General features: G+C 36.1%; 2 protein-coding genes across 8 annotated transcripts; both read right to left on the bottom strand.

Annotated features, from left to right (window-relative positions):
• Nucleotides 1-12614: 12614 nt before the first annotated feature.
• LOC131143803 (uncharacterized) lies at nucleotides 12615-19306 on the bottom strand. 7 transcript variants are annotated; one of them, XM_058092172.1, is made up of 8 exons: nucleotides 19188-19305; nucleotides 18378-18775; nucleotides 18177-18285; nucleotides 14887-15211; nucleotides 14582-14798; nucleotides 13561-14098; nucleotides 13365-13463; nucleotides 12615-13198 (listed from the first exon to the last, which is right to left on the bottom strand). In XM_058092172.1, the coding sequence occupies exons 3-8, from the start codon at nucleotides 18238-18240 to the stop codon at nucleotides 12942-12944; spliced, it is 1500 nt and encodes a 499-aa protein (XP_057948155.1). In that variant the 5' UTR covers nucleotides 18241-18285; nucleotides 18378-18775; nucleotides 19188-19305; the 3' UTR covers nucleotides 12615-12941. The 7 variants fall into 7 exon arrangements, with proteins under 7 accessions (XP_057948155.1, XP_057948150.1, XP_057948151.1 ...); XM_058092167.1 differs by having other exon boundaries at nucleotides 18970-19300; XM_058092168.1 differs by having other exon boundaries at nucleotides 19002-19300.
• An 11792-nt stretch (nucleotides 19307-31098) lies between these two features.
• LOC131144994 (auxin-responsive protein IAA13-like) lies at nucleotides 31099-32286 on the bottom strand. Its single transcript, XM_058094007.1, has 3 exons — nucleotides 31938-32286; nucleotides 31570-31673; nucleotides 31099-31152 (listed from the first exon to the last, which is right to left on the bottom strand). Exons 1-3 carry the CDS (start codon nucleotides 32284-32286, stop codon nucleotides 31099-31101), a joined length of 507 nt encoding a protein of 168 aa, XP_057949990.1.
• Between the last annotated feature and the right edge of the window lie 38966 nt (nucleotides 32287-71252).

The following is a 71252-nucleotide window of genomic DNA, read 5'->3' as shown; positions in this document are numbered from 1 at the left end:
TATTATGTAGTATGCATTCTTATCATTCCAAAACATCTCATTTGACATGAAGTTTTGCAAATCAAGTAGCTTCGTCTCTTTGGCCCTTGTCGAATTCTTTTGTAAACCATGATGGTTTGCCTACAAATGATGCAGTGATTTGTACTCCATATCAATGGTAGTTTAATCCTTCGTAGACCAAGTTGGCCTACATGATGCACCTATCAATTATATAGTGGTTTGCCATCATTTCTTTGATAGTTTCCTTTTTCGTAAATCAATTTGATTCATAAACTAATCATGCGAAGTAGTGATTTGTTATTCATGTCAAAGGTAGTTATATCTTTTTTTCTAAACTATTGTATATAAAACACACAAACTTGCCCAGCAGAAGTCTGACACAGCAATCAGTAAAGAACAAATATATAGAACACAACCACAACAATCAAATGAAAGCAAGAACAACACAAGGAATTACATGGTTCAACAATGCCTACATCCACAGGAGCAATCAGAAAATAACTTTTACTATCTTGTGTCAAAGACATTTACAATACTTTTCTTATAATGCAAATACACTCAGACTGATGTATATATAAATACCACGGAAGCTTTCCCTCCAAACACCCAACCAACTTAACACTCACATTCAAATTTTGAAAATCAGTGCTAGGTTCCCGAGCTAAACCATCGATGGTTTCACCCAACCATTGACGGTTTGAGATACCGAAAGCAAACGGTCTCAGCAACATTCAGAAAACCGTCGACGGTTCCTTCTACAGAAAGATACCGACAGTATGCATTTTGAAATTTTTGCCTAACCATCTATGGTATGAGCAAACCGTCGACAGTTTCCCCTAGCATGTTGATCTTGCTATGATTTTTCTCCTTGTGTATGTCATCCACTCAAATATATGAGCCACAAAACACAACAATCTCCATCGTGGCGAGTATATGCCCCTTAGGAGAAATTGAAAAATATAGCCCGATGCTCCACTTTGACCTTGGAACATTAGGTTGGGTCTGTCTCCCTTCTAGCACTTGGAAACATGAACCAAGTCCAAGCAATGCTTGAAATTTTTAGTAGTTACCGGTTTTGTCAAGATGTCTGTTGCGTTTTCAAGTGTGTGAACTTTCTCTAGTATAAGTTCACCTAAAGATACAAATTTGCAGATCTTGTGGAACCTTACATCAATATGCTTGGTTCTAGCATGGTACACTTGATTCTTCGTCAAGTAAATGACACTCTGACTATCACAATGCAACATAGCTCCACCTCCCTGTAAACCTAGCTCCTTGACTAGACCGGTAAGTCATAAAGCTTCCTTTGTAGCTTCGGCTCTCCAATATATTCATACTTAGTTGTAGACAATGCCACCAGGGATTGTACCATGGACCTCCAATAGATGGATCCTCTTACAAGGGTGAAAACATAACCCGTTATAAACATTCTATCACCCATATCTCCTGCATAATCAACATCAACAAACCCCACAACTGATGGACTATCTTGTTGTTTGTTGAACATGATTTCATAACTAGAAGTACCCCGTAAGTATTTGAAAATCCATTTGACGACTTCCCAATGATGTCTACCCAGATTAGAGAGAAACTTACTCACCACACATACTGCATGTGCTACGTCTAGTCTTGTAGATACCATGGCATACATTAAACTCCCTACAATACTTACATACGGGACCTTTTGATGGGGATCAACATGCCTTATGTATCCCTTTTACTGATATGATGATACATGGACGACCTCCCGATCCCCACTCCTTTGATGACATGGTGACACGTGGACGACCTCCAGATGTCCACTATTGTTTATATCTATTTTGCAGGAACACATGGGATTAATTGAAGATCATCTACTTCTTTGATGGAAGACTTTTTTATGTGAAAACTTTGCTATTGTGTTAATTTATATTTTTTGTGGATATGTTATTTCAAGATTATTAGGTGCTTGAAGACCATGCTTGAAGACCCAAGTGAAGTATTGAAGCAAAGTCCAACTCAAAACCCATGTGGCCCCGACATGGCTCCAATGGGTCCCACACGATTTTGGCCTTCCTTTTGGAATGTGTTTAAATTTCAAATTTGAATTGTAATAATGCAAGACAACTAAGCTTGACTTGTGTGCTTATGAGTTGAAGTTCCTTGTTTTTTAGTAAGTATTAATTGTGTTAGGTTAATAGTTGTTGAAAGTTGTTGAGAGTTGTTGTTGAAAGTTATGGAGAGTTGTTATTGAAAATTGTTGAGAGTTGTTGAGTGTTTAAAGCTTTGTCTCCTAGGCTATGCCTATAAATAGCTTTCTTATTGTAAGAACAAGAAAAAAGTTGAAGTTGAATATTGAAGAAGCATCTCTTTGCTTGAGCTTGTAAAGCTTGTTCCTCTCCTTATGAGTGAGTAGTGTGAGGCTACGGCGTTCTCTCCGGAGATCAAGTGGTGAGAGACCACTAAACTATCCAACGACTCCATCAACCCTTCGTCCATCTAATATTCTCACGGCCCCCATCAACACCACACGACCAGCGTCTTCATACACCCACACGAAGATCATCATCTACACTTCATTGTTGTGTTCATCTTGTGATTCAAAGTTTGTACAAAGGACCAACGGTATGACCTAACTACGTGTGGAGCAACGTCAAGTCATCCAAACCAATATCTTGGTAACTTCAATACTTGTGTTTGAATCTTTTTTTTATATTTTGTGAACCCTTGCTAGTAGATTAAAATCACATCTTTGAATAGCCCATTTGATCCATAGATTGCAATATTGGTACTTGCTAGTTAAAATCAATTGTATGAATATTAGTTTGCTAACATAGAACTTTTATTCTTGAATCTTTGAAATAACAACTTTTCAGTATATAACTTCATTCCTTTGTGAAAGAACCAATCGGGACTTAATTGCTGGACAAGTCATACACCTTTTCAAAATTCTTGAACATGTGAAATAACATGATTTATTGTGTTTATGTTCGGATAATTAAATTCTTAAATTAAAGTGTTTAAGTGTATGTGCTTGTGTGAGGGTTGAATCGTAGGACATAGGTCGACCATTCCCGTCCTACATCACCTTTGACATGTCCCGGATTTCATCTTAGGCATTCAGTGGTAGACAATTTAAAATGATTCGCTAAAAGTGTACATACTAGTTTAGCATCAGCCATGCTGAACCTTTCCAACACCTTCTCCATATAATTGCCCTGAAATAACCACAATCACCCTACAGTTCTATCCCAGTAAATCTCCATCCCAAGTATCTTCTTGACTATATCAAGATATTTCATGTCAAACTCTTTATGCAACAGACCATTTAACTGATTTACCTCAATTAAATCCTTCGCAGCTATTAACATGTCATCAACATATAGCAATAAGAAAATGAGAGAAACATCATCAAGAACTTTCATATACACGTGGCAATCATACTCATACCTCTTGTAGCCCATCTAGTTTATATAGGAATCAAACCGTTTGTACAATTGCCTCGGAGACTATTGCAGCCTATATAAAGACTTTTTCAACATGCATGCTAACTACTCTTCCCTAGGTTGAATGAATCCCTCTAATTGTACCATATAAATTTGTTTCTCCAAGTCACCATGGAGAAATGTTGTCTTCACATCCATTTGTTCCAAATGTTGGTCATAATGAGCTACTAATCCCAACACCACCCTGATAGAGGTGTGTCAGACCATAGGTAAGAAGATCTTATCATAAATTATTCCCTTCTTCTATGAGTACCCCTTTGTCACTAACCGTGTCTTGAATTTCTTACATTCCTAACCTGAAATAGCTTCCTTCTTCCTATATATACCCATTTGCAGCCTATTGCCCTCTTCCCATCTATAAGTTCCACCAAATCCCAAGTTTGATTCTTGTGCGACGACTCCATTTCCTCAATCATTGCACCCATCCACCTACTTTTCTCTTGGACGTGCACAACCTCTTGAAAGTAGTCGGATCCTTGCAACTGGTAATGAATGCGTAAGATACCAGATCATCAAATCCATACCTAGGTGGTGGTTTGATAATGCATCTGGATCTCTGCATAGGAACATCGTCGACTTCCTAATTTCTTGAGCTAGAACTCCCTACAATTGGGGGACCAAGATCATTGCACTGAGTTTCTAACTCCACCTACACAACGTGCTCATCTCTACTCCAGTTTTCTAGCTCCTTTTTTTCTTCATGAAATTCTTGAGTACGCTTCACCATAGATTTCTCATCGAAAACTATATCCCTACTGATCACCCCCCTTGTTTTCCATTAGATCCCACAGCTTGAACCCTTTCACACCATTTTGATACCCAAAAAAGATGCAACATCTAGACTTTGCATCAATCTTCAATCTCTCCTCACCAGACACTTGGACATAGGCTGGACAACCGAATACCTTCAATCCGAAATGGTCTACCGCATTTCCCGTCCAAACCTCCTCTATCACTTTCCCCTCTAGTGATGCTCTTGGCGATATGTTTACCAAGAAATAAGTCATACTAATTGCCTCTGCCCAGAAGTTATTCGCTAGTCTTGCATTAAGCCTGAGACACTGAGCTTTCTTAGTTAGAGTTTGGTTCATCCTTTAAGCCACACCATTTTGCCAAGGTGTCCGCCAAATAGTGAAATGTCTCCTAATGCCGTGATGCGTACAAAACTCCATGAACCTAGAATCATTGTACTCGGTCCCATTGTCTAGCCTGAGGCATTTAATTCTCCTCCCAGGTTGGTTTTCCACTTCAGTTTTCCACAAATTAAATCTGGAAAACGTATCTGACTTGTGCCGCATGAAGTAAACCCAAACCTTTTGTGAGTAATCTTCAACAAAACTCACAAAATAAGCATGTCTTCCCCGTGATGCTACTCTAACCGGCCCCCAAACATCAGAGTGTATATAATAAAGAATATATTTTGTCTTATGTATAGTTGATTTGAACTGCATCCTACTTTGTTTCCCGAGAACACAAAAACTTGCAGAAGTTCAGCTTGCATGTTTGCATACCCTTCAAAAGCTTCCTTTTGTGAAGTTCTTTTATACCATGCTCACCCGGCCTACATGCCCTAGCCGCATATGACATAAGAATGTTTCATCAAATTCAGAATCTATGATTGTAGCTCCACCTACAACTATAGTCCCCAACAGTGAATAAATGTTTCCATCTAACTTTTCCCCTTTCATTACCATTTAGAAAGCATTTGCACACCTTCATTACTCTACTTTCGGACTTATAATTGAATCCATTATAGTCCAAAGTACCCAATGAAAAGAGTCTCTTCCGTAGGTCTAGAATATGTCTTACACCACATAGAGTTCTTACAGCACCATCAAACATTTTGAATTTAACATTTCCTATGCCAATGATTTTACATGATACATCATTGCCTATAAGTACTGAACCTAAATTTATCAACATGTAAGTGCTGAACCACTCTTTGTTTGGAGTCATGTGGTAAGAACATGCTGAGTCTAGGATCCAAATGTCATTAAGGCAATCCGACCCTAGTGAAACTGAAAGTATATCCCCATCACTGCATTCTGAATTTCCTTCTTGAACAACATTTGCTGATTTTGAAGTCCCTTCTTGCTTTTCAGCATTCCTTTTCTTCCATTCCTGACACTTTGGTTTAATGTGCCTCCTTTTGCTGCACTTAAAACACCAGATTTTCTTTTTCTTCTTGGATTGAGTTTGAGATTTTTGACTCGATCCATTTTTGAATTTTTCTCTCCCACGATCATGGTGACCTTTCACCACAAGCCCTTCCCTGTGTGAGATGTCATCGTAGATTTTCATTTTTTGATGAAATCCCAACAACGTGCTTGTCACGTCTTCCAAATTTAGGGTTTCTTTACCCTAAGTGAGAGTTGTAACTAGGTTCTCATACATTTAAGTCGCTGGTAGGAAATTCAGTAGCATTTACGCCTTATCATCTTTTTCGATTCTCACATCAACCCGCATTAAATCACTTTTGATTTGATTGAATGCATTGATGTGTTGGTTCAAATCCGAACCTTCCACCATCTTAAGCCAATAAGGTTTTTGCTTAGTAAAAAGTTTATTCGTAAGAGATTTAGACATGTATCGGCTTTCAAGCTTTTTCCAAATAGGCGCAGAAGAATCTTCTTCCATGACGTTATACATCACGTCATCCACCAGACATAATCTAATAGTAGATACCGTCTTTGCCTCCAATTCCTTCCAATTAGCCTCATCCATGTCATTCGGTTGAACACCATACAAGGCCTTCACCATCCTTTGTTGTACAAGAAAATTATTCACCCTTCTCTACCATAAACCGAAGTTACCGGTTCCATCAAATTTGACAACGTCAAATTTCACAGACGAAGTACTCGATGCCATAACAACAAATTCTTTTTATACCAATTTGTTGTATATAAAATACACGAATTTGTAAAGCAGGAGTCTGACACGACAATCAACAAAGAACAAATATATAGAACACAACCACAACAATCAAATGAAAGCAAGAACAACATAAGGAATTACGTGGTTCGGCAATGCCTACATCCATGGGAGCAATCGACAAAGAATTTTTACTATCTTGTGTCAAAGACATTTATAATATTTTTCTTACAATCCTAGACTGATGTATATATAAACACCACGGAGGCTTTCTCTCCAAACACCCAACCAACTTAACACTCACATTCAAATTTTGAAAATATGCACTAGGTTTTCGAGCCAAACCGTTGACGATTTTGAGATACCGAGAGAAAACCGTCTCAACAACATTCAGACAACCGTCAACGGTTCCTTCGATGGAAAGATATCGAGAGCATGCATTCTGAAATTTCTACCAAACCATCGAAGGTATGAGCAAACTATCGATGATTTCTCCCAACATGTTGATCTTGCTATCCTTTTTCTCCTTATTTATGTCATCCACTCAAGCCACAAAATACAACATAAACCAAGTTAGCCTACACCTATCAATGATGGTTATTTTTATACCTATGCATCAGATAGTTTTCTTTCTTAAAAAACCAAGTTTGTTTACTAGCCAATGATATCGTGATTTGTCGTCTATACTGAAGGTAGTTTTATCTTTTGTGGACCAAGTTGGCATATAGCTATTAATGACATGGTGGTTTGTTGCTCATGTCTCTCATAGTTTTCATTCTTGTAAAAGTTAGTTTGCCTACCAATGGTGCAATTATTTGTTATCCATATCAAAGGTAATTGTATTTTTCATAGACCAAGTTGGCTTACACCTAGCAATAACGCGACTTTCTTAATTGGAATATCATATCTTGATTAGAACTTTTAATTCATACTTTTCATCTTGTTAATTAACATTAATTATATGTTTAGATTTTTAATTAACAATTTTTTTTTTGTAATTTTAGTTACTTTGAAATATTATTTAATGAAATGTCATCACGTAATTAAAAAGTAATATTCAAATATTTAATGAAAATTGTTGTTTAATTTGCTAATTAAATGGACATGTTTAAAATGTTAATTACATTGTTAACTAATTTTTTAATTAGAAATTTCAAGTCATATGAACATTCATGTTATTAGAAAATAATTAAAATGTCATTTAAAAATATTAATAAGAATATTAGTTTATTAACATAATTTAATAATCATAAGTGCTCACAAACGACCCCTTAATTAGATAATATTATAAATGTAAATTAAATATTTATTAATTTTTTAATGGAAAATATAAAAATTTTAATTACAAATATTAATTAGAAAGTACTAATTAAAAATGGTAACATAATTTAATAATTATGAATAATTTGTTCTACGTATAATTATATATTATTCTTTCACACACACACACACACACACACACACATATATATGAACAGTAATTATAATAGAAACATTACTTATTTTGTAAGTACTTACAATTAATACTTATTTTTAAATATAATCAAACAATATTGTTACTTTCCGCACTTTTCTACCATTTATTTATCTCCATTGAAGATAAAAACATGAAGGAAATTTTTTTGTCACCCATATACAAAAAGTTAAACTTCATGAATTTTATCCAAGATAGATTTTTTTTTTTTTTAATTCACGATGAGACAACTCATTTCTCATTTTATATTTCTTCTCGATCTTTCTTACATCTAAACCCAGTCGAGACCTTTCCGACTATGTCAAAAGTAAATTTTTTCTTTTCTAGACTATATTGATATACACCTATTAGTGATGCAATGGTTTGTTGTCCATGTCCTAATAGTTTGGATTTCTCTATAAATTCCAAATCCTTCATCTAAATGCAAACGCCAAAATAGTCCTAGAGTACACTGTAAATGTATGGCTTGGCTCGTTCCCACTAATTTTATCACAAAATAAAGCTAATTTTATGTACCATAATGAACAATATATTGCAATATTCAGCAATTGAACCAAACCTAGAATCTATTTCAAGTCAAGTTATTACGGAAGTTAACCTTAGGTATTCTAAAACCTAAGGTATTTTGGTTTTGATCATGATGTAATTTGTTCTTTTGTGACTAGCTTCCCTATTCATTGTAAAGGTTTTTTTTTTTTTTTAGCTTATTTCCTACGTCGGTAATATACAAAGCTTAACTTCTTTATCGAGGGGAAAAAAAAAACAGAACATTTAAGTAGTGACAATATTAGAGATATTCAAACTCATTGTGTACAACAATAACAAGAAGCCTTAAATCCCACTAGGTGGGGTCGGCTATATAAATCCTATTATGTCAATTCATTCGATCTAGATCATTTTCCTTTATTAGATTAAAAGTTATTAAATCCTTCCTCATTACCTCATTCCAAGTTATTTTAGGCCTACCCCTACCCCTTTTCATGCTAGAAATCATAACTAACTCACTCCTCCTCATAAGTGCTCTACTAGGTCTGCGTTTCAAATGCCCAAACCATCTAAGTCGCTCCTCTCCTATATTATTTTCAACCGGTGCTATGTCTAAATTATTGCGTATATGTTTATTTTTTACTTTATCTTTTAATATTAAACCACTTATCCACCTTAACATATGCATCTCAACAATTTTCATTCTTTGTATATGTTGTTTCTTAATTGCCTAGCATTCTAAACCATAAAGCATAACTGGCCTTATAGTCGTCTTATAAAACTTTCTTTTTAATTTTTAAGGTATTCTATGATCACACAACACACCTGATGCACTCCTCCATTTTACTCAACCTATCTTAATCTTATATACTACATGTTCATCAATTTCCCATTCGCCTTGCATAATAGCTCCAAGATATCTAAATCTATCAATGTTATTTATCTCTTGATTATCCAGTTTATTCTTCTCTCTATTGCTACTCCATACATTACTGAAATTATATTTTCATATATTCTTTCTTATTCCTACTCATCCTAAACCCTTTATACTCTAATGTGGCTCCCCAAAGTTCTAATTTAGACTCCACCCCGCTCTACTATCATCAATTAATACGATATCATCTGCAAATAACATACATTTAGGGATCTCATTTTGGATATTTCTTATAATTTCATCAATTAGTAAAGTAAAAAGATAAAGACTCAAAGTAGAACTTTGATGTAAACCTATTGTGATTAGAGATTCTTTAAAATCTCCTCCTACAATCCTAACGCTAGTCACTACTCTATCATACATATCCTTAATGTCCTATGTATATCTATTGCAAACTCCCTTCTTTTCTAATACTCACAAAAGCACTTCCCTAGGTACTCTGTCATAAGTTTTCTCTAAGTCAATAAAACCATATATATGCAAGTCCTTCTTCTCTTCCCTATATTTTTTCATTAAACTTCTTAAAAGATAAATAGTTTCTATTGTTGATCTCCCGGGCATAAAACCAAATCGATTTTTTGAAATCTTCGATTTTAATCTTAATCTATGTTCAATACCTTTTCCTATAATTTCATTATATGATTCATAATCTTAATTTCATGATAGTTATTATAGTTTTGAATATCGCCTTTATTTTAATACAAAGGTACTAACATAATTTTCCTTGATTCTTCTAATATTTTCTTGATTTTTATAATATTATTAAATAAATTAGCTAACTAAATAACTCCTTTATCCCCTGAACATTTCTAAGTTTCAATTGGTATTTTATTTGGTCCTACTATAGATTTCCTACTTCTCATTTTTTTAATGTCATCTTAACTTCAAAGACTCTAATTTTGCAAATAAATCTCCTATTTATAATCTTCTCTTCAAGTGTCACTTCCAAGTTCAATCTTTCATTTTGGTTTTTATTAAAGAACTTATCAAAGTATCTCCGCCACCTCTCTTTTATGTCTTCTTCTCTAATAAAAACATTATCATTCTCGTCCTTTATACATTTTACATCACCTAAATCTTTGCATTTTCTTTCTCTAACTCTAGCTAGTCTATAAATGTCTTTTTCTCCTTCTCTTGTGTCTAGTTTAGTATAAAGCATCATAAGCTTTATATTTAGCTTTATTGATAATCTTTTTTTTTTTCATTTTTTCTTGCTTATTTATATTTTTTAACATTTTCTATATTTCTACAATTTTGTCATATTTTATACCAATTTATTTTTGTCTCAATGACCTTTTAGACTTCTTGGTCTCACCACTAACTTTCTTTACCACCTAATTATCTTCCTTTGAACTCACCTAAAACCTCTTTTTCTATCCTTATGATAGAATTTGTCATTTTATTTCAGATAGTATTTGCATCAGCCTTATCTCTTACTATCCAATCACACTCTTTTGTTAATTTTATAATTTCACTCTATTATCTCCCTTTAAGTTCCACCATCTAGTCCTCGTGTTGATTTATGTTACTCATTCTCTTCCATTTTCTTATATGTATATCTAATACTAAGACTCTATGTTGTATAGCCAAACTTTCATTTGGAATAACTTTGCAATCCTTACAAGATAGACGGTCCCCGTTCTTAGTTAAGAAGAAATCTATTTAACTTTTAGACATTGGTATCTCTTGTAAAATACTATCTATATCTTCCCAAATTTTTCTTTTCCAATTTTTTGCTAAGCCTATTTGCGGAGCATACATACTAATGACGTTGACTATCTCCGGGCCTAAAAATATTTTAAATTTAATGACCATATCACCTATTCTTTTGATATCTACTACATTATCTTTTAGGTCTCTATCTCTATCTACAATAATACATACCCTGTTTTTATGTTTTTTTTTTACCAGTGTACTAAGGTTTAAATATGAATTTTTAATTTTTCTAGCTTTCTCTTCTACCCATTTTGTCTCTTGAAAGCAGATGAAGTTAATTTTCCTTCTAAACATTATTTCCACTATTTCTATACTTTTCATCGTAAGAGTCCCTATATTCCAAGTTGGTAATCTTATCTTAGTTTCTTGTACTAACTTATCAACCCTCTCCCTTTTATAAAGACTCGGTCTTTGATCTATGTGAATTTGGTATGAATTCATGATAATAAGATCTGACAAAGTTTTACGTTGACTATCAGCTACCTAACACAACTTTGCTCCTTTATCTAGGCTTGGAATCGATTGTGTGCACAAAGAATTTGTGTTACACAAGCAAAGTACACGTTTGCTTTTTTTTTTTTTTAACAAAATTATTTCACTTTGATAATTTTGTAAGTCACACCCTACAACTAGTAGAAACCACACACGCAATACAATACATTAAAATATTTTGAAGCATAGTATTTTAGGTGTTAATCCAAGCTAGACTGAAAATCCATGCAATAGTACTTTTTTATTAAAAAAAAATCGATTTGTAAATAAAAACACAAAACACAGAGGTGCATACATTAAGCCTACTAAACCTAACCACAAAATCACCACAACTAACCAACTATTTGAAAAAAAATTATTAATAATAGTAATAAAAAATAGAAATAACGAGAGGTGAAGATCTCACTAGTGGCTAAAACTAAAAAAGCAAAGTCAACTACCTGAAAAATATCCTTTGACACAGGAAAATTGATACGGTGGCTGAAATAAAGAGGTGACAACTAACTAAAAATACTATAGTGAATACCCCTTGGAGCTAAAAATTTGATGCAATGGCTAAAACGACAAGGTTGTATTTTAGGCAAAGGCAGGTGCCCTAATAAAAAGGGCAATAACAAGTAACTAAAAATACCATAACAAGTATCCTTTGATGTTGAAAATTTATCACCAATTAACAAAAATCAATTGAAGAAAATGGAAAGCAACGAGAGATTGTAAGAATTCTTCAATTTAAAATCAAGATTTGTGATGGAGCTTCAATTTAAAATCAAGATTTGTGATGGAGTTGATTAGTCAACAATGTCGATAAAACCTCTCATGCAACTCACACCATCTCACATTATCATGATCAGAGCTTCCATAAACGAAAGATTAATGGACAGCTTAATTGATGGCTGACCTAAGAATTCTTTCTGTTTATTTTATCCTAAATCTCACTCAAAAAGAGGTCTACAAAGAGCATGATCTAGAATGACGAACCTGCTAGAACCTGAAAGTTCTTTTTCCCATAATAGGCTGAACTTTTAGATAAATGAGTTCTTTAATTTGATATCAAAACCTCTTCAACCAAAAGATCTAGAGTTCTATCCTCACTGCTTTATTTTTTCACTTTAAATCAAAAAAATTTAACACAAGGTAAAATATAAGTATGCAGAACTTACTTTAAGCCAATGCAATTGACCAACTTGATTCAACTAGGAGCATGTTCAACTACGAGAGACAGTTTCTATTTTCTGTCTTTTATTTAAAACAAAAAACGAAAAAACAAAAAAAAAAAAAAAAGAGACAGCCAGAGTATGAGATAATAGCGGTTCAGCTGGTACGGTTAACTCTTTTGACTCCTGAATTATATCTGAATTCAATTATTCCCCATATAGATTTTCTCCATTCCCCTAAAACAGCATAGTTAAGTATATCCAAATTAACCAAGTGATATACTGTTGAGAAACTCATTCATTTCAGCATTGTACTCCTCAGCTACATCTCAGGGCACCACCTGAGGAACATTGGCCACTGATGCCTGTACCTTCTCTTCTGCAAACTGTAAATCAATCATACTTCCTTGAAAATACTTTTCATAGGCAGGTAGGTCAAAATGGCCATGCCCACACATTGCCATGAGAATAACTTTTGATTCCCCAGTTTCTCTACAGTGCAGTGCTTCCCTAATAGTGGCAGCTATGGCATGGGCTGGTTCTGGTGCAGGTATTATTCCTTCAGATCGAGCAAATTGTATGGCACCTACAACAGAAGAAAGTTACACCCTTATCCCTACATGCTTTCTCATGCTCTATTGTATGTCTCCTGCATTTTTCCTCTCTAGCAAATCTATATTTCAATTTGTAAATCTAATGTAAAAATATGCTATAAATAAGGAAAGTTTCAGGCCAGAAAAAAGAAAGGTTACCTTGAAAGCATTCAATTTGAGGAATTGCAACAGCTTCCATGAAACCCAATTCATAGATATGAGAAATCAAAGGAGCCATACCGTGGTAGCGCAAACCCCCTAGTTAATAGAACCACATTTTTGAAAAAGCAGATAAGAGGATGTACAACAGCAAGGAATTAAAAATATTATATTCCCCGTATCACTACAACATTACCAGCATGTATAGGATCAGGAATGAAGTCATGTCCAAGTGTGTGCATCTTCATCAGTGGAGTCATCCCAACTGTGTCGCCATAATCATATGCATACACCCCTTTAGTTAAAGAAGGGCATGCTGCAGGTTCAACTGCTCTTAGAAGAGGGTTGATCTTTCCTTTGAGCTTCTCCCGAATAAATGGAAAAGTAAGCCCTGCAAAATTGGATCCACCACCAGTGCACCCAATGATCAAATCTGGAGTCTCGCCAATAGCCTCCATTTGCCTAATACATTCTTCCCCTATAATAGTCTGATGAAGTAGTACGTGGTTGAGAACGCTCCCAAGACAGTACATTGTATCGGCATTTGAAGACGCAATCTCGACAGCCTCTGATATGGCTATTCCTAAACTACCTGGGCTAGATGGATTCATTTGAAGGATCCTTTTACCTGCTTCCGTAACACTAGATGGAGATGGATGCACCTTGGCACCCCAAGTTTGCATCATCAACCGACGGTATGGCTTCTGCTCATAAGAGGCGCGGACTTGCCACACCTGTTCATGATATCAAGATAAGAGGCTGCTAGCTACTTAATTAGATCAAGGAAATCTCACATAAAACATTTACTGCAAAACTAGCTAAATGACCAAGGGCATAAAAAATACAAGAAATACCTAAAAAGCAGATGGCTACTCAATTAGATCAAGGAATCTGAGATAAAGCATTTACTGTAAAACTAAATGAACCAACAAAGAACACAAATCTGATCAGGATGATGACAATAGGCCATGTTATTTCAACAGTCCCATAGGAAAATGGAGTTATTTTCATGATGCTGCTTCAACCTCATTTTAAATATACTTTTTCTTCATATCTAATGTATAAGCATTATTGATTTTAAGATACAACTATCAAGTGACTAATGCTAGTTAATATGCCCCATCCCTCCCCACACCCCCCCCCCCCCCCCTCCCCAAAAAAAAAAAAAAAATACATTCAATTAATGCAATTTAGTTCAAAACACAAGTGTTTCTTACTTCACAACCAAGACTAAACAGGCTGCATGCAAAGGCCAGTGCACTTCCCCATTGGCCAGCACCAGTTTCAGTCACAACTTTCTTGACGCTTTGTTGTGCATTATACCAGACTTGTGGTACAGCAGTGTTGGGTTTGTGCGACCCAGCAGGGCTAACGCCTTCGTATTTGTAGTAAATTCTGGCAGGTGTGTCAAGGAGCTTCTCCAACCTCTTGGCTCTGGCTCATGTAAGAAAATATTTATGCTTTTTACCATTGTGTGTTTAGTTTTTAATTACCAAAAAAGGCACAAATTACTAGCAAAAACCTGATCAGAGGGGTTGGGCGCCACAATCCATAAACATCAAGAACTTCATCTGGAATATCGATGAACGCATCATTACTCACTTCTTGTTTGATCAACTCATCAGCAAAAAGAGGAGACAAGTCCTCAGGTTTCACTGGTTTGAAAGTCTTAGGATGCAAAATGGGAGGAGGCTTAACATAAAGATCAGCAACTAGATTGTACCACTGATGAGGAATCTCAATGGCTTCATTGGAAGTAATCATCGCTCTTAATTTACAGCTATGTGCAAGCTTCAGATGCATCAGCTTTGTTTTTCTAGCAAAACATGCAAACCCATGCTTTTCACCTGAATGTTCAAAAGTTGTTGAAGATATCAAACAAAGCAATACTAGCACACCAGAAGAAGCCAACCATGAAGCAAATGAATTGCACAATAAGCACCTTGAAATCTAAGCAGTTCATACTTATATGCGCTTTTTTGCATGCTAGAAGAAAAATTTGGGACATTCCCCAGTTCAATCAAAAGAAATAAAGTTTAAAATTGTTACACAATTGAGTTAAATTTTAAAAGAAAAAAAAAATGACACGCTGCAGTACAGAAAGGAGGAATACACATAGTAGTCAACATAGTGGTTAGGTTTCTCATGTCTATATTAAAGTTTGACAAACTTGACAAGTGTAAATTATGAATTCGAGTAGTTTTCTCAGAATGTTGAAAGAAAAAATCCACTAGCTGAGATTGTTTTCCAACCCCACCTGCACCCCAACGGCACAAAAAAGAAAAGAAGAAAGAATGAATAGGCCAAGGTTGTCCTGTGTAAGTACAGAAACACACATACACACAAATGGGGAAAAGGTACATATGGTACAATTCAAAGCAGTGCACATTCAAGTATTCTGGATCTCTCCACCTTCTTTTTAAAAGAGTGTTTATGCAATTGAGATGGCATTACATTAAAATTGAAACAAAGATCAGAAATTTCTTGGATAAAAGATATTGATATTTGGCAAAAGAGCAGAACTATCAATCAACTATATGTGCCTCTTTAATTCCCTTTTAAAGGAAAGTGGATTTTCATAATTCATTTTTATTGTAATGAAGATAATGAAGATCAAATCGTGTTATATTTTCTCAAAGGTGCTAATGGTATAATAGACATAAAATGATAAAATGAAAGAAGGGAGCAGAGTTTAGATTGACATAAACCATTTTAAAAGAGCCATGAGTGAAATATCAAAATAAATATTCTGTACAAAGAAAATTTTGATGACTTCATTTTAGAAAAGAAAAAAATTTAATCTTGGAAAAGAAATATAATGAAGAACTAAAGCGCTTATGCAATGACCCACAAGAATACATTCCTTCTATCAAAAGGTACAAGGTGGTTGTATGAAACAACCAAGAAGAAATGCATTCAATTGTGCATAACAAGGACATAAGTAATATGCATATAATATTATATTAATAAATAGAAACTTGACGACATTTAGGAGGCTTTCCATTATTATATTATAAATTCTATTTGAGTTGCCAAAGAAAAAGTAAGAGTTACATTAGGCTGTTGAGAAAATTTGGCTTTAGATATTTCATTTTAGTTTAACAACCAACTTGTTAAATGCTGCATCAAACAAAATGCATCAACAATGGAAAGCAATGCAGGAGTCAGGACTAACATCCAACTACTTCAATTCTCAATTCCAATCTCCATTAAAACAACTACATATAGGACTTCTGTGCTTGGACGATAAGAAACTAAATTAAGAAACCAAGCTAGGCCAAAATATCAGTTTCGTGAAGGACAATAACCTAGAATTCTGAAGATATAATCTTGGAAGATAAGTAGAATAAATTAAGAAACTTTAAATAAATTGAAACACTAGTTTCCTAAAAAATAATTAAGGGTGTTCAAAATTTACCGAAGACCAAACCAGAACCGGACCGAAATCAGTTTTGGTCCAGTTTTTCAGTCTTCAGTTTCGGTTTTGGTTCTTGAAAATATAAATTTTTGGTTTTGGTTTTTATGCAAAAACTGAACCAAAAAACCAAAATAATTAATAAAATTTAATAATTTCGTATTTTTAATTTTTTTTGTATAATCCCCCCCCCCCCCCCCCAAAAAAAACCCTCAGCCCTAAGACCCACCATCGCCTTCACCGCTGCAGTAGCAAGAACGCTCCGCCAGTCTGGCTCCACCATCAATGGCATTAGCCTCTTCATCCTCCACCCTTGACCACCAGCAACCGCCCTCCCTCTCGGCCTCCTCTACCGCTGCCATCTTCCCCAAGGCCCTTCCTCTCCCCATAGTTGCCTCTCTGGCAAAGAAACCCCTGCGGCCTGTCCCTCCCCCGGACCCCCCAACAGTATGACCATAGGAGCTTCACATTGAAGGTCCCAAGTTCAATCATTGGAGTCAAAAAATAGGAAATGGGTAATTTGCCAAGTACAGGACAAGGGCAGGTGTTATGGTGATTTTCCACATAGTAGTTGCTACGAAATTTTGCAGCCTATGCTCAATGAACCCACAATGAACCCCCTTCCCCCGGGAAAAAAAGCACAACAAGTATACATCCTATAATTTCGCACAAAAATAGCTGCAGGCATACTGAGAATATACAAGTTGGAGCATTTCCCAACTTTGCACAAGAATTTGTAATATCTTTCACCATGCTTTTGCATTTCCTTGTGCAAGAATGATATTGGTACGCACACATTCCAACTGTGTATATCATTAGTTTCTTGCATGCCATGCATGTCAACAGCAGAAATCACTTTATTTTTTGTCCCATTTTTCATAGATTTACACGAGAATTCAACTTTATTTGATGATTTCAACACCATACTTAAATGTTACCACATTAACAGATGGTAAAACTTTTCTAAAATTCTAAGTCAAGAATGCTCAAATAGGAAAATGAAAATCAACCAAAACTAATTTTGTACAAAAACAAACCAAAATGGGCCTATCAGGTTTTGATGCATTCCTTCATCATCCCAAATTGGCATAAGTATAGCCATCATATAGTACAAATGAAAATGCATATAAAAGCTCAAGTCCAGACAAAAAAAGAGAGTTCACAATCCATTTATGCAGTGGGTAATAATGGGTTTTTGAGCCAAAAAAAATAAGGGGGGAAAATGAATAGAGAAAAAAAAAAAAAAAGATCTTATGAGTTCAAAACAATCAGACCCACAAAGATCATAAACTTATGCAGAAATAACCAATTATCTTTCATACTTAATAAAACACAATAAAATAGAATTAGAAGTTGAATTTGAATAAAAACTACAGAAAAAAATAGTCAGAAGTTACCTTGGGTCTTGACGTCTAAGCCAGCAGTAGCAATTGAGCCTCCACAAAGAGGAGATTGAGCCATGGTCGCAGATGGGTTCTTTTGATAAATTTTGAGCACGTAGCTAATCTAATGGAGTTCCAAAAGAAGAAATGGTTGTCACCCCAGCTGCACTAGCTAATGCAGAGTAAACTAAACTGAACAAGACTTTCAAGGGTCACCTATCACAGCACTGCTAACATTTTATTAGTTCATTATTACATCAGGATAGAATCAACATGGCATCATCAACATGTTGAAAACTGATGTGCTTCCTTTCTTCTCAGCAGCAGTTAGTGCTTTTTGCATGTTCTCTCTCTGGGAGGCTGCGATCAGCCATCAAAGGACATTCTAGTGCAAGTACACTTTCTCACCCTCCTTGCGTTTCTCCTTTGGTCTCTTTCAAATACGAAACTCCTCTCTTCTTAGTTTGGAAAGGATGGAAAGAAAGAGTTCTGAACACTCCACACGATCAGATAGAAGTGGGAAGAACAGAAAAAGAAACTAAGACAGAAGAGAAACAGTTTCTCTCCTTTTTCACATTTCTTCGACCGTTACTTCCCATTTTCAATGCCCAAACCTAGGACAAAACATAAGCAAAACCAATGGGTATGAGTTGAGAACTAGAGAGCAAAGCAACTGTTGAAGCCAAAAAAAAAAAAGACAAATTATAAGAGAAATTCTAGAAGAAATGGTAATATATATATATATATATAGAGAGAGAGAGAGAGACAGAGAGAGAGAGAGAGAGCATGCACAAAGGCACAAAGGAACCTGAAGCCGAGATATGTTGCAAGAGTGCGGACCTAACAAATTTTAGGGCAATACAACCAGGTCCCATCCCATGTTAGTCCTACGCGCTTGAAAATTAATATGCTTTCGGTGGGAATAAAAGAAAGCAGCAAAAGGGGGAAAATCAGCAGGCACTGATCATGTTTTGCTGAGGTGAAAGTGGGGAAGAGGAGATGGGGATGGGGATGAGGATGGTTTACCAGATGGATCTGATCAAAGACACCACCGGATAGTCGCCATCAAGTGGCGTTGACTCGCCCTCAATCACACACAGACACAGAAGCCCACGGCCCTCCGGTCGGTTTGTCCGAGCTTCCATAAAAATGGATGTATTAAGTATTTGGAGTTTTTTATCAAAATATTAAAAAAAAAAATCAAAAAACACAAATACAAAGGAAATGAGAAAAATTTACACAAATGTATCCAATCGGCTTTTCAAAAGACAGTTTAAATTTTAAAATAAAAACTAAAAAAAAAGGTCAGCCAGCAACTCTTGTCACCCAGAATAAAAAAAATAAAATAAAATAAAATAAAATAATTGAGAACCGATTTTTCAAAACTCTGTTTTTTAGAGTTTTTTCTCAGATTAACTTTTTTTTAAAAATATATATTAAATAATACCCTTTTCTGGGAAATATTTTCTAAAATGACTCTGACGTAATCTTGCTACTCCAAGTAGTGAGATTTACTTCGGATACTTAAATGCTGGGTCACCAGCCATTTGACGCGTGGCAAATCTCGCTGGATGGAGTAGCGAGATTTGTTTCGGATTTGAAATGCCCATCCACCCGGCTATCGATGCGTGGCAAACCTCGTTGGATGAACCAGCGAGATTTGCTTCAGTCTAAACTCAGTCGTTCTTCCTCCTTCCATGCATGAAGGAGCAGAGCTGTAGGTTACCGTTGAAGGACAGGTCGGACGTTTGCACAGGTGACCGTTGTGACGAGTGGGTTCAAACCGTTAAGGGCGTGTGTATATAAACTCGAGATGGGGTAAGACACATTCTCAATGTTTCATTGTTCATAAATTTTGAAATTATTTTTGTTTGATTGAAAGTTTGTTTGATAATCGGAGTTGATTGAGTTTAGGGTGTTGAAAGCTTCGTTCGTTGGATTTTGATGCTGTTATAACATACTATGAATCAAGAAAAATAAAAATAATAATATTATCATATATATTGCATATATATTTATATTTTGAAAATGTAGGATGTAACAGACACTTATACATATTACTATTTACATATAATATATATGCATATATATAAACATTTACATAAATACATATAAATGCATACATATAATAATAATAATAATAATAATAATAATAGAAATATATATGCTAATATGTGTACCTATACATATAATACATATATTAACATACTAAAATACATACATATATATACATACTACTTACCTAATGTTAAATAATATACACAATAATACTAAACATATAAATATTAGATATAAACATATTGGTATATGAATATGTCTCTTGTGCATAAGAAAAAATATCATACCTTGATTGAGCATATTGGATATATGACGTTTTGTTAAGCATATTCAATGGTTTGATGTGTTTGTTGAGCTTATGGAAATTGAACTTGCTATTAAGATTGATTGAATATCTTGCGATTGAAAAAATTTGAGCATATTGAAATATCTTTGTGAATGATTTTATGAATTTGAGTATAATGTTAAGATTATTAAACTAAACAAATATTGATCATCTTGTGTCTTGTATTAGCATAGCATTTTCATTAAGACTTTTATTGAGTATCTTGTGCCTTGTATTCTTCCCTTTTATCCCTCCTTTTCAATTATTGCCCTCCCCTCCATTTTCTATGATCTCAAATTTTATTATTTGCATATCTTCTTTTTTAAAGTTTTTAGTATTAATCTATGCTTCAAACTTGTAGGAGTTATTCTATATTATTTTTTTCCTATTTTAATCAAAATACCGTCCCGATTATTTTCATTACAGCTTGATGGTGAATATTTTTAATTCATTTTTCTTTTTTTTGGTTTTATCTTCATTTTTCACTTTGTTTGGGTAGAATATATTAATATATTATCATCCAATTGGAAAAATTGAAATAATAACAATGGAAAATTAAATATGGTCCAAAAGAGTTGAAATTATATTGACGAAGTTGTAAGAACCCGGAAAATATATAAAAAGGAATTCTGCAGATTTCGTCGACAAAGGCAGAATACTTTTTGTCGACGAAATTCAGAGGGTTCGTCGACGAAGAGAAGCCGAGAGGTCTGGAGAAATTGAAATATCAGACTTCGTCGACAAGGCGGCCAACATTCGCGACGAAATACTCGACTTTTCGTCGACGAAGGAACTTTTCGTCGACGAAAACCGAGCGGGTCAAAGGGGTATAAAAGGAAAATTTTGTTTCTTCTTCATTAAGTTTTCTAATCTCTTTCTCTACTCTCTTTCTCTCTCTAAACTCTCTCTCTCTCTCTCTCTCTAGATTTCCTCACTGGTCGTCGATAGAATCGGAAACCCGAGGTTACCACGAGGATCGTGGAAGGATTCTCTACAACTTCTGTGGATCAGAATCTTGTTTCGGAGATTTTCGGGTTTCGGCGTAAAATCGAGGTAAGGCTCGGTTTTCATTTCTAATCTGGTAGTTTTGTAGAAGATGGTCTCGTGAGTATATTCTGTATTGGGATTTGTAGGTTTTGGAACTCGGTTCACTGTTTAGGAGCCTTGGAGTTTGGGTTTTGCTTATGGGGTTGAGGTAAGGGGAAACTGTGTTATGTTAGTTATTTTTGAAATCGGACTCAGTGGAACTGTGGTCCACGATCCAGCATGTGTTTTGACTACTCGTTTAGGGGGATCTAACGAGGAAAATATGGGTTTTTCATTATTACAGTTTTTGGGGAAAAGGGGGCGACAGGCTGCATCCTTGGTTTTGATGAAAACCTATGTATATGTGTGATTTATAGTGCATGAATGGGATGGTCGTGCCTTGACTTTGTATAAACTGTATTTGTTTGGAAAACCATGATTTAGATTACCAAATGGGTGTGGTTTGTTTGGTTATATGAGCATGTATGTGTGTGTGATATGTCGAAATGCTAGTAGGAATGCATTTCCGAAATTATTCCAAGTACTGAGAGTGTCCGGCTCTATATCTGAGGGCGTATGAAATCGCTGGCCATAGATTGGCAAGAGTGTCCAGCTCTATATCCGAAGGCGTGAGCCTTTCCGGCAAATCAGGCCGCAGGGTGTGGATCAACCATTTGAGCGCCGGTACGATGCCATGGGAGTCGAGGACTTGCCATGTGCCAGTGGTACCGTGCTTCGCGAGTTGGCTACGGGCCAACGTCAGAATGCAGGACCGACTTCGTGCCGATGAGTGTGACGACACTGTGCTGATCATGTGTGTGTATATGATGGAACTGTGCGGATGTGATCGCCTGTTCTTGTGACCGGTGTATTGAGAGAGCTGAGCTGATGGGATCACCAGTTCTAGTAACCGAGTAACTAAATCATATGTTATGTGTGCTTGTAGGCACTGTGTGAATTAGTACTGGATTGCATTTAACTGCGTGTATGTTTGTCATGATAACACTCAAATGTCACACACTGATATAACCTGTGTTCTTCCTTACTGAGAGGTGTCTCACCCCTACTGTATGTACATTTTTGCAGGTCCTTCGAGTAATCGGAACTAGCGTCCTGGTGCAGGGAGTGTAGAGGTCGGTGTACTATGATAGCGCTTGGGTAAGTGCTAGGATTGTAGATTTTTTGGGTTGCCATTGAGGGTTGTTTTTGGGCACCCGGTTGTACGTTTTGTTAGAGTTATGTTCTGCTCTTGTATAGACTCTGGTATGGTACTGCATGTATGTTATATTGATGATTTTCCGCTGCGTATACTATTGTGTATGGATGCATTTAGGGTGCCTGGGAACCCCACGAGGTCCGACCCTCATCCATTGTACTATATCTTTTGATGATTGTATGATACAGGAACAGGTTAGGTTACAATCTCACCTCTAGGTCCCACTTCGGGGTTCGGGGCGTGACAGAAGTTGACCATCACCTAGACTTTTCTTTGGGCAACAATAAGCTTGGCCCCTTCAACAATTGTTACTTTTTTTTATTATAATTATTTTATTACATGTACAATTGCATAGTTTTTAATTTTGATTTAATATTGACTATTTTTGTTAAGTTCAATTTTTGACTTAATTTAAAAAAAAAAATTGATCTGCAAATTATAACTGATTCAATAAAAGTCTTAATCAAAATGGATGTAGATAGACTTTTTTCTAATAATAATAATAATAATAATAATACTTTTTGCGCCTTGTATTCAAAAGTGAAATATTTAAAATTGCAAAAATACCTTGCACATAATAATTCACTTAGATTGTATTAACTGGGTTGCGGAATAGTATAAAAATGTATGTATTTTGAAAAATAAAATATTGTAATTATAGAACAAGTAATATTAAAAAGTTTTTATTATTCTATCATGAAATAGAATATGATAAAATCGATATTCCAATAAATTAAACCATTTGAAAAGTATTAAATTAATAAAACTTATAGGCTTGTGGTATGCTTTATGGATAAAATAAATTAAGAGAATTGGGAATAATTAATATTATTTTTTCTAACTAGTTGAGAGGCTTGTTTACGAAAGTTTGCATAGTTGTCATGGATGGTGGGAGTCAAGGGAGTATTGATTCTTAAGAGATGGTGAAGTTATCATGTGTGACATACTTATGGGAAGACCTTGATCATATGGTAGGCATGTAATTCATGATAATCATGGGAAAACTTGCACCTTCAAAATTCATAGAGTGAAAATTTTACTTTTACCAAGGAGGTGGTAGTTTTCAAATACCAAAGAAAGAGGGCAATGGCATTTTAACTTTGTCTAACTTCTTTAAAGGAAGTGCAATTGTGTACTCGTTAATAGCTAAAAGAAAGGGATTTATCTTTATAGTTCATAATAGGTTGGAAGATCTCTTAACGCAATTTCAAGATGTTAAGCTGGAAGATTTACTAGAGTGCCTCCTTTAAAAGACATCTACATAAAATTGATCTTATTTTAGGTGTTACTCTTCTTAACAAAGCTCATATTAGAGTCTTATGGAGCATGAAAAGTTAATCAACAAGTGGTGAACTTATTTTAGAAATGGCATACAAACGAAAGCACATGTCAAACTAAGAGAATACAAACACGCAAAAACATGTGAATGACTTGTTATGTTTATATGTTCCTTGTCATTTATTGTTAAATTAGTTTGGATATTTTAATAATGTTGATAAAAGTGAATATGTGATTAATCATCTGAATATTGTTATAGTCAGTTTGAAAGGTGAAATAAACCTAAAGTATTTATTTCATTAAGCTATAAGTAACACATATCACTTATACATACAATTTTGTTTTGCGTAGGTTTTTTTTATTTCCCTATCGCCGATCTAAATGGCATGAAGCTCAAGCAGTGCTTCGGTGACGATATTATTACATATAGGGGGGACATCATAACCAGATTAGATGGTGTTAGGTATAGTAGTCCGCCAGTTCGACCTATTCGAATTGGCCATAGGTGTAAATTAAATAAATTATATATGAAGATATATAAATTTTTGCATATTGATCCAAATCAATATGCATTGCGAGTGACCACAAGATACCCTTTGCGAGGGTTAAATAATATAGCCTTCTACGAGGTTGTTCCCATATCTGATGATTATGGGCTGCGCATTGTGTTGAACGCACACTGCGTCTGTGAGACATATTTAATGGTGCAATTGTATGTCGAGACCATTCCTAAAATGGGTGTAATCGCAGTTAGGTAGCCAGACGCGCTTGCGAAGCACTTGGATGAAGTCGGTGAAGACACCGAACAAACACATCATCTCGATGTTAGTGCGGAGGTTCGTGGTATGCCTATGGTCGATTTTAACGAATATTCGGGATAATCATTCAAGCCGTTGGCGTACAAAGCACCTGTTCCTGACACGTTTCCATAGGGAGGTTGCAAAGACGTCCCGAGTGCGGGACCAACATCGTCGTTCGCCATTGCGAATGACGCATTAGACGAGAGCATGAACATTATGAACAATGTTCATCTTGAAGATGAAGACATGCACGAGCAGGAAATGGGTGAAGGGTTAAATGATGTCCTCGATGATGTGAACTTACCCCACTGTGACACGGATGACGCAACGTTTGATGCCCAATTCATGGGCGAGCTTCCGATGTACGGTTATATTGACCTAGATGCTGCAGATTTAATTGCGGTGGATGAGCTTCCTATACGTGTGACTCGTTGGGATGAATCCTCTGAGTTGAGTAAGGGGATGCTCTTCGAATAAAAGGATCAGCTGATCGCCGTAGTGCGAATATATCATGCTCGCACCCACAATGACTTCCACGTTGTGTGATCTACCCCAGATTTATGGGTTGCTAGGTGTAAGGACCACAATTGCGTGTCATGTATCGGATAATACACCGTTTATTTGAAATCACCTAATATGGTGGTCCGCACACGTGTCTAAATGAACTTTTGTCGCAAGACCATAACCAAATCACGTCGTCCCTCATTGCTGGGGAGATAGTGAATATGATAAGGGAAGATGCGTCGACGTCGATCGCTACATTGAAGGAGTTCATAGATCGTCGATTCGGCTATTCAATCTCTTATAAGAAGGTTTGGTTGAGCAAACAGAAGGCAATTGCCCAAGTATTCAGCAATTGGGAGAAATCCTATGAAATGTTACCGAAGTGGATGGAAGTGATGTGCGCATACAATCCTGGGACTGTAGTCAGGTGGAGGTGCACTCCTGTTCCAGGTAGCGAGAATAGCGCAACCTTCGTATATGTATTTTGGTCATTCGCAGCATCTATTCAGGGTTTTCGTCACTGCCCTCCCATTATATGTGTGGACGGGACACACTTGTACGGTAAGTACAAGGGCAAACTCCTTATTGCGACGTGCCCGAAAGCAAATAGACAAATATTCCCCCTTGCATTCGTTATTGTGCAAAAGGAAAGCCTCGACACATGGAATTGGTTTCTGTGTTGTCTGCGTTTTATTACCAATAGGGACGACATTTGCCTTATATCAGATCGGCATCCAGGGATTCTCGATGTAGTGCAGCGCAATCCTAATTGGCAACCACCACGTGCGAATCATCGATTCTGCCTTCGACATGTGGTGAGCAACTGTAATACGAAAGTGCGGAGTGTCAATCTGAAGCGAATGGCTAAGTGAGAGGGAAGGGAGCATCAGGTGAGAAAATTTGACATGTATATGGAGAGGATATTCGATGAGGGTGAAGATTCAGCCAAGTCGTTCTTCGATCAGATCCCTCCTCATATGTGGACTCCGTGCCACAACGGTGGAAAGAGGTATGAGAACATGACCACTAACCTAGTTGAATGTTTCAACGCCGTCCTAAAAGGTGCTCGTAGCCTTCCCATAACGGCCCTTGTGCAACTAACATTTTATCGCGTTGCACATTATTTCAATAACCGATAGGAGGCTACTCGTAACGCAATATCTGGAGGAATTACGTTGACCCCGCATATATTGCTAGCGATGGAAAGAAAGAAGCTAAAGGCGACCAAACATCGAGTCAAGACGTTCAACCAGTCTAGGGTACTTTTAGCATCACGATCGCACAGTTGGGACCCCATAAAGGAAACAATGTCCAAACTTTGAGCATCTAGAGGCACGAATGCTCCTGTGGGAAGTGGCAATCTTTACACTATCCCTGCTCCCACCTTCTCGCCGCCTATGCCGAGACACGGCTAAATGCAAGCCAGTATGTTAAGCCATATTAGAGCACTGCCGAGCACTACGCGACATATGCTGCGGATTTTCATCTAATTATGCATGAGGCATATTGGCTAGCTTCCTCGTTGCCGAATTTGCAGGCAAATCTTGCATATGCTCGACATAAAGTTCAACCTAGGAGCTCACATATACACAACGAGATGGACGCCTGAGAAGGTAGGAAAAATATCACGTCTAGCATATGTCGTCAAGAAGGACATAACCGCATGAGATGTTCGAGAAGTACACAACTTGGGGATGCAGCTGGACCTTTGCATTGACCTGTCACTTATAGGTTAAATGACGTGTCCTACATATTTAATTGTCATAAGAGGGGCGAAAGAATGATTATGGGTGCTGCCACACGTCAACCATAAGATAAAAGCATGCTTAGGGATACTACCATATTTCCAAACATCTTTATGTCATACTACTTCTATCTCTTTGTTTCACACACATTCCATATGCAATAGATGAAGAAATTTGCCTATTTGTAGCCCCATAATTTCAACAAGTTTTCAGCTGCCATACTACTTCCTCCTTCTAAATAAGGCGATTTTTAAGATCAACTATTTTTTTTTTCCACAGCTAGGAAGCATCATGCTTAGCCTCTGCATCCCGAAACGGCGAATCTTTAAAATAAGTCAGCCGCGTCCATTTAGGCCAAGATTCCTGATCTTGGGCTCGGGTAAGGAGAGCCTTATTCCTAGATTCTAAATCTAAGATCCCCAGACCGCTTTCCTTTTTCGATGAACACATCTCCTTCCATGCTATCGGTTACCTTGGAGCAATTCAGTCACTCTATTCATCAATGGGGAATAGTGCATCTTGAGAAAAAAAGCTAGGTGGGATATTTTCAGTTGTACACATCTAGGAAGAAACCTGAGATTTCCGTAGGGTTCCACCCTAGAAAGCAACCATGACAGATACTCAATTCTGATTATTTTTATGTTGACGCTTTAACTATGCTGTCTTGTTTGCAGGATCGATCCAGGCAGTTCGATCCAGTGTACTGATTATGGGCGATTGTCACCGGTCCAGTCAGGCGTGGACCGATTTGCACGCTTACGTGTTATATTTCCAAAGAGGCACTTAGAGCGTACACGAGAGGATAGACGCGAACCCCCACATTGTTGCTTAGATACGAGAGGTGGGCTTTTATGGGATATATCACATTGGCCATATCTAGTTGGATTGGCATCTCGTGACCGCCTTGGTGGAGCGATGGAGGCCGGAGACGCACATGTTCCACTTGCTGCATGGGGAGGCGACTATCACCCTACAGGATGTGGCAGTGTTGTTTGGGCTGCCGATTTATGGGATGCCCATCACTGGTCGTACTGCTGGACCAGTACAGGAGGGAGGCGTCGGTCAAGGGGGAGCACTCTGCCGTATGTGTAAAAGATTGTTAGGAGTGGTGCCTCCAGATGGTGAGCTTGTTGGTGCCCACATTCGCATGCGGTTTCTCGAGGGCGAGATGTTTTGCCAGCTCCCAGCAACTGCCAATGATCACAGAGTAGTGTGCCACGCACGTGCCCACATGCTGTGATTGATATGTGGGACACTGTTCTGCGACTTCTCGGGGAGTTACGCGCACTTGATGCTCCTTCCACTCCTCGCGGAGCAAGCAGAGATACGATAGTACAGTTGGGGCTCTGCGAAATTAGCGTGGCTATACCAAGAGATGTGTCGCGCTACTAACGTTTCCCACTCCCAGATCGAAGGAGCACTCCGCTTATTGTAGGTTTGGGCGTGGGAGAGATTCACATCATTAGCTCTTACGCATCGCGGTCTCTAGTGTCTTATTCAAAGGGACCAGGACGGACACCCGATTGACCCAGCTCCACTCATGTGGAGGTTAGTAACTCCACTTACAATCCATTTCTTGTATGAGTGCTATGAATATTGAGTCGTAGTACGTACTAGTCGTTACACCTTTTTTGCTTACATTTTATTTGGTACAGGTGGAGGGATCAGTTGTTGGCGCCTAATGTTGCGCAACATACGTTGTCCTGGTACAGATTCGAACTGGACATGCACCGGGAGCATGAGGTAGTCTCGGTCATGTGTATTGACCGTATTTGCATACTTTGCAAATATCCCTACCCACCTCTTACATTTACCATATGTTTACGCGCAGTTTGTATTGGAGCCATACACGGATGACATTTTAGCCGACCTACCGATTGATTATGTAGTTGGGTCCGACCTTTGGGTTGCCTAAGTGCCACTCATGTGTTTTCATATTATTGAGTGGCATCTCCCAGACCGAGTGATGCGTTTGTTTGGCTTTCGACAAGGCATCCTAGACCGCTTCTCTATGTCGGGGGTCAATGTACATGGGGACGACCTACACGAGATTGATGGTTGAGGTTGGGGGAACACGGATTAGGCTGTCGAGCACACATTGTACGTGAGTATGTGGGGACATAAACGGGACTACATCATACAAGGAGTGGAGGCGGACGACCCGATGGGTCCAGAGGATCTGTATTACACATGGTACAGGTCGATCACACGTCACTTCGTAGATAGGACCACGGCGGTCTACATGAGCCTCGTACGAATACTCGAACACATACCTAATTTGTTACCGTTTACATTAACAGTTCAATGTCGTAACCACTATTTTCGTATGCTGCAGGCTGACATATTACACCAGGTCGACGTACTATCATCAGACCCCGCTATGAGCGATTTAGCGAGAGCAGTTTGGACATTGTCTATGAGGACGGGCGACGGATCCCTACCCCACGTCGAGCCCCAGCACCACGAGGAGGTCGAGCAGCTCCAGTACAAGGTGGTCGAGCAGCTACCTCCAATCGTTCGTCAAGTTCGGCCTTCTCGCTGCCTATTGTATATGTGAAGTACGTATTCGGGCCGTCCACACCGTATGCCCCATCGACAGCCACCGATATTGCGGGCCCCTATAGTAGATCGGCGGATTATCAATCTGACTCTGCTGCCACCCCATCGATGTCATACCTACTAGACGACCCTCTCGATGTAGAGGAGGTGGACGCACCCGCGTTGCCACCTCAGACTCATCCAGAGACTTCATACGACATAATTCCCCGTACGCTTCACATGGAGATAGATTATCCAGTACCTATGGGCGGAGACGACAGACACACAGCACATCGACGTGACCGGACGCTAGATGCGGACGAGCAACCAGGTGAGGGCAGACGCAGACGGCAGCCACCCCAACACCGGAGACGACCTCCCTGCGGCACCGAGTAGGCGATGATCGTCATATTATTTCACTTGTACAGCATGTATATGTTCATTCTTTCTTTTATACATCATGTATATGTTCATTTGTACATCATATATATGTTCATAACTTCATTTGTACATAATGTATTTGTTTATTTCTTCATTTGTACATAATGTATCTATTCATTACTTCATTTGTACATCATGTATTTGTTCATTACTTCATTTGTACATAATGTATTTGTTCTTAATTCTGAATGTATAGAGGACCCATATGTAAAGTGCCAAGCATGTTAATTTGTTCATTTGAAGAATGTTTTCTTTACACAGGTGCGTGGATGGATATGCTCAATTTGTAAACAGGACTCTGTTGAAATTATTATAGTATTTTGATAGGTTGAATGAATACGAAACTTGGTGAATGTAACATTGTGAATACTGGTATCAATTGTATTTGAAGAATGTTTTTTTTGCACAGGTACGTGGATGGATATGCTCAATTTGTAAATAGGACTCTGCCAAAATTATTATAGTATTTTGATAGGTTGAATGTATATGAAACTTGTGAATGTAACGTTGTAAACATACTGGTATCAATTGTATTTAAAGAATGTTTTTTTTGCACAGGTGTGTGGATGGATATGCTTAATTTTTTAAGAGGATTTTTTCAAAATATTTTTAGTATTTTGATAGGTTGAATGTGTATGAAACTAGTGAATTGAATTTTTATATGCTCAATCTTCTTAGAAGATATATTACTTTTGTAATAGAGCTCCTAAGTATAAAACTAAATTGATTTTTTGAAACTTAGCTTCTAACCTTAATGCTAGTTCCACTAACTTTTACCGCAGTTCCATTCCATGAGTCATAAACGTAATTGCAGAGTAATTAGTACAATTGTAAATATATTCTTTATTTTTGTTTATAGGTATTAAAGTGTTTTCCTCTATTCGTTTGACATTTTCTTGATTTTTATAATTGTGTTAAGTAAATTAGTTAACATATAATTTCGTATCATCTAGGCATTTCCAAACTTCGATGTCTTCATAATTAATAATTTTGGGTACCAAGTCCATTAGCTTCCGATGTCTTCATGATTGTAAGCCTCTTCACTGTGTTGAGAAACATCCTATACACAAACCAACAAACATATGTTTACCATCTAAATTTCCAAAGACAATATTGTCTTTTCCAATGACATAGGCCTCTGCCTGTCCAAAGTACCTAGGAACTTGAATGAAACAGGCCTTAAAAGCATGGTCCAAAATGTTTAATATTACGTTACTAGTAGTGGAGCTACTGCTCCTACACCTTAAAATGTTGCTCAAAATAGACCAACTAGTCTTCCACAAGGCTAGTCTTGTTATTTGATGGGATGCCATTTAGGGCTTAGTAGTGCATATACAAACATTAGTCATAAATATGTGCGTATATACACACAAAGACTCATTCATAAAAACATATATACATAAGTATAAATATATTGCACTAGTATAATCATTTAAAACGAAATGAAAGGTGCATACTCCCAAGGAACATCTCGTACGAGCATCAAGTCCCCCTCCTTATCTTCATAAGTGAGCACAAATTCGAATGATCCATTTAAATGCTTGGTGGCCTCTCTTGATTGCTCACTCTCTCCACTCGAACCTAGTTACACAATCATAATTACATTTTAAAACTAGAAAGGAATTATCTATGCAACTCATTACTGTCCTAGTCCTACTAATTTGACCTTGATTATCAAAATGTTTATGTCATCTCAACCCACTTGGTTCTAAGTTAGTCGTTAGATTGAGGTACAACAATGATTTAACAATAGTTTCACATCAAAACATTTAAGATCAAATTTATAGCAACTAAGTAAATTATACATTACCGATAAAAAATATAAAAAGGAAAGATTACACTCACGAATGGAAGTGATGCCTGTGGTTGGATTAGCGAACATGTCTTCCCGTTCTTGGGCTAAAGTCGCATATATAGAAGAAGCATTTAGATCCACTTTCCTCCCTATTGACAATCCATCCATGTTAACCTTAACAAACCCAAGATGTCCTTTTTCCATAGCAATAGTATTGTTCTTATTGCTACCATTGTACACTTTTTTCTTTGAAGTTTGCTTCAATATATCATCCTCGCATGTCTCATCTTCTTTAAAGGTTAGAGTCTTTACCTGGTTAGCCAAGTTGTTCATCCTATAAGCCATATAGGCAGTTTCCTTACCTGGTGAGCCAAGCAAGCTGTTCATCCTATAAGCCATATTGTAACGACCCAAAAAATAATGATATTTAAATATTAAGAGAGAGGAAAATGGAAACGAAAACAGAAGGAGACAGTAGGCTTCATCAACGACATCACATTTTGGAGATAATAATAATTAGGGATGATAATAATAATTTCAAGGAATTTCCAGAACTCGTCGATGAATACAGGGCTTCGTCGACAAGTATATAAGGAAACTCGTCAACGAATACAGGGCTTCGTTGACGAGTACATAAGGAAATTCGTTGACGAATATAGGGCCTCGTCGACGAGAAAATATTGAGAGGGGTTATGGGGCAGTCTGAATTTTGTCGACGAATACAGGGATTCGTCGACGAATTTATTGAAAAATTCGTCGACGAGATGATGCGTCTCGCCAACGAAGGCCGCGGTATAAAAGTGGAAAACTCAGATTTTTATCACTTATCTGCGCCCCTCTCTCTCTCTCCTCTTTCTCTCTATGACCCTCTCTCACTTCTCTCTTTGTTTCCGGGCCTGTTTCTCGCCGGATCAAAGATCTGAGGCTACCACAACGCTCTTGGTGAGATTCTCTGCAAGTCTGCTAGAGCTGATCGCTAGAAAAGTTGGGTTGGATTTTGTCCCAATCTCAAGGTAAGACATTTTATTCAGTATTTGCCTTTTCCCTAGTTATGAGAAATGTTGTAGGTAAGAAAATACTGATGTTTTGTTCTGGGGGATTGTGTTTTCAGGATGTTGAGCTAAGAACCCTGCAGGTATAGAGCTAGAATTTTATAGGGGCTTTTCAAAGTTAAGGTAAGGGAAATATGTTATGTTAGGAATTTTAATAAAGTTAACAGAGATTTAATAAATATATATTCATACCAGTTTATTATACAGTTTTCACAGAATATGAGTTTAAATGCTTGTGTGGCCTGAGTAAATTTTCATGTGATGAAGAAATGTATATGGCTTTTGTAATGTATCATACTATACTGAATACACAGATATTGACGGTATATACAGTTTATATTGTTTTTCCAGTGTATGGAGTTATACAGAATATGCAGATATAGATATATATATTCACAGAAATTATACAGCAAAATGTACATGCATATACAACTTTTATACGAATAGTTTCATGAAACAGAGAGATATATATATATATATATATATATATATATATATATATATATATATATGTATATAGTATTATTCAGATCAATATTTATATCACAGCTTTATACAGAACAGTATATACAGAGTTATAGTATGTCATGTTTCCTATTACCATAACATACAGAGTATACAAACAGAGAATATAGATAGAGATACAGACAAATATATATATAGAGGTAGCATCAAGATGCTACAGATACAGTATACAGAGTTTATAGTATTTACAATACAGAAAGATAGCATTATGGTAATTTTGGAAACATGGCGAAAACAGTAAAAGAGTATATATATGTATATATGTATATAGCATCAGATCCATGTGGAAAGATTATAGACAGATATAGTACAGATATAGAATACAGAGCACGGTACCATTGCTATATACAGATAGAGTGAAACCACATATCTCAAATAGTATGTGGGTACCGTCAGCCGTGCTTAGAAAGGTTGTAGCTCCCCAGTTCACTGGGTAGAGGGGGCTGGTTTGACGAGGTAGTAGCCAGTCCTGAGCCTAGGAGTGGATGCAGTTTGGTCGGGCTGAGGTAGAGTAGAGTATATTGACTTATCTTGAGGGCCGATCAGATGAAGTCCCCCCTACGGGCCGCACAACCCTGTCATGAGGGGTCAAATCATGACGTATAGAGTCCTAGGGAATAAGTACAGTTATGTATATGTATACAGTTTTATAGTATATGATGAGTATAGTATGATATTATCAGTATGAAAAGTAGAAAATACAGACGATACAGTATATTTTAATTTGAGAAAGAAAAATATGTTTTACAGATTATTTGTTGCATTACAGTTCAGTTATTATTTTAAAAGTATCTTTAAAGTTGCCACACACTAGTAATAGCATATTTCCACTTACTGAGCGTCGACTCACCCCATTACTCTAACATTTTTCATGTGAGCCAGTTAGGTGAGCAGATCAGGCTCGCGGATAGAAAGTGTTTGATTACCCTGGTTATAGGGTGAGTTTTTGACAGAGTTGTGTATATTTTTGAGTAGATGATGCTGGAGGGGTATTTTTGTATGGCTATAGTCTGTATACACTGAATTCTGGCATTGTATATACATGTACATGTGGTTATGTGATTTATGTTTTTCTGCTGCATAGGGATGCCCATTACATGCAAGTATTGGAGTAATTCAAATTTAATATATATATATATATATATATATATATATATATGAATTTTGAGGATGTTACACATACAGACGGTCATCCCACAACCTGACTGCTGCCAAGGAACAAAATTAATTATAGTAATGACTAATGAGTAATATATTAGTTGACATATGGAGAGACAAAATAATGGAGGCTGCCATGATCCCAATCCTTTAACAATCCAAATTAATGGAGGCATATCCCAATCTTTTAGTCATACTCATTATCAACATTTTATTCTCTACTCTTCATCATTCCAATTTTCTTAGTAATTTAAAAAAAAAAAAAAAAAATTAACCCTTAACAGAAGAAAATTAAAACACCCATATAAGCAAAATAAAAATGACTTTAGAATTTATAGGGAAAATGGTGGAACAGAAACAGAGAGAGAGAGAGAGAGAGAGAGAGAGAGAGAGAGAGAAGAGAGAGAGAGAGAGAGGATAATAAAGGAACAAACACAAAATACGAAATGCGAGAAACGCGGAAATTAAAATCTTCATCAAAAGGAACAATATGATAAATTGATAGATCATCAGCTCTCTTTGTGCTAGAGATAGCGGCAACAAATGGAACATGTTAATATTAAAATATTTCCTACTCAATAAAATATATAAAGATTTCCCTATTTAATTAAATATAATTAGTGTATATTTATAGTGTATGACTGTTATATTATTTTTTTTTTATTAAAAAACATTTTTAACTAAATTACAAACTGTAAATTATAAGTGAAAATTTAAATTAATAATTGATTCTTCACTCAAATAATTCATAAAATAATTTAATTAATAATGAAAACCTGGTGCACAGAAAATCTCGCTACTTGGAGTAGCGAGATTTAAATGTCAAGCCCATTCTCGCAAAGACGTGTGGCAACCAAATCTTGCTACTCCAAGTAGCGAGATTTTCTTAATGTCAAGACGTGGCAAATCTCGCTACTCTGAGTAGCGAGATTATGTCAGAGTCATTCTGGAAAATACTTCCTAGAAAGGGGTATTCTTTAATATATATATTTTTTTAAAAAAGTTAATCAGGGAAAAAACTCTCGTTCTTTACCCGCACCCACACACGCACAAAGACCAAAGCCTACCCCACCCCCCCCCCTCTCAAATCAAATCCCAAAGATCCCCACACAATCAATTTTTTAAAAAAATTTTAAATAATAATAAAATATATATTATTTTTCAAATTTTAAGATTTAAATAAAAATTTGTAAATAAAAAAATATTTTTAAGTGTCATTTAATATAAAAAATATTTTCTACTTTTTATTTATTTTTCAAATAAATTAAAAAAATGATAGGGAAATATATAAAAAAAAAAGTTTGCATGTATGCAAAAATATGAATTAAATTATAATAATTAATAAATTTAATTATTATTATTATTTTATATAAAATTAGTTATTTTTTTATTCAAAATTTGTAATCGAAGTAGTGCGGGTTTTACCACGAAGGATGCGGTGCAGGTTTTACCACGAAGAAGGTCACAACCACAATTGGTGTCCAAAGAGGAATGGAGGTCATGACGGAGCTGGTCCATCACATTAAGTATCGGTGAATGGCCGGCCTTTGCACAGGCAAGAGGCAGTCGAGGATTCGTACGGGAAGTGATCGACGATGATCAACATTAGACGAGTGATGATCTGGGAAGTACCGCCACCATGAAGATAGTAATCATATTTGTAACGACCTGAAATTTCATACCATTTTTTTTCTTTCTCATAAAATATTATTACTCCGATAAAACTCTGATACCATAATCTATAGTCAAAGTCAACCTGGACCCATAGGTACCGAGGATTTAACTATTTATACACGTACATATATCACCTAAGCAGTGGAACTATAATATACATCCATAATTATAATACTAAAATCCAGTATTAACCCAAAACATACATACATAATTATACATCATCCCAGCACCTTCTACCCAACACTCCTAAATACTACTCAAAAATACAATCCCCTAATAACACTTACCTTTCAGATAGGGTAGTGTAGACGATCCCTCTAACTGCGAGCCTGATTCGCTCGTCTAACTGGATCACCTGAAAAGTGTTAATTTATTGGGATGAGACAATGCTCAGTAAAAAGAAATATGTTATTACAAGTGTGTGACAAATGAGTCTACATAAATAATTTATTGATAAATAACTGAACTGAGATATCATGTAAGTACTGTGCAACTCACTCGTATATGGCTTAAAATACAATTGTATTATTTGAGTTTTCTATTTATCCATACTGATAAGAATATAATATATCTGTTGTTCTTCTATAAATTTGTATATATATAAATAATTGAGAAACATCCCTAGAAATCTGTATGTCATGATTTAACCCCTCATGACAGGATTATGCGGCCCGTAGGCTGGACTTAACTCTAGTGAGCCTACTAGGATAAGTCACCTGAATACTCTACCAATTCTCAGTCCAGCCTTTACTGCAAACTCTCTAAAGGCACGACACTAGTATCTACCTCGTCGAACCACCCTCCTCAAACCAGAATACTAGGGAGACCGCAATCTCTCCATAGGCACGATTGATGGAATCCACACACTGTTTGAGATATGTGATTACACTCTGATTTGTAAATAGCAATGGTATCGTGCTCTACTAACTAAATCTGTTTGAAATAATTCATCAGGGATTTGATACTGTATAATACTAATATATATAATTATCTTACTATTTCATCATGATTCTAAAATAACCATAACACTATAAATCTAATCTGAAATACTGAAAAATCTGACTGAAATAATTGTAATATCTGACTGAAATATCTAACTGAATAATTTGTAAAGTCTAAGTGTTATGATTTTGGAAATCATGGAATTCTGTAAATACTATAAAATATATGTCTGTATAATATCTGTAAAATATTTCTCTGATAAATATCTGTCTGTATAATATCTGTCTGCAAAATATATTTGTCTGTAAAATATATGTGTCTATATATATACTGTAATTTATAATTCTATAAAATTTAGTAAAACATGTTTCTATGCAAAAACATTGTAAATCATGATCTTCTAAAAAATTGTATAAATCTTGAACTGATCTAATACTAACTCGTGCCACACAATTAAATAAACAAAAAACCCTTGTAATAAAATTTATATTTTCTGATAATAAAAATAATTTATACCCTATAAAATTCACCTCGAAACACATATATACAACTGATGAAATTTCTGAAATTCCTAGTATAGCATATTTCCCTTACCTTGACTAACTGAACTCGTCTATCAATTCTAACTCACGCCCACGACATTCATAATTTCATTTCCCTGAATATATCATATATATATTCCTGTCAAATAACTTAATTTCCAAAATAATCTCATACTCACATTTCCTAAATTATAAATTATTCATTATCTTACTTGGATTCTTGGAAACACCCACTAAAAACCTAGTTTGCCTATCGTGTATATACCAACCCTGAATTGTATAAAATCTCAATTTCTCAATTTAATCTCGGAAATACATTCATATTTAAGCTTATACCCTTAATAAATTAATAATCAATCCAAAAATACCCAAATAACACTCTTGCTTGGTTTCCTGAACTACGCCTGCAGGGATCCTAAAATTATACCCGCGGTGCTCACCCGAACCTTGAATTCAATAATCCTAATTTAATCAATTTAATAATATTTAATTAATTCAATTTAATAATTAATCAATTAATTAATTAATTAATTAATTTTTTCTTTTATACTATTCCTTTTATTTGTTTATTTAATTAATTAATTTAAAATAATTAATTAATTAATTGATTAATAATAATAAATTAATTAATTGATTAATAATAATAAATTAATTAATTGATTAATAATAATAATTAATTTAAATTTTTAATTTATTTTTCCTCCGTTACTACATTCTCCCCTCCTTAAAAGAATTTCGTTCTCGAAATTCGCTACTCGATCACTTTTCACATTTGTAAAATTTATTAACTCACTATATATTATACATTTCAATATATATCATCATCTGATTTTCTACATTAATTAAAATTAAATAAAACCTTCATTATCTTAAACATAAACTCATACTTGCGCCCTTGGCAATATTTGCCTCAGTTGGGATCATCAAGTACACTTGTGCTGGATAACCTCCACCTCGGGGTACTTGTTGATTTCCCCTGATCTGGTTTAGTGCAGAAGCAATAGGCAACGGTTCATGATAGTTCCTCCTAATGTGCCCCGATTTACTGCACCTATAGTAGTTAGGAGTCCTAATCCGATATTCACTCTCATATGCCTCTTATTACATCTCTAATATAGAGAGTAAGACAGATTATCCTAATAACTAGAATAACCCTAATAAATCATATATTTCTTTCATTGCTGTTACAACCCCAGACATGTGCCCAAATTCTCTCCTTTCACAAGCACTCAAGATGTCAAATATGAGAACTTATTAGTTAGACAGAAAACCCCCACTCCATTTGGATTTCTGAGTACTATTTTTTTTTTAAAAGCAAACAACTAGGTGAATGATCAATAGGTAACCACTAATGGTTAGTCTCCTTTTAAATAAAGAACTTGCAATAATGGCTTATACTCATTAAGGACCATACCTGCTGGGACATCTCAGGCCAGGATATGTAATCATTAGTCTGTCAGATCAAATGTATAAAAGAACTTCAAACTCTCATCATAACTTGTGATTCATTTGAGTAAAAATTATATAAGCTTCTAAACATTCTATGAAATTATAATTCCCCAATTCCTTTTTAATGTCAAACTAATGCACAGGCTTACACTTTTAAGTCACAGTAAAGTATCATTTTCCTAGCAAATTGGTTTCTAAATTTTTCTTACTTCTACCAGTTTTAAGATTCAACTTCCAACCTATGTTGGCAAACGTTGAATATCAAAGTATAGTTGTAAAATTTCCTCAATGAAAAGCAAGGATTGCAATTATGGCAAGTCTAAGTCTTGGTATACTGACTTCAAGTCAACCATTACCTTGCTCCAGTGATTGGAAAAATATGCAATAAACACGTACCTTGGTTTTTGGTACAGAATACAATACTAATGAAGTTGTTTAGTCAGCTATGATCAGTGATCGGACATTGTCTGACAGCATAAATCTTGTGTGAAATGGACTAGGAAAGAAAGGGTGACATTTATCTATATTGGATAGTTGCTAATGGTAAAAGGATTAGATTCTGAAGATGGCTTTAAAAGCTATAATCAACTGCAGATAACCACAGAAGATTTTTACATAAAATTGTATACAAGTTAAATCCGAACCGAGCCAATGCTAAAGCGGTTAAATTGGTGTCCCATTGCCAAGTAGGATTCACACAAGATAGAGCAAAAAAATAAAGCTTCAAGTCCTAGCATGTATGGTTTTCCTTCAGGATAGCATATTGCTAAAGGTCCAAGTATCATAATAATTTTTTCCTTCTAAGTAAGTTTCTAAAGATGTAACTATTAGGTGTTATTTGGTTCACAAGATCTTTCGGGTTACTTGGCAATGTGATGCCTATGACATCTTATTCTCATGTTTGTTTTTAGGTTACGGTGATAACATCACTTCCTAATGAATAAAGAATTTCCACAGAACATAGGAGTCCAATTGTTGCCCACGTAGTATCTTACATTCTTATGGGCATCTTAATTTTAGGATTAAACTGTCTCCACTATTTTGGCTGACTTATGAAAATATGAAAATATGTAGCTGATGCACATTCTCATCGACCCATATTTCTCTTCCCCAAACAATTTCGGCGCTCCCCAGGGTGACACGTTGAGCCCAATAAACCCCTTATCCAATAATTCCTGCAACTATTCCTTTAACTCTTTTAGTTCTGCCGGTGCCATTCTATACGACACTTTAGAATTGGGCGCTGTCCTCGGAATTAGATCAATAGCAAATTCAACCTCACGTTTAGGAAGTAGTCCCAACAAATTCTCGAGGAACACATCAGGAAAATCCCTCACTATTGGGATATCCTCTATCCTCAACTCTCCTTCCAATACCGCCTTCACACAATCCAAATATCCCTCGCAACCCTCTAGCAACAACATCCTCGCCTGAATGGCGGGTAACAATTGTGGTGCAGTGTGCACACATGATCCCACAAATCTATACTCATGTCCTCTTAGAGGTCTAAACACTACCTCTTTCTGATAATAGTCTATACTAGCGTAGTTAATAGCTAGCAAGTCCATCCCCCCAAAATTACCTCGAACCCGTGTATATCTAAAATTACCAAATTAGCTGGTAAAGACCTCCCCTGAATTCAAACTGGACAGTTCTTGTCAAATAACTGAATTTCCAAAATAATCCCATACTCACATTTCCCAAATTATAAACTATTATTATCTTATATGGATTCTTGAGAACACCCACTAAAAACCTAGCCTGTCTGCCGTGTATATACCAACCTTGAATTGTATAAAATCTCAATTTCTCAATTTGATCTCATAAATACATTCATATCCAAGCTTATACCTTTAATAAATTAATAATCAATCCAAAAATATCCAAATAACACCTTTACCTAATTTCCTAAACTACGCCTGTAAGGATCCCAAAGTTATACCCGTGAACCCTGAACTCAATTACCCTAATTTAATCAAATTAACCCTAAATAAAATATTATTTTAACATTTCCTAGACCCATAAATTTCCAATAAACATTTAAACTTCTAAATATAACCAATTTACTTAATTCCCCAAATTTCACTATCACTTTGGAGTGGTGTCTAGGATACCCAAATTAAAAATTTGCTCCAACTAAAATGACGACGATCGAGACTAAAACCCTGTGGTGGTGCTCCATCATCGATTTACCTAAAGATCTAAGGAAAAAATTAAAGAAAATGGGAGAGGTTACCTTACCCCAAGAAATATGCTTACGTCGCTCCTACAACAAATCTGTTCTGGTAGAAATGTTAGTGACGAAGAATGGAGCCTAATGATATTTTTTGATTTTCGATCGGCTAAATATTTGTCGAAAAATTAAGAAGAGTGGGAGAGGAGACGAGGAGAGGGATGCTGGGAGAGAGATATGAGACGGAGAGAGACAGAGGCAAGTGGGTGTGTGCAGTGTGCAAGTGAAATTTCAAATTGAATCCTCAGGAAACTTTCTGAGGATTCCTTGATATATGTATATATCTAATAGTTATGTGGTTAAGGGGAGGATATGGTCATTTTAGTTTTTGGGTAGATGTCTTGAAAGTGTCAGTTTTTGTGTTGTGATGAAAGCTTGCATCTGGGTATAGTGAGTAAAGGTACATGCATAAAGCTTCATATATCAAGTTTATATTTTTATACATATATATGTATGTATGTATATATCTATATGTTTATAATAATAATTTATATATATATATATGTATATTGTTGACCTTATAGGTCATATCTCTGTTTTGATTATGACAAATACTCAGGTATTTAATGTCTGCCGAGTTGATGTGCAGGTATTCTAATTAGCAGATCATAGTGATAGCACAAAGAGGAACTGAAGCTAAAGACCCAATTTACAATTGTATTGCATTTCATTTCTACGCAAAGGGTCTGTAATAGTAAATAGGGATTGGTTTGTAATAAGCTCACACACATCACATGCATGATCTAATAGGTAAGCTCAAACCAACCGCAAACTAAAAATGACCTTAGAAAGACCTTAGGGAATACCCTTCGGTCAGTCGAAGGACGACCGACACCGAATTTTTTTTGGTGTCTTCAAAATGACTTAGAAAGGACCTTAGGACACTCACCATTGCACTTGTATGTGTTAGGCACTTGAATAGGGTGATTATGGAATAAAACAGGACCGAACTACACAAGTTATGCACTTTTGGTCGATCGACCTATACAGGTCATTTTGCCCTTGGTCGATTGAATCAGGTCTGGGTCAACATGTTGACCGTAGTCCGGTCGACCGAGCTTCCAAAGCTCATTTGACCTCGGTCGACCAAATACCCTTGAAGTCAATAGTTTGACTTCCTAGTCGATTGAGCAAAATTTGTATTACACCAACCTGGTCGACCGAGGGTCCTCGGGAGTTGTCCCAACGGTCTGGTCGACCGACCAACTTAGTTCATTCTGGCCCTGGTCGACCGAACTGCGCTAATTTTGAAAAATCACCTCAGATATGTCATTCTAGTCAACCGACCAGTTAGTTCATTTTCACCCCAATCGACCGAATCTCGCTGATTTGGAAAAAATTGCCTTGGACATCGTCCAGTCGACTGACCTAGGTAGTTCATTTCTGGCCCGGTCGACCGAACCATATGAGCTTGGGTCAATTAAAAGTATTCTGGTCGACTAGTGCTCTCGAGTTGCCTTGCATTCTTACCGTGGTTAAATTTTTTTAAATAGGGTTAATTAGTGTTAAAATGATTTTAAACAATATCAATAATACCCTACATGTTCTAACAGCTATAATTCTTCCAACATCTATAAATAGCCCATCATTTGCAAAGATTAGCAGAGAATTCGCAATCTTGATTTGGAGAAACTCCTTGAAAATCCCAAAATCCATACAACTCATTTTCTCATCACATTCACTCATACTTACCTTCTACTATTGCCTAAACTCTCTATAAGTTGATTAAGTGTTTGTTTGGAAAGGTTTGCTCTCCCTGTTCTGCTTGGTTGATACGATTTTCTTGAGAAACAAACCTAAGTGTTCTTAGGGGACCTTGTTAATAAGCCTCTCCAAAAAAGAATTATGTTAAACTTCTGAGTATTGCACATTTATTGCAATATCTTGGGAAGTCTGTATTTGTTTTTGGATTGCAAAAACTCTTTCAAAACATTTTCAAATATCTATTGCGCTTTATCTTGAAAAATATTTGAAGAGACATTTGTTTATATGATATTGATCTTTGAGGCAATATTCATTGAGTTATCTATTTTGTTGTATACAAAGATTAAATCTCTTTTTGCAAGCCAAACATATACACTACTTGAGCATCATACTATTGAGAAAATCTGCTGATTGAAATATATATATATATATATATATATATATATATATATATATTGTTTGGCTGATATCTTTGTTTGAACACGTTGATTGAATACCTTGTGACACAAAGATTATACCGGTTTACACTCTCACGCACACATTACACTGATAGTAAATATATTTGAGAGTTGATATATTAAATCACATTGAGCTTACTTATTATATCTTGTTAGGTGGTGTATGTGATTGCACGTAATTGGGTACACTACTTGAAAGCACAATCACTGTACTGTTATTCTTGAATGTAAACATACTGTTGTATTTTCAGACATGGGCCTAAAGAGGTAGACTAGCCCTTTGAAATAGTCTCGGATTGGCTTAGACCTGGTTGGGAAAGTTAGGTGCGTCATCCTATTAAGGCGTGTTGGTTGAGGTCAGCCTCGTGAATTGACCTGATTGTAAAGGTTGAGGTAAGCTCCATGCTAATTAACCTGATTGTAATCAGTGCCACTTCACCCTTAAGTGAGTCTTTAGTGGAATCCTGGGCTTCCGAGTCAAAGGCGGGGATGTAAGCACAGTTGGCAGAACCCCGATAACATATCGTGTGTTTGTTTATATTTCTACACTCTATATTTACCACACGTGTATGTTATGGTGTGAATGATGCACATGATTTAAATTTTCGTACATTATATCTACTTGTGCATTTGGGATTGTATAGAAAAACCCTAGGTAGTTAAATCATATTGATTTCTTATTTAACTTAGGAGAAAAGTTTAAAATTCTAATTTACCCCCCTCTTGGGAATACACCAATTTTAACATATATCTTATCCTATTATTTATTTTATGAATTCAATTTAGTACTATTTAATTAATTCAATTTAATAATAATTAATTAATTAATTAATTATAATTAATATTAATTAATTAATTAATTAAATTTTTTCTTTCATACTATTCCTTTTATTTGTTTATTTAATTAATTAATTTAATAATATTTTATTAATTAATTGATTAATAATAATTAATTTAATTTTTTAAATTGATTTTTCCCCGGTTACTACAATATTTATATTTTTTGTAGGAAAATTTTAATTTATAAAATTATTAAATTTATAATTTTAAAAGTTGACGTGTGTTTATTTATTTTTTTAAATAAATTTAAAACTATCAATAAAAAATTAAACGAAAATTTATGTATTACGGATTTTGAATAAATAGGAAAATTTTAATTTATAAAATTATTAAATGTATAATTATAAAATTTGACCCGTGTTTATTTATTTTTTAAATAAATTTGAAGCTACTAATAAAAAACTAAAAGAAAATTTATGTATTACAAATTTTGAATAAAAAAATAACCAATTTTATGTAAAAATAATAATAATAATTAATTTTATTAATTATTATAATTTAATTCATATTTTTGCATACATGCAAACTCTTCTTTTTTTTTTTTTATATTTCCTTGCCATTTTTTTTAATTCATTTGAAAAATAAATAAAAAATAGAAAATATTTTTTGTTTTAAATGACACTTAAAAATATATTTTTTATTTACAAATTTTTATCAAATCTTAAAATTTGAAAATAACATATATTTTATTATTATTTAAATTAAAAAAATTATGTCATTAGGAAGTAAGATGTCCTTTTTTGTCTTAATATTCCTAAAAGTAAATTATTTCAATTTTTTTTGTTATTGTATTCATTTGTATATAATATTTTGAAATTAAAAAATTAAATTACATTTTTTAATTCATTTGAAAAATAAATAGAAATTAGAAAATATTTTTTGTATTAAATGACACTTAAAAAATTGATTGCGTGTGTGGGTGCAGGTGAAGAGCCAACTTTTGAAAAGTTGGTTCTCAATTTATTTATTTTTTAACTCTAGCTGACAGGAGTTGATGGCTAAAATATTTTTAAAAAAAAAATTAAAGCCCAAACCGACTTTTGGAAAGTCGATTGGGTACATTTGTGAAATTTTCCCCATTTCCTTCATATTTGTGTTTTTTTTTTTCATTTTTTAAAAAATATTTTGGTAAAAAACTCTAAGTATTTGCATCTCCAAATACGAGGAGAGTTTAACAATAATAATAAAAATGTGATTGTGTGTTCATCAGACTGCGCCTTAAACTAGCATTTCATTTGTTCTTTCTAAAAGTCTCATTAAACTACTAGTGTAAGGACCCAAAAATTCATACTATTTTTTTTGTTATATATTTACACTGTCAAACTAGATTTCATAACTCTAATACCCTGTATATATATACATATCATCATCACGGCCCAGAGTGGGTGCCATGTTAAATTGTGTATTCCATATATAATACCTATACAGCAGAAAAACATAAATATCCAAACCATAACCCAAAATACACAATACCAAAGTACTACAAATCCACCATATACATACATGTACACCTTTTCCAAAAATCTCAAAATGCTTAGGGATCTACAACTCAGCCCAAAACTCACCCCAGAACTATGGCGACTTAGTCGTCTCCTCTATCTCTAAGCCGGCCCTGTATGTCTCTCTAGGTTACCTGAAATGTTTATATCGTTGGGGTGAGACACCTCTCAGTAAGGAGAAACATGTTATTATCAGTATGTGATATATGAGTTTATACACAAAACATAACTTTATATTAAAACTATAAATGAGATATCATGTAAAAGTATCTATACTATAACCTACATCTATGTCATTTAAAATAAAGTAACTCTGAGTTAATTATTCAATCATACTTCTATCTATAAAATATAATCTCTATTTTATGTGTATACTGTATATGTATATGGTTCTGAAAACTTCCCTGGATGGCTGTATGTCATGATTTAATGCCTCATGACAGGGTTGTGCACCTTGTAGGCAGGATTAAACACTGGTTGGCCTACTAGTGCTAGTCTAACTGTATTTATGTATATGTTTGTAGCACAAAAGGCTTGCTCCACTTGGTCTAGACGCTAGGGAACCCTCTACTCCACCTGTGACACAATCGGCATTCAACACCATACTCTATCTGAGATGTATGATTGCACTGTCTATACTGTATAGCTACGGTACCGTGCTCTGTGAATAGCTCTATTCCATCAGAGTCTGATACTATATAATACTATTTCTATATAATATCTATCCGTTTTACCATTATCAACTGTATTTACCATGATGTTGTAATTCTCTATATTAACCATGACGCTATAATATAACTGTATATCTATATCAACCGTATTTCTATATGTCATGGTTCGATAATCTGTATATCATGGTTCTGTATAACACTATATATTCATTGTACTGTAAAACATTGTATATTCATGGTACTGTAAAACACTATATATTCATGGTTCTTTAAAACACTGTACATTCATAACTCTGTAAAATATTGTATAGCCATAGCTTTGTAAATAAAGTTGTATAATTTGTATAGCATAATTATGTAAAAACTATATAATCGTAAGTCTGTAAATTTGTATAAAATTTTGTAATATTCCTGTATTACTCATGCCACACAGCTAAATAAAACTCATTAAGTATAATCTGTATTACTGTATAATTTTCATGCTCCGATCTGCTAAAAAATCATACTCTGTAACTCATAATCAAATACTATACTTTACTAATAAAATTTCTAATTTAACTAGCATAACATATTTCCCTTACCTGACTATTTGAGAACTATTTATTATTTTCCTATTTCACGTTTGCGGTGTTCGTAATTTCAACGCCTTGAAATTATACACATGTATTTCCCCAAACAATCAACTGAATTTACTAGAATTATCGTATTCACATTTTTTCTGAAACCGCATATTCCTAGTTTATCTACTGAATATCAACTAGACAAATATTATCATTTTTACCTAATTTTCTGGGAAAATACCCGTCAAAACTCTCACTTATGCCTGTAGCTTTTGCACCATAACCCTGTATTTCACAAAATTCCAATTCCTTAGTTCAATCCCAAAACTATATTCATACTCACATTTTTAAGCCTATACATCCAATAATTTAGATAAACAACTCATAAACACTCAAATTACATCCCTACCTCAATTTTGGAATGGTGCCCCAAAACCCCAAACTGAAATTCTGCTCCGCTTACGTTGTAGAGAATCTTTCCAGGAACCCTATGATGGTTCCTTATCGTCAATTTGGGCTTTAACAGAGTTGAAATCAAAGAAAATTGGAAGAGGGTTTGTAGGGTTTGGGAGGAGAAAGAGAGAGAGTTTAAATTTTTAAATTTCAAATGAGCTCTTGGTTCATATATATCTTCAACAATGCTAACAAAAACTATCGTCAGTTTTCTATTAACCGACCCAAAATTTACCGTTTACCATTTACCATCCTATGGTTAAATCCCAAAACCGTCGCCAATTTTCTTCCTCCTCTAGAAAACCGTCACCAATTTTCTCCTCCTCTATCCAAAATTCCACTTTTCCCATTTTCTTTAATTTATTATATTTTCCGGGTCTCTACAACTAGAACAAGGAAATTTCAAAATTTTGAATTGTTTTCTTTTAATATGCCCATGGATTGAGACATTCTAAGTTTCCTAATACTTATCGTCTGTCAAGGAACAATTAGGGCAGTTGGTAGTTGTTAGTGGGTGATCGGTAGTTTGAATTTGAATTTTTGAAATTAAAATTCAAAGTGGTGTTTCGCTCCATCCCATGAATAATCTATAAAGAGAGCCCTAGGGAGAGAGTTTAGGGCACATCTAAATGGGGGTAAGGAGAGTTTTTTAAGTGTATTCCTACATAATCTTAGTAGAGAGAAAGTGAGGGAAATATTGGAGTCCATCAAATGTGTGTTATGCTAGAATAATAATATGAAAAAAAAAAAAATTTATTATCTTAACTATGGAAGAAGAAGAATGTCAGTGAAATACTTACAGATGTGGAGTAAGGTGTAGTGTTGGTATCACCTAAAGAGGAATAATTTCTTATTGTTACAAAATTAACTTTTTCCTATATCAACAATGTTACTGAATATGAAACTTGTATAGTTAGATTGAAAGTTGCACAAGAAATGAGAATCTAAAATCTTGAAGTGTATAGGAATTCAACTCTCATCATATGGGAATGGAAAAACAAAAATTGAAAGTTGATTTTTTATCAACTGTTGTGGATTTTGGATATTCTCCAAGTTTTCAAATAAGTTTTCAAGGCGAGTTTGTGGTTCTTTGACCAAAAATCCACAAAATTCTCAAGTTTCTACAATGAAAATCATGTCTTTCAAAGTAATTGCCCATGAAGTGGCTTGAGGGTGGAAAAAATGATTTTTCTAAGTGTTAAACTTGATTTCAATTTTTAATTCATAGAGTGGCCATCAAAAAATCAATTTTATAATAATAATAATAAAAAAAAGAGATCTTTCAATAAGGTTTCAAGTTGTTTAAGGGAATTCAAAGAATTTTTTTTAAAAAAAAATTCACCAAAAATGTTTTCTAAGCTTGTTTTCGAAATTTTTCTGGGAACAACAAGTGGTTTGATTCTTTTATTGGAGGATATGTAGGTAATCTACTTTGGTAGATTCAACCACAACCAAAAACTCTTTATTTTCCCTACTTTTGACATTTCTCTTTTGTTTCTTTTTTTTTTTCTTAAATAATTTTGTTTGAGAATTTGTTAAGGCAAGAAATAAATTCCTATGGGGCTCCTCCCCTTGCATGAATTTCATGAAAGTCTTTTCAAATGGAGAGAAGGGATGAGCAGTTTCTAAGTTTGCAAAATGAAGGAAATGAAATGCAGTAGGGGTCAGGCGATTGTTCCCTACAAACAGTTGATTGCTTGGTTTTGCAACCTCTATTTTAGGCTATTTTAATTTTTTTTCTTAAAAAAATCCTAATGTTTTAAGGGAACATAGACACACATAGGATAAGTGCTAAAACCATTCTTGCAATGGGTGCTTTAGGGTGCTAGGAGTTCCAAATCTCAAATCGAAGAGATTTGAAAGCCTACCTTCCCTTTTCACAACAATACTCCCAAACAGGACTTCGAAAAGAAAATATTTTTCCTTTGTTTCTTACCTTCCTAAAAATAAAATAAAGTAGCAAATCCATAATTAGTAAATGGATAACTAAGATTACCAGAGAAAGTTATGTTACTCACTTCAATTGCATACAGACCACCGATTGTTGACAACCCAAAATGGGTCTTCAAAACTCAATGTCAATGATGCTTGGGAGTCCTTTCATTCATGGGTTCAAATCTGGGACCATAATCTAGGGTCAGCCTCATGTTAGGTTCAAAAAATTGGAAAATCCGAAGAGAAGGAAAGGAAAAAGGAAGAAAAGAAGAAGAAGAAAGGAAAAGAGGGAAGCAAAGATAGGGGGCTATTTTTGGTAGAATTTTATGTGTATGGTCAATTTTAGGAGTTTTAGAAGGTGAGAAAGAGTGCTAAGGATTTTAAAGGTGGCAATAGAAGGTTGGAACCCTCACTGGGTGTCTGAGAAATAAAGGTGCCACCATTATTGCTAGCGACAATGAGTTTAGCTTGAGCATGCACATTTCAGCAGGTTCTAGACAAAACTGTGGCTTCTATGGTGTTTATAAGAATTCCAAGGGCTGAACCATGGTGGAGGCATGGTGGTTTTAACGATTGTCAAAGAAGATGACTAGAGGAAGGCTTTTGTTGTATTTGTATGTGTGGCTCTCATACTTGTTTGGGCTCATAAACAAATAAAGAAAAACATGTTGGAAGTCTTCTTGTGCTAGCAGCAGAAGACTCATCGACGAGTGTCCTATACTCATCGATGAGTAGATACTGAGAGGTAGGAAATTGTAGGTTTTCTGAAATATTGAGAGCAAAAAAAGAGGCTCGTCAACGAGTGTATAACTTTGACTCGTCAACGAGTCTCCTGTGCTTGTCGACGAGTGTGCCTGAGTTGTGAGAAGAAATTCAAATTTTGAATATTGATGTACGGGTGGTTGGGTAATTGGAGGGAAACCTCTGAGTGAGTCTTATTTATGCTCTTATGGGCATGTATTGATAGAAGTGAGAGATCATTGTGAAGTGTATTATGTACTCTCAAATTTCTTAGTGAAATTTTTGTGTCGATTGCTTTCGTGGATGTAGGTTTGCCGAATCACGTATATTCTTTTGTTGTGTTCTTTACTTGCTTTCTGATTTACTAGTTGTGTGTTGAAGTTTCATCATTTGTTGCAAGTTTATAATTCCGTTGTGCATCTTATTTCTGATTATCATTTTACAACAACTTGGTATTAGAGCAATAGTTGTCATGGCGTCAGGATCATCTTCTACAAGATTTGACATCGTCAAATTCAATAAAACCGAAAATTTCGATTTGTGATAGAGGAGAGTAAAGGATATACTTGTGCAACAAGGAATGGTGAAGGCCCTAAGTGGTGTTCAACCAGTTGGAATGGATGAGGCAACATGGAGAGAATTGGTAGTGAAGGCAATTTCTACAATACGCTTATGTTTGGCCAATGAAGTTCTCTATTATGTGATGGAGGAGGATTCTCCAGCAACAATTTGGCATAAACTAGAAAGCCATTAAATGTCTACATCCTTATCGAACAAACTTTTTCTTAAGCAAAGGTTGTATTGGCTTAAGATGGTTGAAGGTTCGGATTTGAACCAGCATATCAACACTTTTAATAAGATTATGAGTGATTTGGCCCGTGTTGATGCAAATTTTGAAGAGGAAGATAAAGCATTGATGTTATTAAATTCCTTACCTACATCTCAAAGTTATGAGAACTTGGTTACCACTCTTACATAGGGCAAGGATAGTCTGAATTTGGAAGAGGTAACAAATGCATTTTTTGGTTTTCATCAAAGAAAAATGATTAGCAATGAAACGTCACATGGTAAAGGACTTGTTGTGAAAAGTAACCAACAACATGGAAGATGTAAGCCCCAAAGTAAATCTCGGTTGCAATCCGAGAAGAATAAGAAGGACGTGAAATGCTTTAAGTGCGGTGAAATTGGGCACATAAGATCGGAATGTCTAGAGTGGAAGAAAGGGAATTCTAAAAATCAGCAAGGTTCGTCAAAATCTACAAATGTAGTAGAAAGAGACTCAGAATGCAGTGATGGAGACATGCTATGTGTTTCATTGGGTTCGGAGTGCCTCACAGATGATTCTTGGATTCTAGATACCAGATGCTCTTATCATATGATAGCAAATAGAAAATGGGTAGACACCTATAGGTCAGTCAATACTGGCTGTGTTTTGATGGGAAATAATATTTCATGCAAAATACTTGGTATTAGAGATATCAAAATCAAAATGTATGATGGTGTTGTAAGAACCATGTATGATGTAAGGTATGTAGAGGGTCTAGGAAAGAATGTTATCTCATTAGGTACTTTAGACTGTAATGGATTTTGTTACAAGCCTAAAAAAAGGAGAATTTAAAATGTGTGAAGGCAACTCGATAGTGATGAAAGGAGAAAAGATAGTGGGAAATATCTATGCATTGCAGAGTGTTATAGTTGTAGGTGGAGTTGCAGCTATTGAATCTGAATCGGATACCTTGTGGCATATATAGTTGAAGCATATGGGTGACTACATGTATTTAAATGTTTGGGGACCGATGATGATAGCAACAAATGATAGACATATGTTTTTCATGGGTGTATCACAGAAGGTCTTGGTTTATCTCATGTTACACAAGCCTGAAGTTGATGTGTTTACCAAGTTAAACTTATGGTTGAGGTGGAGTACCAGACTAGGAGAGAAATCCTTAGGTCAAACTTTGAGATTGAGTACGCTGGTTTCATTTAAGCAATTTTGTGAGCAGGGTAGGTTTTATGCAAGGCTTGTAGGATACTTCTTGGTGAAGTCAATGAGTATGGCGCGTTTCTCGTGTGACCGAACACCAAAGGTATCTCTAGATGGAAAAGTTGAAAGTGAATTGTGAAAAGGTTTTGTGATAGACTACTTGGTTGTGAGTGGATGTCCATTAGTGCACTATTATAGTGATAGAGGATCTGGGCTTGGTGTTATGTCCAGACAATACATTTTTCTAGGTCATAAGAAAGGTGGGTACAATCTAAGTGATCCTGTGGCAAACAAAGGAGCGATCGAGGACATGACTTTTTTTGTTGAAGTTATGGGCAGCGTACTCGAGTAAAGGAAGAGAAACAAATGCCAGAAAGTTGCGGCAGCAGCAATCATATTATTCAGGTAGAGTTGAGGACTTAAGGCATAAATGTGGGGAGTTCTATCTCGAGTCAACAGTATCACGATATGAATGGGCATGTGATGCAGATGGAGCAATAGACTTAGGGTAGAGATGGCATTGGTCATATTATAGGGAGTTTCAGCTCGGGAGACCATCAGAATCACGGTGGGCGCATGAGCACTATCAGACCACCACTTAGGTATAAACTGATGAGGCTTCCAATTGGGAAAAGGGTGATAGTAATGTATGAAGTGATGTATCTGTTGTGTGTGAATGACATGTTATTGGCTGGAAATGCTTTAACTGAAGCTAATCAGTTGGGAACTCTGTTAAAAGGTTTTGACATGAATATGTTGGGTACAACCAAGATGATTCTTGGTTACTGATTTGAATAGACAAAGCTATAGGGAGATTGGTGTTAGCTCAGGGTGGCTTTGTGGACAAAACCATAGGGAGACTTCGTTTGCCGTCTCAAAGGGTTTCTATGGAGAATCAATATGAAATGTCTACTCCTTGTATCCAAGGACTGGTTGTGATGTTCGGGATATGTCAAAGTCCTCCATAATTATGGCAGGTAATAGAGTGGACCGTCAGTTGTTAGTTTTGTTGAAGACTATGCAAGGGGTTTTGGTGATATAAAACTTGCAGCAACTTTTGTGTTTACTGTTGTGGGAAGGTCTTATTGGAAGCCTAGGGTGAAGTCTTCGTATGTTGCATCTACAACTGTGTCGGGGTTTATAGTGGAAGCTGAAACTACCATCAGTAAGTTCAAACGGTGTTGCTTGGACTTGGTCCATGTCTCTAAGTGATGGAAGGGAGACAAACCCAACCAAACGTTCCAGGTTCAAGGTGGAGTAGTTAGATATGTTTTTCGGGTTCTCCTAAAGGGCATATAATCGCTAAGGTGGAGATTGTTGTATTTGTATATGTGGCTCTTATACTTGTTTGGGCTCATAAACAAAGAAAGAAAAACATGTTGGAAGTCTTCTTGTGCTGGCAACAGAAGACTCGTCGACGAGTGTCTTGTACTCGTCGACAAGTAGACACCGAGAGGTAGGAAATTGTAGGTTTTCTGAGATACCAAGAGCAAAAAGAAAGGCTCGTTGATGAGTGGCCATACTAATCGATGAGTGTACAACTTTGACTCGTCGACGAGTCCCCTGTGCTCGTTGACGAGTGTGCCTGGGCTATGAGAAGAAATTCAAATTTTGAATATGGGCGTTGGGGTGGTTGGGTAATTGGAGGGAAACCTCCAAGGGAGTCTTATTTATGTTCTTCTAGGCATGTATTGATAGAAGTGAGAGATCATTGTGAAGTGTATTGTGTACTCTCAAATTTCTTAGTGAAATTTTTGTGCTGATTGCTTCTATGAATGTAGGCTTTGCCGAACCATATATATTATTGTGTTGTGTTATTTGTTATTTCCAATTATCATTTTACAACACTTTTCAACGTGCCCGTGTTCTTAAAACATGGATTGGTCAATTGGTTTCCCCGATTTTTTTTTTACTTTTTAAAACTATTTTTAATACAAAAATCATTAAAATGGTTTCTTGTGCAAAAAATAAAATAAAATAAAATAAAACAAGCAGTTGCTACTTTATTTCATTTCTTATCTTAAGAAAAAAGGAGAAAATAAAGAAAAACTAAAGGAGAGAGTTAGGGCTTGGGAGTTTTTTTGTGCATAGGAAAGGTAGTTGGACTACCATCTAGATGATGGTTATCCTTATAGCACCCCTTTTAGCACCCATTCATAGAATGGTTACCATGCTTACATGTGTGCGTGTGTGTGCTTCCCCCAAAAAAAAAAATTGGCATTTCATGAGACCTATAAAGAGGATTGGACCCCAAGAAAGCCCCATTACACTTCTTTCATTTTGAAAACTGATTTGGGATCCACTTGGGAAAGAAAAGAATTATTGTTTTCAACTGAACTTACCCATTTTGGGGTAAGCTGCCTACCTACTTGAGACTTGGGACCAACTCGACATAGTTCTGAAAGTTTTGTTTTGGTATTTTTTAAATGAATTCCCTTTGAAGCAAGAGATGCCAATTTTTATCAAAAGACAAATGAGGAATCTAGGGTATTTGAATTAGGGTGGCCACAGCTTAAAAAAATGGGCTTTGGAAAATATGGAAATGATGCCCATTTTTTAAGAGAAGGATGACCTCATTTTAGGAAACAAATCAATTTAGGAAAATCCAAAAGGCCTTGAAAGGAAAAAAGCGTTTTGGGACAAACTCTAGTTTTGGAAATAAGGATCAAAATTTGTTTTCACAATTAAAGATACAGAATCAAAATGAGCAATGGTTTTGTAAAGAGTTTTGTGGGATCCATGCAGGGAAGTTGATCCCATGTGGGCTCCATTATTTCCTTAAAATCTATTTTTGATAAAGACCACTATTTGTTTTTTTGTTTTTTGTTTTTTTTTTTGTTTTTGTAATTAGAGTCTAGGAAGAAGACAATTTTTTTTTTTTTTTTATCAGTAAAGGTAAATGTATCAATCTATCTGAATATATACAACATTTGCTAGGCATACCCAGACAACCATAGGGGACATCTACCCCATCATACTGATTAAGCAGTACAATCAAAAGGACAGAACAAATGGCCTTCCTATAAAAAATCTTGTTACATCAACCCTCATATTAGATCCTCCTAAGAGATACATACAATCATATGACTGGGGAAGGGAAATCACTAATTCCCAAACTGTACCAGTGCTGGGAATTTTTCATACAAAATTCTGTATACATGTGTCAGGATAAATTTGATAATAGCTTCTATTGGTGTGTCAACTCTTTCGAATGTACTCTTATTTCTAAAGTGCCATAGACAATATAGTGTTGTAGCTAGACAAGCATTCATGGCCACTGCTCGAACACTCTTCCCTTTAGCCCCTTTTCTCATCCATTTAAGGGCGGCCTTGAGTGTATTTATGGATCTTGTGCATCCTAGCCATTTTTTCATGGCTTTCCATGCCTCATTAGCTATCTTGCTTTTGAAGAAAAGATGGTCCACTGACTCAGTTTCTGATTTACATATTGTGCATGACTCATCTCTATCTGCACCATATTGCTTATCATTCGTCAATAATTTATATTGGCTTTGGTGCAATCCCGAAAGAGGGGGGGAGGGTGAATTGGGTATTTAAAATTTATCGCCTAGGTTTACTGGTTTTATCAATAATGTAGTACATCCTAGGGTCAGTTTATGCGATCAATAAATAAACATACACGTGCAATAAAAGTAAAGTGCAAAAAAGTAAATAATACACACAATATGTTATCAAGGTTCGGCCAAATTGCCTACGTCCCCCGCCTTGGCTACATCAGCACAAGGATTCCACTAAATCTTACTTAACGGGTGGAGTAGTATCGGTTACAACTAGGTCAATTCAAGGGGCTGACCTCAACCAACACGCCTTAATAGGATGGCACACCTAGCTTTCCTAACCGGGTCTAAGCCAGTCCGGGACTATTCCACAGGGCTAGTCTCCCTCTTCAGGCCCACGCCTAGAATACAACCAAGGTGTATAAAATTTGTACATGGAAATACGCTTCTACACAAGTAGATATGTGCACTAGTACAACTCAATCAATATTACAAGCATGAATGATATGTAAATATGCTCAGTGCTCTAATGTATGTTAAACACTCAATCAAGTATAGATTATCAGTACAGATCTAGAGTGTATATCAAAGTAAGATTTGAAACACAACACGTGAATGATACAAAATCAAATCAGGGTTTCAAATATGCTAAGCAAGTTGATTCAAACAACCTCAATAATATATTTCAATATACAAAGCACAATGTAGTTGTTTGAAAAACTAGCCTTTGAAAAGGATTTTTGCACACAAAAATATAGGTTTAGGTGTCTTGCGATGACAATGCAAGAACCACAACCCTCAAAGTCTTCCCACACAAGATTTATCAAATGAAATCGGTGGAAGAACTTTAATGCTAAACTCTCAAAGAAAATCAATCAAGTAATAATACAAGTGAGAGTTCTAGCTAGTGAGATTAAGCTCAATAGCCTTAGCAATACTCACAACACTTAAAGGATCAAGAGAGTGGAGTACTTGAGTGTTTGGAAGTAGTATTGGCTAATATAGGGTTTTGGATGTTGAGAGAATTTTGCCCTAATCAAGTTTGCTAATACTTGCTAATTAAGACAAATGAACAGGTATTTATAGGCAATGAGGATTTTTTAACCGTTGGGGACCCAATGGAAATAATTAAACTTGTTTTAAAAGCCATTTGAAAAATTAACCCAGTTTACCCCAGTTAAAAATTCAGTAAAAATATTTTAACCCACGAGGTTTGGTTGCCCGGCCTAAGGTTTAGTCACCCGAATAGACTCAGTCAAAAATTCAATTTTAAATGGTTCGGGTGCCCAAAGAAGGAGTCGATCGGCTAAATCAAAGTCAGTAGCCAAATGTTCGTATGTTCGGGTGCCCGATTCTAAGTTCAGTTAACCAAACAAACCAATTCGGTCTCTTGAGCCCATTTTGGATGTGTCGTTCGGTCGCCTGAGTAGTTGAAAAGTGCTCTAACATAGGTTCGGGTGCCCGAGGAAGATACGCTCAAAAGTTGTTCGGGTGCCCGAGCACCAACTCAACAAGTTGACTTGTCCAGGGTTTGGTCGCCCGAGCCAATTTGCACGGCTTGGGTTTGGTCACCCGAACTCTCTCAATATTTCAAGTTAAGTTCAATTTTTAGCCAATTTTGATTGCCCTGATATGAAGAGTGATGTTGGGGACTTTGTGTACTAAAAGTAGGTACCTAAGGTCCAACTAGGGTCTTTTATGAGCATACCTATCTACCATGCATGATGCAAATTATTACAAGCCGCAGGGTGTACAGTCCATAATAAAATTACATCCCAGAATGAAGAAATGAAATAATAAATACAAATACAACACACAATTCTTCATTCTTTGGCACGAACACCGCACGCCATCAAAGGTATGTCTTTTAGTCCAAATGAGCGCACAAGGCGAACATGTATGCAAGCCTTAGTACAACCATTGTTACCAAGAGTATTTGTCATGATCAAAACTGGGTGTGACCAATCAGGTCAACAGTTTATTCTTGCCACCTAACCAAAGAATGAAGGAGTTCTTTTGTGTGCATCCACTTTTCCATACTACGTTGTGCCATGGTTTTTCTATACCCTTTAATCTCCAAAAATTATAAACTTTCGAGCTGTTCATATGGTCATCAAACTCCCATTGACTTAAGTGTTGTATAGTATGGTCCTTGTTCCCGCACTACTGTAAGAACATATTCTTGATTTCTAGTATCTTCTTAAATAATAGGGAGTCCTCGTGTTTAGTTGTGGCATCCCATATGCTGCCATTTCTAAGATAGATCTAGTTTATCCATTTTGACCAGAGTGTGTCCTTCTTTTTGTGAATATTCCATAGAGTTCTTGTGAGTAAAGCTCTGTTCCAAGTCTTCAGATCAAACACCCCCAGACGTCGTTCGATCTTGGGCAAATTTTGATCACTTGCTTTAGGACAGCTATCGAAATAGGAAATATGGAGAGCCAGAAGCATTCCATTCCCTACATTACTGAGTTAAGTAGTTCAAGTTTTCCAGCATACGACAAAGTTTTGATTGGCGAGGACGCAATAATATAACTAATTCTGGACAAGTGGAGCATAATGAGTCACATTCAGTTTTGTGGCTGCCAATGGTATACCCAAGTATCTAAATGGGAAGGACCCTTCTTAAAAGCCAGTAAGACTTTTGATACATTCTAGTCCAAAAACATTAAGACATGTAGCATACAAATTTGACTTCACAAGATTAGCTTTCATACCTGAGCAATTCGAGAATTTATTCAGAGCATCCATTAGTTTCTGTACTGAGCTATAATCACCCTTGGAAAACAATATGAGATCGTCTGCAAATGCTAGGTGAGTAATTCTCAGCTCAACACATCTGGGATAAAAGTTAAAGTCTACATCTTCTTCTAGGCCCTTCAAAAGCATTGATAAATACTCAAGGCACAAGACAAAAAGAATTAGGGATAATAGATCACCCTACCTTAATCACTTCCTACCTTCACAGAAGCCATGCAAGCTTCTACTTAGGAAATTGAATAGGTCATTGTTGTCAAACATTCCATCACCCACTTCACCAGCTTACTAGGAAAATTCAACTTATCAAGCATATCTTCAGGGAAACTCCATGATAGAGAATTGTATGCTTTTTTCAAGTCTATCTTCAAAATACATCTTGGAGATATCCTCTTTCTAGCATATTTTCTCACCAGTTCCTGTACCAAATAATTTTTTTCTACCATGTACCTTTGCTTCACAAAGGTAGATTGTGCAGGGTCAACAATTTTATCAAGCACAGGGCTGATTCTATTAGCTATTATCTTAGCTATAACTTTATATGTAACATTGCAACATGATATTGGTCTGAAATCTTGAATAGAATTTGCATGCAGAGATTTTGGAATTACCACAATGGTTGTGTGGTTAATTTGTTTCATAATCTTACCTTTTTCGAAGAACTCTTTGACAACATCAGTGAAGTCTTTCCCTACTGTATCCCAAGCAACCTTAAAAAAATTTGTAGTGTACCCATTAGGTCTAGGGGATTTCCCATCACTAATGCTAAATAAAACTTCTTTAATTTCTTCAGTTGATACTCTTCTGCCATCTGTGCAGATTGTTCATTACTCAGAACATGGCCTCTAGAAATAATGTCATCATCCATCTGCATAGAGTCCACTTCTGTCCCTAATAGATCTTTGTAGAAATTTAAAAATTCAGAAGCTACCTAGGCCATAGATTCAGTAAACTCTCCATTATCTTTTTTTAGTTTTGCTATATGCTTCCTGGCATTGTTCCTTTTTAACAGGGCATGGAAGAACTTGGAGCTTCTATCACAGATGTTTAGATAATTATTCTTAACTTGTTGGGCAAAAAATCATCTATTAGCCTTCTCCAACCTATTAGCTTCAACCTTCTTCATATGAACCACACTCTGCAAATCAATATTTCTAGGGTCATCATGTTGGTTCTGTTGAGCCTCCTTCAGCTCTATAGAAGTTCTTTCAACCCTATTCGAGATATGAGAGAAATGATAAACATTGAGACTTCTCAAGGGGTCCTTCAGAGCTTTAAGCTTCATAGAAATCTTGTACATTTTATATCCATTCACATCCCTCCTCCATGAATTTTTCACAACATCCTAAAAGCTGGAATGCGGCCCCCACATGTTAAAATATTTAAATGGCCTCCTCCCTAAATCATTCTCCACAAGTAAGGAAATTATGCATGATGCATGATCAAAATAAATACCAAGAAGTTGAAACATAGCCGTAGCTCCCATATTTTACAAGTACCATTGTCTATTGGCCACAACTCTATCAAGTTTGGACCATATAGTGCCATTCGACCAAGTGAGAATACAACCAGTGGAGTTTATATCAGTTAGTCCACATTTGGAAAAACATTGTCCCATAACTTTTATATTGTAAAGACCTGCCTAATTTACTTTTTTTTTTCTTTCCTACATACATAGCATTCATAATAACTTTGATATCCTGCTAAATTGATATAGTCATGATCAACTTGGACCCATGGGTGCCGAGGATATACCTGTCATACATCTCTGATACCTAAGCAGCGGAAAATATAAATTACATACATGTCATACAACAACGGGCACAATACCAAAATTCTACTGAACCTGTCATATATGTACAATCATCCACAAAAGATCAAATACACCCTAGGGATATATCCCAAAAACCAATCCGACCCTAGCTCAACTACTTACCCTTCTAACAAGGTAGTTCGGTCAATCTCTACTGCTTCGGCACTTTATTCGCCCTTCTACCTGAATTTTTTGAAATGTTCGTAATGCTGGGATGAGACACCTCTCAGTAAGGGAAATAAACCAATATCAGTGTATGACAACATGAGTATTATCGTGCTTAAACATGAACTATACATAATATGCATATCTGATAAAAACTAGCTGTATAAACTCTAAGCAAAACATGATTCATCATATCATCATAAATTTCATAATAAATATTGCACTAATTTCTGTAATTATGTAAAACATCTTCTATAACTGTACAATACTGAAACAATACTCAGGATGGATTGCTAACTAGTGTCATGTCTTACCCCCCACATGAAAGGGTTGTGAGGCCTGAAGGCAGAACTTAGCAATGGTTAGCCGACCATGCTAAGTCAACATAAGTCTGTAAGTACGATGGGCTTGTCCCACCTGTTCCGGATTACTAGGGGAACACCTGCACTACACTGAAGCCACATCGACTGTCATCTCCCATACTCTATCTAAGATGTGTGGTAGCACTAACATAAACGTGAACTTATACATATAGCTATGGTATCGTGCTATGAAATACTAAGCTAAGCCATCCTAGTTTTGATAACATATAGTACAATTCATATTTCTAATACATAACGGTTTCGTATTTCTGCAGAATATCTGACATGATCATATTTTCATGAATTCTAACATATCATACATAATTACGACATCTACACCAATCATAAAACACGACATCTATGCTTACCATATCATAACATATAAATCAAGGCACCTACGCTGGCTATGTCATAGCATATAAATCACGGTATCTTCACTGGCCATATCATATCATACTGAACATAAATTTTCTACATTGTTTAATATAATAATTTAAACCATAGTTTCTGTACTGTTGTTATGGTTTTCCTGAAAACTGTCATAACATGCTTATTCTGATAAAATCATATTATCCTAGTATAACCTAATTTTCATGGAAATTTATACTCATGCCACACAAATATGAATAATACTCTAAACATAAAATCTGATCAGAAATGATATTTTCTGATAAAATGTATTAAATATATTTTCCTTTACAACAACAGTATTTTCAAACATTGTACTATACATATATAATTTCTGAAAATAAATGTTGTATATTAATAAATAATTTCACGAAAAATGTTGACTTAATTTATCCCCTTACCTGGCTCATTGAGAAGCCCACAAATCTAAACAAACATTCTCCTGTGTATTCCCAGCTCAACACCTTGAAATTTGCATTTCCCAACAAATCAACATATACCCGTAAAACACCTTCCAACACATTCCCCACAGTCTAGAAATACTCAATAACTTATAAAACTTAAAATAACCAACTTACCCAAATTTTTGGGATGGTGCCTAAATACTCCAAACCAAAATTTTGATCCGACAGTATTGTAGAGAATCTTCCCAAGAGTAACGTGACGACTTTCGATCGTCGAACCAATGAGAATCAAAGCCAGAAACCTAGAGAGAAGTCAAAGAGGTGAATTTTAGATATATATATATATATATATAGAGAGAGAGAGAGAGAGAGAGAGAGAGAGTGCGTGTGTTTTGCATGCAAGTTTCTCGCTGAATCCCGATTTTAGGATATTTATAAAGTACGGCCTTGTCGATGAAACACGTCTCTTCATTGACGAGCCTAAGAGGGGAGTTCGTTGACGAGCTTGTAACCTACGTCGACAAACTTCAGGCTCTAATATAACCCATTTTGGTTTCTCTTCGTCGACGAGACACGTGTCCTCGTTGACGTTCCCAAAAGGCCACTCGTCGACAAATATTCCTTGCTCGTCGACGAGTCCCTGCTGAGCCCCCTTTGGAAAAATCCTTTTTATCTCTTATTCTTTATTATTTAATTGTTATAATTCTCTAGGTCTCTACATTCTCCCCTCTTATAAAAATTTTGTTCTCGAAATTTGCTATCTAAATTATACCCCATCCCTTGAGGAAAAATGGGCTATTTATTTTATTACTTACCCTCACTTATGGTGGAAGAATATTGTGATTACATATATGGTTCTAGAAGATTACAAGAACTGAACAAAAATTCTCCTATAACCAACCAAAATAGAAACTATACATGTATTAAATAACCTACAAAAGAAACATTACTTACTTACATGATCTTTTCTGATTACTGTTGGTTCCCACTAAAAAGGTATGGGTATTTATGTTTTATTTGCTCCTTGAGTTTCCATGAAGCTTCTTTCACTGCGTGATTCCTCCATAGGACTTTTACCAATGGAATTTTCTTACTACGCAATTCCTGTTCTTTCTTATCTAGAATTTGCACTAGTATTTCCTCATATGCCAAAGTATTACTGAGTTCAATCCCTATATAGCTGATCACATGGGAGGGATCTGGTACATATTTCCTTAACATGGAAATATGAAATACATCATGTATTCTGGATAAAGCTGGCGGTAAAGCTAGCCTGTAGGCGATTAGACCCACTTTTTCTAGTATCTCGAATAGGCTAATAAACTTAGGACTCAACTTACCCTTCATCTCAAACCTCATATTTCCTTTCAGCAGTGCTATTTTCAGAAACACATGATCTCTTGTATCAAACTCCAATTTTCGGTGATGAGTATCAGCGTAACTTTTATGCCGACTCTGAATTGCATTGATTCTATCTCTGATAAGTCGAACTTTATCGTACGCCTACTGCACTAACTCTGGTCCCAAAACTCGCCTCTCACCCATCTCATCCCAATATAATGGAGAGCGACACCTCCTACCATATAACACCTCGTAAGGTGCCATGTCGATGCTGGCCTAATAGCTGTTATTATAAGCAAACTCAACCAGCGGCATATACTGGATCCAACTACCCCTGAAATCCAACACACACTCGTAGCATATCCTCAAAGATCTAGATCTTCCTCTCTATCTGCCCATCAGTCCGAGGATGGAACGTTGTGCTGAATGATAATTGAGACCCCATAGCTTCCTGCAAGCTCTTCCAAAATTGTGACATAAAACGTGGATCTTGGTCTAATACTATAGACATTAGCACACCATGTGATCGTACTATCTCTTAAATATACAATTATACCAGCCTATCCATGGCGTAGTTTACTTTGATAGGGATAAAATAAGCAGTCTGCTTCAATCTATCTACAATCACCCAAATCGCGTTCTGCCCATGCAACGCCAGTGATAACCCTATTACAAAATCCATAAAAATATGGTCTCACTTCCACTAAGGGATGTGAAGTGGCTGCAACTGTTCCATCAATCTTTGGTGCTCAACTTTCATCTACTGACACATCAAACAATGCTGCACAAATTCAGCTATCTCCCTCTTCATACCACTCCACCAGAAAGACTTCCGAAGATATACATTTTAGTACTGCCAGGATGAACTGTATACAGGGACTTGTGTGCCTCCTCTAGGGTCTTCCTTTTGATATCTACATCTACAGGCACGCATAGCCTGGTACGAAACCTCAAAGCTCCATCATCTGAAATACTAAATTTCTCTCCCTATCCATCTTGCACTTTAGCTATCAGCTCTGTTAAATTCTGCATCATCCCTTGGAGCAGCTTTAATCCTTTCCTATAGGGTAGGCTGCACCACCAAGTTAGCAATAAATTCTTGGTGATCACTCTTTACTAGCTCCACACCGAGCCTCTCCAAGTCCATCTGGATTAGGTGCTGAATTACTGCTGCTAACTCTGTTGCTTCCCATGATTTCCGGCTCAGAGCATCAGCCACCACATTTTCCTTCCCTAGGTAGTAACTGATGGTGCAATTGTAATCCTTAATAAGTTCCAACCATCTTCTCTGTCTTATATTTAACTCCCTCTACGTGAAGAAATACTTTAGTCTTTCATGGTCTGAAAATATTTCACATCTTTCTCCGTACAGATAATACCTCCAAATTTTCAATCCATGAACCATTGCAGCCAATTCTAGATCATAGGTAGGGTAATTCTTTTCATATTCTTTCAATTGTCTAGAAGCATATGCAACAACTCTACTCTGCTACATCAACACGCATCCGAGCCCTTTTAAAGAGGCGTCACTATAGATCACATATCCATCAGCTCCTGATGGAATGGTCAAGACAAGTGCAGTGACGAGCCTCTGCTTCAATTCTTGGAAGCTCTACTCACAATCATCACTTCATTCAAACTTGACATTCTTCCTAGTTAGTCGCATTAAAGACCCTAACAATCTTGAGAATCCCTCTACAAACCGACAGTAATAACATGTCAGTCCCAAGAAACTCCTGATTTCCTGAACGTTCCTCGACCTAGCCCAATTCACCACTGCCTCTATCTTGCTAAGATCTACTAAGATTCCATCTCCTGATATGATATGCCTAAAAAACACAATTTTCTCTAACCAAAATTCACATTTGCTAAACTTGGCATACAATTTCTTTTCCCTGAGCATCTGAAGTACCAATCTTAAGTGCATCTTATATTCTTTAAAATTCCTCGAGTAGACCAATATATCATCAATGAAAACTACAATGAATTGATCTAAATACTGATGAAAGACTATGTTCATCAAATTCATAAATACAGCAGGAGCATTCGTCAGTCCGAATGGCATGACAAAAAATTCATAATGGCTATACCGAGTATGAAACGTTGTCTTAGAGATGTCCTCTGCCCTGACTTTTACCTAATGGTACCCAGAGCGTAGATCAATCTTTGAATAAACTTGTGTGCCCTGAAACTGATCGACTAAATCATCTATACGGGGTAGAGGATACCAGTTCTTAACTGTTACTTTGTTTATCTCCCTGTAATCTATGCACCTCCTCATAGTCATGTCTTTCTTTTTCACAAATAAAACTAGAGCTCCTCGTGGCGATACACTAAGTCTGATAAATCATTTACTCAATAAATCGTGCAGCTGATCCTTCAATTCTCCCAATTCTGCTGAAGTCATTTGATAAGGAGCTTTAGAGATTGGTGTCATCCTTGGAAGTAAATCAATAGCAAAATCTACCTTGCGCTCGGTAGGCAACCCTGGTAGTTCCTCTTGAAAAATGTCTAGAAACTCCTTTTCCACTGGTTTACTAACAAGCTTTAATTCATTTTCTTTCACATCCTTTACATAAGCTATAAACTCTTGACATCCATCCAGGAGTAGTCTTCTCGCCTGTATGGCAGACACTAACTGAGGCGGGGAATGCACCCGCGACCCCACAAATCTCAATTCCTACTTTCCTGGTGGTATGAATATCACCTCTTTCAAATGACAATCGATACTAGCATTGTTAGCTGTCAGCCAGTCCATACCCAGTATTACATCGAATCTATGCATATCTAGCATAATTAGATCAACTAGTAATACTCTCCCCTGAATATCTACTGGATAGCCTCTTAGCACCCCACGACACCTCACCACTAACCTTGTCGATGTAGCTACTGACATTTCAACATCTAATATTTGTGTCTCAACACCAGACAATTTAACATATCCTGCAGACACAAAAGAGTGGGTGGCACCCAAATCAAATAAAATAATAGCTTGACATGATAAAACAGTAAGGGTACCTGTCATGATGTCGCCTGCGGTCTCAGCGTCTCCCGGCGTCAATGCGTAAACCCTCGCTGGGGCTACATTCCTCTACTGGCCTCCATGAGGCACTTGATAACCTCCCCGATAAGGTCTAGGAGCAGGAGCGGTACTAGGTGGTGTAGGGCAATATCGTGCAAAATGTCCTAGTTCACCACAACGATAGCATACGCCTCTCCTCACTCAGCACTCTCCCAGATGTTTCTTTGCACATGTTTGACAAACTGGGTAGATCTACATACCCTGAGCCTTACGGTCCCTCATCTCCTGTCTTTGTCCCCTGCCATAATTACCTCTCCTCCACAGGCCATGCTTAGATTCCTGCTGAAAACCTAGAGATGTGGATCTCTTATTCTGTCCTTGCTCCTGTGCACCCATCCTCTCACTGGCCACTACCATAGCTGCTTTGTCTACCAACTCAGCAAAGTCTGGCACTTTTAGCATTGCTACCTGTTTATATATCTCACGCCTCAACCCTCTTTCAAACTGTCTCGCATTCTTTGCCTCATCGGGAATGATGTAGAGGGCGAAGTGGGATAACTCTATTAACCTCGCCGCGTACTGCTAGACTGATTGTTGTCCTTGCTTCAAATTCAGGAATTCCTCTACTTTGGCCTCTCTGGTAGTGGCCGGAAAGTATCTTTCGAAAAACAATTCTTTAAACCGGTGCCAAGTCATAGTTATAGGTACGACCCTCTGTTCCTCCAATAGTTTTACTGCTGTCCACCATCTCTCGGCCTCTCCTGTCAGCTTATAGGTGGCAAATAAGACCCTCTCCTCCCCCATGCACTGCAACACCACCAATATTTTCTAATTTTTCTGCATCCAATTTTTGGCGACTACAAGATCAGCCCCTCCTAAAAATGCGGGAGGATTCATCTTGGTGAATTTATCTATTGTACACTCATGACCTGCAGACGAACCTCCCTGTTCTCTGGAGTTTCGTGCATTCTCAGCCATGACTTGCTGAACTACACTGTGTAATACCGCATCTGAATCACCTCCACCTGTACCCGAGGGCCCTGCACCCTCACTACCGCTCGAATGAGCACTACCACCCCCAAGGTCCATCCTAAAAAGACAATAAACATGGCTTAGGGATCCTATCCTTAGAATTTACGTATCTAACCACTATCTTGACATCCTTATCTTAAATCAAGATTCTGTCCTACACTATAGAAATACAACCCGACAATAGTTTACTATGGCTTTCCTGAAATTGTTACCCCAGGAAAAACACAGAAACCACCACAGAAGTCTTTCATCTAGACTACAGAACAAAACATCGAATCCTTTTTCCTATACTTTGATTTTGTTTCCGCTGCACTCTAAAGTCTACAGAACCTAGCAACCTAGGCATTGATACCAAACTGTAACGACCTGTCTAATTTACTTTTTTTTTTCTTTCCTATATACATAACATTCATAATAACTCTAATATCCTGCTAAACTGATATAGTCATGATCAACTCAGACCCATGGGTGCCGAGGATATGCCTGTCATACATCTCTAATACCTAAGTAGCGGAAAACATAAATTACATACATGTCATACAACAACAGGCACAATACTAGAATTCTACTAAACCTGTCATATATGTACAATCATCCACAAAAGACCAAATACACCCTAGAGACATATCCCAAAAACCAATCCAACCCTAGCTCAACTACTTACCCTTCTAACAGGGTAGTTCAGTCAACCTCTACTGCTATGGAGCTTTCCCCGCCCCAACCTAGATTTCTTGAAATGTTTGTAATGTTAGGGTGAGACACCTCTCAATAAAGGAAATAAACTAATATCAGTGTGTGGCAACATGAGTATTATCATGCTTAAACATGAACTATACATAATATGCATATATGATAAAAACTAGCTGTATAAACTCAAAGCAAAACATGGTTCATCATATCATCATAAATTTCATAATAAATATCGCACTAATTTTTGTAATCATGTAAACCATCTTCTATAACTGTACAATACTGAAATAATACTCAAGATGGATAGCTAACTGGTGTCATGTCTTACCCCCCACATAACAGGGTTGTGCGGCCTTAAGGTGGGACCTAGTAATGGCTGGCCGACCACACTAAGTCAACATAAGTCTGTAAGTATAATGGCCTTGTACCACCTATTCCGGGCTACTAGGGGAACACCTGCACTACATCAAAGCCACATCGACTGTCATCTCCCACACTCTATCTAACATGTGTGGTAGCACTAACATAAACTTGAACTTATACACATAGTTACGATACCGTGCTCTGAAATACTAAACTAAGCTATCCTGGTTCTGATAACATATAGTACAATTCATATTTCTGATACATAACTGTTTCGTACTTCTGTGTAATATCTCACATGATCATATTTTCATGAATTCTAACATATCATACATAATTACGGCATTTATGCCGATCATAAAACACGGCATCTACGTCGACCATATCATAACATATAAATCACGAAATCTATGTCGGCCATGTCATAACATATAAATCTTGGCATCTACGCTGGCCATATCATATCATACTGAACATAAATTTTTTGCACTGTTTAACATAATAATTTAAACCATAGTTTCTGTACTGTTTTTATTGTTTTCATGAAAACTGTCATAACATGCTTATTCTGGTAAAATCATATTATCACGGTATAACCTAATTTTCATGGAAATTTATATTCATGCCACAAAAATATGAATAATACTCTAAACATAAAATCTTATCTAAAATCATATTTTCTGATAAAATGTATTAAATATATTTTCTTGTTCAATAGCAGTATTTTCAAACACTGTACTATACATATATAATTTTTGAAAATAAATGTTGTATATTAATAAATAATTTCACGAAAAATGTTGACTTACTTTATCCCCTTACCTGGCTCATTGAGAAGCCCACAAATCTAAACAAACCTACTCATGTGTGTTCCCAACTCAACACCCTGAAATTTACATTTCCCAACAAATCGACATATACCCATAAAACACTTTCCAACACATTTCCCTCAGTCTAGAAATACCCAATAACTTTTAAAATTTTAAATAACCAATTTACCCAAATTTTTGGGATGGTGTCTAAATACTCTAAACCAAAATTCTGATCTGACAGTATTGTAGAGAATCTTCCTAGGAGTAACGTGGCGGCTTCTGATCGTTGAATCGGCGAGAATCGAAGCCAGAAACCTAGAAAGAAGTCAGAGGGACGAATTTTTGTGTGAGAGAGAGAGAGAGAGAGAGAGAGTGTGTGTGTGTGTGTGTGTGTGTTTTGCATGCAGGTTTCTTGCTAAATCTCTATTTTATTATATTTATAAACTATGACCTCATCAACGAGACACGTCTCCTCGTCGACGAGCCCAAGAGGGGAGTTCGTCGACAAACTTCAGTTTCTAATATAACCCCTTTTGGTTTCTCTTCGTTAACGAGACACGTGTCCTCATCGATGTTCCCAAGAGACCAATCGTTGACGAATATTCTGTGCTCGTCGACGAGTCCCTGCTGAGCCCCCCTTGGAAAAATCCTTTTTCTCTCTTTTTCTTTATTATTTAATTTCTATAATTCTCCAGGTCTCTACATATATCATATGCAGTAACTAGATTCCCATTACTTTTCTCATTTGGTAGCAGGACACTATTGAAGTCCCCAATCAACATCCAAGGTCCATGATATATTTTCCCAAAATCACATATAGATTGCCATAGTGGTCTTCTAGTCACAATTGTATGGAAACTACATACAAAACTCACAAAGAAGCTTTTGGATGACACATGACATGAAAGTGAAAATGCATGACTTGTGCATTACAATTATGAGCTGGATCTTAACCTTCTAAGGGTTCGATATTACTGCAATCCATCCAACTCCATGCTCACCAAAATTATTTATTTGGCACCAATTAACTAATTTTTTCTTCATAAAATCATCTATCTTACTGTCTGACATCTTCGTTTCCACAATTCCCAAAACATCGAGTTTTTCATTTTTGATGAGGTTAAGCACCCCATTGTGCTTTAGGAGCAAATTGAAACCCCTAATATTCCAACAAGCAATCTTCATCAAGTTTTAGAAGGGGGTCTTAGCCCCTTCCCAAAGGTTAATGGGTTATGGTGAGGCCCCTTGGTTTTCTTCTTTCTAGTGACAGTTTGGAAATCATCAGCTATCTCCTTTCCTTTATCCATCATTCTGCTTTGGCCTTCCTTATTCTTAGAGCCATTTTCTTTCCCCTCCATTTCTTTATTGTTCATATTATACTCATCTGTTCTTTTTACATTGTTCCCCCTTCTCCTCAACATTTCCTTGTCTCACTAGACATTGATCCTTACTAGTAGCCTCCCCTACTATGGAAGGGCTATGGTTATCAGGTCTCGAGCACAATGGAATCATAGGGGTATCACCAATAGCCTCTCCACCACTAGGTGCCTTAATCTCCCTTTTAGAAGAAAGAACCCTATCATCATCCTCTTCATACTGAGGTATATCTTTATTGTTATTAATTGTACCCTCTGAAGGATCCTCATAATCATTTTCTGTATTGCCAGCTTTAGTATTGATTCTTCCCCTATCAATAATACTGTCATCTTCTTGCAATTCTTTGCTTCTACTACTTCGTACATTATTTTCTTTTAGCTCCACTATACTTGTATCAACCTTCACTTCCTCAAGTATTGTCTCCTAAGTTGGAGCTGGAGCTAGAGCTTTAGGTTTGTATTGAACACGTGAACGTTTTTTTGCTCCATCATTAGACTTGAAAAGGCTAACGAGTTTCCAATTTCTTTGCATTTGGAACAGAATCTTGGGAGGCCCTCATAGATCACCTCCTAACATAATTCGACACCATCAGGTAGAACAATCTCAACTCTATACTTAATATCTTTAGTGATGTCCACTTCTACCATCGCTCTTGTATATGAGATTCTAGCTTTGTTTATGGTCAACTTATCCATACCAATAGGTCTTTCAATTTGCGAGCATATCCTCCCAATTGCACTCGGGTGCCATAATTCAAAGGGAAGATTTTTCAACTGCACCCATACTGGGACAACAGTTCTGTGCTGAATCTTGAATTGAAAATATTTGGGCATTCTCTTTAAAATCAGTGTTCTCCTATAAACTGAATATGGCCCATTCAT

This window comes from Malania oleifera, chromosome 12, assembly GCF_029873635.1.
Source record: "Malania oleifera isolate guangnan ecotype guangnan chromosome 12, ASM2987363v1, whole genome shotgun sequence".
Classification (NCBI taxonomy): domain Eukaryota; kingdom Viridiplantae; phylum Streptophyta; class Magnoliopsida; order Santalales; family Ximeniaceae; genus Malania; species Malania oleifera.
This window is presented reverse-complemented; position numbering and strand designations above follow the sequence as displayed.

Coding starts and splice junctions, on each gene's coding strand:
- LOC131143803 (XM_058092169.1), bottom strand. CDS start 18,240: ATGGCTCAATCTCCTCTTTGTGGAGGCTCAATTGCTACTGCTGGCTTA. Junction 14,799..14,886: donor CGCCCAACCCCTCTGATCAG/GTTTTTGCTAGT, acceptor TACATGAGCCAG/AGCCAAGAGGTTGGAGAAGC. Junction 14,099..14,581: donor TGTTTAGTCTTGGTTGTGAA/GTAAGAAACACT, acceptor TATCATGAACAG/GTGTGGCAAGTCCGCGCCTC.
- LOC131144994 (XM_058094007.1), bottom strand. CDS start 32,286: ATGGCTTATAGGATGAACAGCTTGCTTGGCTCACCAGGTAAGGAAACT. Junction 31,674..31,937: donor CACAGGCATCACTTCCATTC/GTGAGTGTAATC, acceptor TTGTGTAACTAG/GTTCGAGTGGAGAGAGTGAG. Junction 31,153..31,569: donor AGGAGGGGGACTTGATGCTC/GTACGAGATGTT, acceptor GTTTGTGTATAG/GATGTTTCTCAACACAGTGA.